At 42.4% G+C, this 72,089-nt stretch overlaps 1 protein-coding gene across 2 annotated transcripts; it reads right to left on the bottom strand.

Moving 5' to 3' along the window:
* Positions 1-40,098: 40,098 nt before the first annotated feature.
* On the bottom strand, positions 40,099-61,882 carry DOK5 (docking protein 5). Of its 2 annotated transcripts, none has more exons than XM_029960371.1 (8): positions 61,778-61,882; positions 51,207-51,321; positions 50,987-51,106; positions 50,090-50,279; positions 48,635-48,770; positions 42,792-42,854; positions 42,445-42,565; positions 40,099-40,694 (listed from the first exon to the last, which is right to left on the bottom strand). In XM_029960371.1, exons 2-8 carry the CDS (start codon positions 51,283-51,285, stop codon positions 40,669-40,671), a joined length of 735 nt encoding a protein of 244 aa, XP_029816231.1. In that variant the 5' UTR covers positions 51,286-51,321; positions 61,778-61,882; the 3' UTR covers positions 40,099-40,668. The 2 variants fall into 2 exon arrangements, with proteins under 2 accessions (XP_029816231.1, XP_017929519.1); XM_018074030.2 differs by having other exon boundaries at positions 40,099-40,746; positions 50,090-50,240; positions 61,778-61,874.
* Positions 61,883-72,089: the final 10,207 nt, after the last annotated feature.

Raw genomic sequence — 72,089 nt, 5'->3', positions numbered from 1 at the left:
ATATGGAAGACCGTGGATTCTTTTCCTCAGACAACACGATCTCAAAGATATTGCAGTTGTAGATTCAATGTTAAGAGTAAACAAGACATTTATGTCATAATCTGAAGCTGAAAAAAATGACACCTAAAGTCAGATTTTTCCCAGTCTTCCTAAAGAATTCCCTAGATCCTACTTCTTTTTCTGCTCAAGTCATAAAAGATATACCAGACGTTGTGCAAGACACTCAAAAACTACCTAAAGCTCTTTCATCTTGTGACATAATCTATCCTGAAATGTATAATTTGGAAGAGTTCCCTGATTTTTGAAAAAACAAACAATCTCTTCTGGTGGACACCTAATGCTTACTGAACTAATATCAAGTTTGAGCTGAGAAGTTTTAAAGCAGTTTATTCTTTATTTTCCCTCTAACGATGCCTTTAATTCTGTTGCATAATAAACACCTCCATCACAGTATCCACATTCCATTTGAGCTTTATTGGCCTGATTTTATTTTAAGCTCATAAATGACTAACATGCTATTAAAAGTGACAGACTGACAGCACTATAAATTCTTGCTCATCCAGTTTAAAAAAAAAAAAAAGTCATTTACAAACAAGGGATCTTGTCCACAAAATCCCATCAGTGTGCCTTAATCTCATTCTGAATACTGGCAATAGGAACAAGAATATAATTGAAATTAATCTACTTTTCCATCCTATTGAGATTAAATGTCTTGCATTTGGGAAGATGCTTCTGTAATATTTTCTTTGATTCCCGCCAAACTGGTTCCACTTGCTTTAGTGGCACAGACCAGCTTTGAACATCTGAGCTGGAGGTGAATATCTCACAGTTTCTTACCAGATAAAAAGACTTCCCTCCTGTAAAACCACATCTCCTACTATTTTTTTAAGATGGAAGGTTGGAAATTTCACCTCTACTCACCACTGGGGAAAGATTTTCTGTATTCTAAATGAGAGTGGTGAGGGAAAATGCAAAGGTTTACAACAGTCCCTTTATGAATTAAGATTAAAGATTAGACTTCAGGTAGAAAGGTCACAAGGAGAACTTCAAAATAAAATCCTTGTGATCAAACTAATTTATCCAGCACTAGTTAACAAATCCAGGGAAGCAAGCACAGGAGGCTGATTACAGAAAAAACTACCAATAATTAATATTTAAGTAAAGCTTCCTAGAAAATGCTGACTTTCCTAGTTACTAGGTATATTATAGCAATAATAGAAATGTTTATCTTGAGAGCCAGTCCTCAGTGGGAACAGGATGAAGCCAGAACAGCCAACACCAAGCAGAAAAATGGGATATGACAGCCAGCACATCTGAAATCCCACACTTGTCATTTACAGTCACTCCAAGTTCATTGCATTTTCTTCAGCAGTTCTTTTCCCTGCCACACTCCCATCCCTCTGGCCATCTACTCCTCTCTCCTTTGCAGCATTCCTTACTATTCTCTAACTACTTAAGTGGATGTTTATCTTAGACATTCCCTCCAGCTGTCAGGTACCAGAGGCAGCTTTGGCAGCTGCTTTAGGATCAGTGCATAAGCTCCCCCACTGGGAGAACTGGCACCACTTGGATATTTCCCCTTGCCACTGATACTGCTTTAATAATCTTGATTTAATGGCAGCCCTGTGTGGGGACTTTGAGTCACCTTTTTTTGTCCTGGCACCAACACATCCAGTCCTGAACCACCATAAAGACATTTTTTGGATGGCATTCTTTGATGCAGGATGACAAGGCCTCCTTTGTTACACCTGGACTCGCTGTCCCAAAATCATCCTTAAATACACCCAACTTTTAGCATGAGGTGTCAATATTGTCATAGCTGAAAAGTTACTACTGATTGCCAAGACATGCTGTACTTGCAGTATTCTGCTCCTGGCTCAATCTGCAGTGGGGATCTGTCAAGCACAGCCCAGGGGAAGGTTCTCCCAAATTAATGGTTTATTTGAGAAATCTGTGATAAGCAAACTTAATAAAGCTGCTGGAAAATTACATTATTATCAATAAGGTATGTAACCCTCTCTATGGGCTTTTATGCTGATTCTTCTCAAGAAGGCCACTGGCAGGAACTTCAACAGTGACATGTTCCAGCAGCAAAAACTCATCTACAAGGAAAAATGATTCATGCTCTTATTTAAATTCTTTTTTTTTTTTTTTTTTGCAATATCCAACAAATAGGACTATATCAGATAAATAAGGATGGCCCAGTTCTTACATGGACAAAGATGAGATTCTCTTATGTAACTAAATCTTAAATAACACTAATTAACTAATATTTAAACTATAAACCAGCTGTGATTACAGAGGAAGAAGCAACTGGCCTTGGGACTCAATACCTCAGCAGAAGAAACTTTTCTGTAAGTTCATGAGAAAAGTTTTATAATTCCCAAAAGCGTGCAATAACCTTCACCAAGATACCATATGAATTTAAATAAAATAAAATAAAAATCATGGGAATGTTCAGGTTCATCCTGGCGTGGACGGATGCAGATTAAAAGACCCTCCAGCCCTTAATCCTGGAATTTCACCCTGTGCCTCCTCACTTCAGCACGGGGTGGATTTGCTCTTGCTGTACATCCATGTCCTCCCAAAGGAATGTGACAGCAAGACTCTCTCAGTGCTCATTATTCCCCTTAGAAAAATGAAACTTTTGTGGCTGTGATTGATTGAACAGACACTAACAAAGAATATCTTTTAATGTCACCTAATAAATATTCTATAGACATTCACACCTCTCACTCGTGCATTAAATATTTTATAATCCCTACTGTCTATAAACACAAATTTGAGGGCAGTAAAATGGAAAAAAAAAAAAGAGACCTCTAAATGGTTTATCAACAAGATGAATTTCATATTAGAAAAAGTCATCAGTTTATTTTAACAAAAAGCAGGCAGTTGTAATTAAATCCAGCCATTTGAACTGACAGAGCAATGATTCTTTCAGCATTAAAGGTCTGTTCCATGCCTACTGTTCCCACTTCTAATGCACAACTGCTTCTCTAAACTGGAGAATCCAGGAGGGGTGGGACTATATTCCCTGCTATTTTTTTTGCAGGATTTTTCCAGCAGAAATGAGATGAACAGAAAGACCTTCAATTTAACCGAAATTTAAGAAGAAAATATGAAAGTGAGTAGCAGTAATTGATACTGCTGGTTATGTGTTTTATGGAAGATACATAATAATCTAAAACCATAGCAGAATTCAAGGAAACTAACTCAGCCTGACCCAATTCTACTGTTTAAAACTGGCACAGTTGCTCTGCCATGGTCCAGCAGGTCACTGAAATTATGTTGAACATTCACCTCTGAATTCCAGGCTAAAGATGACAGAAGATAAAACATAAAGGAAAAGGGAGGAACGGGAAAAATTGATATAATTTTTTATATATTTACATTAGTGAATGGAAGTGGTGATTTTGAAGTTGGAAAGTCTTCTCTCTGTGATCTTTAAAAACAGGCACACCAAAGTGCTTCCATTCAGGTGCTCAACACAAATTATAATGCACAATTTACATTTATTTTTAGAAGGCAAGATATGGAGAGAACAGGAACTCTTAAAAAGTTAATGAAACAATCTCCCACATCTCACCTTTTTTTTTTTTTTGGGGTGGGGGTGTGTTTTTTTCCCCAATTTTATGTTTCTAGTAACCCAATTTCCTTCAGAGGAATCAAGGCTACAGTATTGGAAGGGCTCAGGAAGGCTGGACCACAAGGTCTGGCTTGATGTTGTATCTCTCCAGAGCAACAGAAGGTCAACATGAAGGGATCTCAAACCCTTGTTCTTGATTTTGGGGCAGCAGGTCACTGTTCTTACAGCTGTGCTGCAGGTAGGAGGCAATTTGCAGCCAGGACTTGGAATAATTAGGGCAGCACAGTCGGAATCACCACTGCCAACCTCAAAGTGTGGGCAGGTAATTTGGGGGTGGGCAGGGGTCAGCCAAAATACCTTATTCCTGCTGTCCTGGCAGCAATAGCTTCCTTGTTTTTGCTCCCCATAAAGTGAAAACTTCTTACTCCTGGAGTTTATGGCACTGCTCAAATTTATCCTTTGCAAATAAAACCAGTTTTCACTTCCATAAACAGTGACTCAAGCCCATATGTTTGTTTTCAGAGGAATTCAATTTTGCCATAAATAGGTCCCATTCACAAAATCCAGGTAATCCATGATCTGTGCTTCTGGAAGCTTCCAAACCAGCACAAGTATTGCCACAGGTGAGGAGAGCTTCCTCACCTGCACTTCTGCAGGGGATGCAGGAATAAAGAGTTGCACCACTAGCAGATAAATAATCCATGGGTTCAGATTTTGCCTGATATGAAGAAAAACTGTAACTAGCCCTATTTTAAATTATTTATTTCTGCTGCTAACTATTGACACAGCGTTAGGGTTACACAGGTTTGCAAAGTTTTGAAGAGTAAATGACTGTATTGATTATTTAATGCTATTTATTTTTTCCCAGGGCCCGGGGATTGTGGCATTTAGCAATGTCCTCAACTGTGCTTCCAAAAGTTGTAGGCAGAGGCAGCCAAGAGTGGAATTTGCTGCGGGTGATGTGGAACAGAATCATCCCAGAGCTGGGAAGGGCTCAGCCCTTGGATCCACAGGAAAGGGATAATGCAGATCATCAGAGACACCTCAGTGTCTGGGAGATCAAGTTCAACAATTGTTTCACACTGAATCAGGTCCAGACCTCTCAGATGAGGTTGTTTTGTCAGGATAATAGATTTAGCCAATTCTCAGTGTTTAGTAGCACATAAAATCACAGCTATTGGAGCAAGAGACACTTCTAGAACAGTTCAATAAAATACAGGTTAACTCAAAGCCTATTTAGGCCAGTGCTTTTTAAATTTGAAGCCATTTAACCATGGAGTAATGGTTATTTCATGCCATTTAACTAAGTATACACATTTTTAAAGAGATATCTCAAGAGGTTGTGGAAGATTAGCTTTATACACTCACACTGAATTTCTTTCTTTCTCTTGACAGCTTATTTTAAGCCCTCAGTGTCACTCAAATACAGCAATTTCCACTAATAGTTAATAAGTTATTGTAGAAAGCTTGAGAAGAGAAACTGTTTTAAAGTGCAAGAACACACAAGAAGTTATTTTTACATTGTTTGATTTTTCCCTCATTTAATTCATTGCACTACAGCAAAAGCTATCAAGTCTCTGAGTCATCTCTTCTGTTATTTCAGTGTCATAGCAGGCACAAAGCTTTGCAGGGAAGGAGAGAACACAGGTCCCTTTTCCCTGGAACTCTGTAGTCTAAACATAATGCAACCTACCAAGCCAGGACAGTAAATACGTGTGGGTGGGGGGAATGGAAATAAAAAGGTTACCTAAATAAACAGCCACCCTTATTATCTCTGCCATACAAGAGTTTTGTCTAAAAGCAAGTGCTTGCATAAGGGTTGTGGGGGAAAAGCAGTTTATTTCACTTAATTTTGCTACTAGACTGAAGTGCCTTCAAACAACACTGCAAGTTCCAAAGTATTACACTTCTAAAAGACATTTTCTCTCACCCCTGTGCTCCTGATCAGATTAACTTCATCAGCAATGATCCATAAAATACTCCAGTCCACCTTCTTCTATCTCCACAGGCAACATATAGTCCAGACAGTATTCTGCCTATTTTAGCTAACTAAAATAATGTAGGCAGTAAATTCAAGGTCCTGAAGAACCCCACAGAACTTTATGGGAATTTTGATTCTGCCAAAATAACAGAGAAACAAAGTTGAGACCATGACTGCAGGCACTACCCACTGCACCATGGATTGCTGTTCTTATTCTGTTAGATATTATTTACACAATATTAATAATATTTCTTCCCAGTATCGGTGAATTTACCAGACCTCTGATCAAAGCCCTGCACAGACAGGATTATTTTTCCCTATGACTGATTACACATCACCTTTGCCAAGTTGGAAAGCCCTTAGCAAGCAGAAATAAATGTCATGAATTTGCCACAAAATCCACACACTCTGCAGTCCCTTATTGGTAATTTGCCCTAAATAATTCCTGTGCAAATCCTTGAAGAATTCAACTGACTGTCAATGAAAAGCTGGCTGTTTAAGTTTTAATATTTTCACTGTTTCATTAAAACTTGGAGGTTGCAGAACCTGAACATCCTTTCCTTGAAAAGTCTGCTCTGGACTCTTGAAGGAGAAGTGTCACCTGCACCATCAGCTGCCAGCTGCTGCCAGTGACCCACCTGATGTGGCAGAGCAACTTCACCATGCCTTTGGTAGGTGAGACTCTGGTAGATTTGAGCCATTAACTCCAGAGCCAAGAAAAGCTGGTCTTACTGGACAAGAGCAACTGGATTCCTTCATCCCTCGAGTCTCCACATCACCCATCCCTGGTACCAACACAGAGCCCAGCTGTCCCGTGGGTTTAGAACAGAAATCCCCTGTACAAGGCTGTGTGGAGCAGCAGACACAAACCACACGGGCTGTGGTTCAATCCAGCTTTCCTCAGCGATGGGCATTTCATAAGAATTGCACTTCAGGCAAAATTAAACTCAGTTTTCCAACTCGAGGTTAGGACAGGTGTAAATCAGCAGAGCTGTGTGGAGTTTGCTGTCACTCCACCAGTTTCTATCAGATGAGAATATGACCTGTCAAGACTTTATTTAAATCACTACTTCAAAGTGGGTTTATTTAGTGATCAGAGCATATGTTACTTTTGTGTCTTTAACAGTAATAAATCACCAGTGAACTGACATGGAAACAGCAGAAGGGACAGACTACAACATATTAAGTTTTCCATATTCTGTTGATGTTTGATGCAGCTGCTGCACGTGGAAGGGTTGTTTTCTAAGGGAAAATATTTGAAGCTCTGCAAAGATAAATTAAATAATTACCTGCAAATAGTCTGATCAGATCACTTGGGTTACATCATCATCATTTTGACAGCTTTTCATACAGCAGATTAATTAAAAAAAATGAAATGGAGGGGATGAGAATTAACACTGCTTGAAAACAAGGTTGAAGAACTTTGAACCCCTGAGGGATTGCAGACACTGCAAGTCAGGCCAAGTAACACCAATTCAGTCAACAGATAGAGCTACATATCAAAAAGAGGATGTTTACAAATATGAAATATGGATATGTTTTGGGTTTGTTTGGTTTTCCTCCCACAGAAGTCCTTGAAGGTATTTAAAATGTTCACATATTTGCATAATGAAAGCCACAGGAAAACTATTATTTAACTGATTTCTAGGCCTTTAGGGTCTGATTCAATGCTTATTGAAGTCAGTAGGAGTCTTCCTATTTAATTCATGAGTTCAGATCAGACCTTTATCTGCAGCTGTAATGAAAGGGAGATAAAAAGGGTAATTTTGGGGCACATGTTCTCTTCAAGTCAGAATTCCCAGAACCAGTTCCTTCAGGTAATTTGTGCACCCCTACAGGGAGGACAGAAGAAGAGAATTGCATCCACATGATAAGCAGATGAGAATAAAGCCAACCAGTGTTAAACTGTGTATTAGTGACCCAGCCACTGGAACAGCTCAGTGGTTCCTCCCACACAATTGGCTTATTCTCAGATAAATGCAGTGTTTTGTACAGACATGCCTCAGATCTCACCCTGGAACTTCACTGTTTCCAGGCTGGAATACAGCAAATCTGACTTTGCAATTTTAGGCACAAAAATACAAATCTCAAACCATCAACTTGTGTTCGATCACCAGAGCAACCACAGTTTCCATTTGCTTTTTAGAAGTCTGAAAATAACCAAAATCTACTTTCTAAGGCCCACATTTTAAAATGTATCCTGAGTAAATATCTCTTTAATTTGATTATGAAGCATCTTCAGATGCACAGTCCAGCGAAGCATCGAGGGAGAGGCAGCAAAACTAACAAACAACCCAAAATTACTCTTTCAGATCTGACACCTGCTGTCTCTTCAGACAGCGTGGAGCTGAGGAGAATTAATGTAGCAGATGGAGCAAACTAAGTGGTGAGTGCTTGGTTTCTGAATCAAATTGTAAAAGAAATCCTCCAACAGGCTTTCTTTTTTTTTTTTTTGGAGGTTGCTTAGCAGGAAGAAAAATTAGCAGGATTTTCCTGCAGAGCCCCTGGAGGTATAAAGAGGTAAAACTGCACAGAAGTGGACTTTCCATCCTGCTTACACCAGCCTGGATATTTCCATTAATGCTTTAAGGAACAGACAGTTCCCAACAGCTACAACTCCAGTATCCTGGTGAAACACTTCTGTGCTCTAATTCCAAGTCTGCTTTGCCAGAGGATTCTCCTCTCAGTCCAGGGAATCCTGTCCCTGCTACACAGCAGGAGTTTGGCAATTCCACATGGTACCATTTTCTGACCCAGAAACATTTTACTACTGTGATCTTTTCTGTTTTAAGAGGATACAGCATCTCCCTAATGAGTTACCCAACACCAGGAAAACAATTAATTACTCTAAAAAAAAAAAAAAAGAAATCTGTGGAATGTATTCATATTCCATGTTGCAACACAGGAAAGGAATGTATAAAATGAATGTATAAAATGCCAAGAACCATTATGGATGAGAATGTTAGTCCCAATATTTTGGAGAATCTAGAAGAGAAGTTGTAGCATGACTGAAAGAGAACCTGCATTTCAAGCCTGCCCTCCTTAGATTCTTAGTAATTGTCCTCAACACTTCTGCTTTCAGAAATCTGATTTCTAAAACACATGGAAAAGAAGTATATTCCATCAGCAGAGAGCTTTGGATACATCTATGAGTGAAATCAGGCTGTGATCTTCCAAAGCAGGTTTAGTTGGCGGGAGGGGGCTTTAGTTTTTTTCATTACTTTCCTTTCTCTTCCATATTAGACATTGATAACTTGAAGCAAACAGGCATTTTGAGTTAAGCAAGTCATTATTTAACCTTTTGAGTAGAATTCACACTGTAACTCTTCTAGTTCATAACACCCCTATAGCTATGGCACACCAGAGAGGCCATTTGGGTTCCAGAAATATCTTCAATTCCCTGCCTCTGCAGTCCCTCAGCCTCAGCAAGTGAATTCCCTCAGACAAGTCTTGGTCTGTGGATTTCTCATAAGACCTCAGAAGAGCTTAATTGTAAAATATCTAATCATTTGGGTAAGCACAAATGGTGGCATTTGTCACTGTCTTCCCAAAATCCCTGTTACCTTGAGAGCAGCTGCAGATGGAGAGAGTTCACCCTACAAAGGGGGAGCTCCTTTGGGGCCATTTCTTTTTATAAGCAGATCTCATCTCACTTTTACAATATTGAGCTGCTCTTCCATTGCTATGGAATTATCTACAAGTCTATCTGGAGTTGTGGTGATTTATTACCTTCTGGCATGTGTATCTTTGTACCCTGTGTATCTTTAGCTCAGCATCTCTATCTTTACCCAGCTGCCAGAGCCTGCCCATGTCAATATTTGCATTGGTTTTGAACACAATCTGAGGGGTTTCACTGTCTTCCAGCTTGGAAATTCTGCTGCTTCACTGCAGACTCTGTCAGAAATGGTCACCTGCACTTGGAGGATTTGTAAGAGATTAGCAAATCAAGTCACAGAGGGGATGCTCCTGTGTGAAATCCCAGCCTTTGTACAACCTAAACCCATCTGGCAGGCAAAAGTATCTACACAACCCTCTCACAGCAGCTGGAACAAAACCTATTGAAATGCAATTAGGAATTTATCTTTCTCAGACAATTACAAGTGCAGTCTTCAGAGGAGCCACTGTACCCACGTGGATGTGCTTTATCTCAGATTTTCACTTAAACTAATGGCTTCTAAATTACTTGAGTGGAAAATTAAGGATGCAATGCTGCACTTAAGAAAGCATTTGCATTTCAGTGCATATGCTGTTAAATTTCCATTAAACTCCACATTTATATACAGATTTTTAATTCATAAAATATGGTAATAGAAGGAAACTGTGATTGGGCAGATGATGCCTTCTGAAGGCAGCAGATATTTCTGAATATCTATTCAGTATCTATGCAGTGCCTTGTGCCCTTCATTCTGGGAAAACAACCTTAAACAAAGAAGTTATAAGCTATTTGAAAGTTAAACTCTTCAGCTTCTGTTTTTCCCAAATCAGTCCAAAATCCATCCTCCAAGGTCTACAACAAGGATTAAGAATTCCAGGATATTCAACAAACATACTGATGCACTAGTGGGTTGATCCCAAAGCTGTATAACAATGATAAATTGCTTTCAAATGGCAAAATAATCTACTTAAAGAGCAAAGTATTCAACAATCTTCTGTGCAAGAAATAGCAACATGATGGTTAACTGAGGAAATGAACTGCAGATTCCAGTGAGACATTGGGAACTGCCTGGGAAGGTGGTGGACTCATCTTTGCCAAAGTCTTTCAAAAATCACCCTGGGATGCTCCTGCCTTCTGGAGATTTCTTAGTCTGTTTAGCCCTGTTGCAGATAGATCTGTTATTCCACAACAAGCCAAACTCAACCACTGATTAATACTACAGCTGGCAACAATCAATCTCATTAAAGCTCTACCCAGACCTCATTAAGGAAAAGAAGGAGGAAAAAAACCAATCAGCAAGTGCAGAACACCCCCAAATTTCATCTCCAAGTTTCAGTGCAGGTGCATTCGGGATCATTTTCTTCCTACGAGTGTAAGGTCAAACAACAAATTTATATTTTATTAATAATTGACATTTTGATGACACCCTGGCAAATATGCCACCAGATTTAACCATATTCAGCTTTATTCCCAGCTGCTGAACTGACATTTGGAAGACTTTCCCCTCGGGTAGGATTTTCAGAAAAAGAAAGAATTGCCTGGGCCATATTGGTCACTGAGGGCACATAAAGCAGTCAGTCCTTGAAGGGTCAGTGTGGAATCATTGCTGCTGGTGGAGCTGTTCATGGAGGAGCTCAGGGATGGCAATGAGGAGTCAGGCAGCTCAGGGGCTCACATCTGCTCTGTTTTGCATAAGTAATCCACAGTCCATGCACAAATCCACTGGCAGGACCAGAGAAGTGTACAAACACATCTCAACCAGACAGATGGAATGAGAAAGACCACCAGCACCTGAGTTTGCACCCTCTGCAGCACCTAAAATGAGGCTCTGATGTCCCCAGCTTCAAGGCACTGTTTGCTGTAGGAGTTTTTGGTCCTCCATCCTTCTGTTGAGCAAATTTTGAAGTATTTGACCACATTTCATCCTGATCACCATTGTGCCATGTGTGGGACTAACCCAGTGGCACACACTGACTCTCTCTCTGATGGGCTTCAGGAAATTTGTTTCATAAATAACTTTAGAAAATAAGGACATTAAAATCATTGGTGTTTACATGAAAAGTAATTGAATATCAATCAAAACACACTGGCAACCTCTTGACAGCTCCAGTTCTGCTATAATTCATTGGATTAATCAAGTCTTGACACTGTGATATGTTATTGCACAGGCTGAAGGAGGAGCAGGAAATTACAAAGTTAAGAAAAAAAACCCACTATGTTTTTTTTTTGGTTTTTTTTTTACTTCATTATATGTGAAACTTTCTAGTGGCCTGGAAAGATCTGCCATAGCTCACACTCAGCTAATCTGCTGTTTCAGCTGGGAGTGGCCAAAAGCAACTACTAAAATGATGGTGACAGAATTACATCAGGCACATCAACTTAATCAAGGCAGCAGTAACATTATAGCACATCTCATACCTGTGTTACCTTAACTGCTTCTTAGATGTGTCTCTTTTTGAGGAGAAAGACCAAATCAACTATATTACATTAATTTTCCTTTATTTCTGAAAGGAAAAAAAAAAATCAGCAAGGCAGCACAGTGACCCAGTGCATTTTGCTGCAGGTTCTGGCCATCTCCTTCCACTGGCTACCAGGAAAGCTTTGAAAGACACAACCAGGACGATGTTTGCAAAAAATCCTAGGAAATGGCACTCCCTTTTGCTCAGGTTGGGCAGCCACCCTGACCCCTTGGATGCATTTCAGCCACACCTCATCTCCATTTGAAAAAATCCCCTCCAAGGCACGCAATGTGAAAGGTGACCACTGAGTTTCTGCTTTATCCCCAAGCCACTGTGGTACAGAACACAAAGCAAAGGGAAATATTCATCCATGGGCAAGTATTCAGAGGATTTCTTCTGCACAGTAAAGCAAAAATAGATAGAACCTGGGTTTGAATATCACTAAGCTGCCTAACTCCTGTCACTCCTACTCCCCAAGTGATTTCCTGGTGTCATCTGGTGAAGCACTGGTGGAACTGGTACAAGAATTATTACTGCAAACTCCCAGCCTCCTGCTCCAGCCTCTAGATCATGTGCTCATGAATAACTGCAGCCACAAACAGGCATTTGGAGGCACAATAACACATTCAATCATGCAAATGTGTGTTTAGTGCTCACTAGAACCTGTCCTTAAAATGAATGGGCAGCTTAGGAGTGCAAATAGGAACCGGTATAAGCAAAATTATATTCATTCCACTCTTCCAGCAGTTTACAGACACACAGCAAACACCACAGATGATGGTTTCCCAAGCTGTTCATGCTCAGAAAGTGCTGAGAAAAAGATCTGCTGAAGTGAACATTTGCAAAAAACCACAGGTACCTCACTGGGTATTCTGCCCCCACCTCATCTCCCCTTGGCTTTTGGAACATTAGCCAAGGCAGATAAACACACAACCATATGCTAAAGTGTGCCAAGAGCTCCTAAAGCAGGAGGGGAATTCTGCCATGGGATCTTTCTTCTCTAAATGACCTTCCTGAGAAATGCTGCATAGGAGGAATGAAATGCTTACACTCCCCAGCAGCCCCAGCCTGGTGCTATCCTTGCTGTTTTCTGACACTTTGCATCGAGACAAGGGGAAAAAAAAAGCCAAGTAGGTTTCAATTTCTCCAGAAAGGAGAAGATTTTAAGACCATTTCAGCAGGCAAAGTGCTTTAGTTGCTCAGGAAAAGAAGAAAGCAGGATATTTTAAACCTCACACTTATATCCCCCTGCTACAGCAAGGAATATAAATATCTTCTTCTCAAAGGTTTTGGCAGAAGGTATTATTTTACTCCACTTAAATTTGTTTTTAAAAAACGAGCTCGATGTAAAGATGTTGAGTTTACCCTGGTGGAAAATGAAGTCTGCTTTTTATCCACATAACAAGTCCAGCCACTCTGAAATAAGAGCTGACAAATCTCCCTTCGAGTCCTGTGCTCTGCTGTTCACTGCCTTTTGCTGCACCCACCATTACTATCCAAACTGGATTTTTTCCATTCCTCCCATTTTCTCAGCCAGGTGCCTGATTTTTTAAAATATGCTTATTCCCCTCCTGTTATAAAAAGCAAATTTTATACTTGAAAGAAAAATGAAAACCTGCAGAAGGCCTTCAACTGTGTAGAAATAATTTATTCTGCAATCCTGAACTGGTTTCCTGAGAAAAAGCAGTCTGCTTTTACCTTATGGAATATCCTAAATTAAAATCCATATTAGCAAATCTTCCCATCACTGGAGGATAAAATGGTCCCAAGCCTGGCTGTGGCTCCTCCACTACACTGTGGTTGAACTCAGGCTCCTCACTCCTGGGAGTTCAACTTCGTACAGGACACGTGGCAAATCATATTTGAAATTGTTAATGGGGTTTTATGTTTGAGTTAAAAACTTAGAGCTTCTCCATCCATAAATCATTTAGAAAGCTTTCCTGCATCAACTACAAAACAAACAGCAGCAGAGAATGGCTGAGGTGCAACAGGAGTTGGGGAAAACCTTTAAATGGTAAAAGGCAGAGAAGAGGGCATGGAAGGCATTTTCTGGAGCAAGTTCTCATCTCCAGCTCACACACAAGCACAGACAGGGCAATGGTATTTAATACCATGGCTCAGACCTCAGTAATATGTCCAACAGCAATTCCTAAAAGAAGAAATGGCTTTTTTTGCATCAACAATAAAGCCAGCTCTCCTGGGCAATGGGAAATCAAATGTTTTCGTTTGTCCTAAATATGAGCTGTGAAAATAAACAGCAGTGCTACATAGAAAATGTCATTCCAATAAAAACCTGCACTTTCCTTCTGATGGGATATTAAACATAGCACTATCACTGTCTGATATCCCTTTCCTGCTCACATCACCCTACAGACACCACTTAGTTATATATATTTTGTTCTATTATTCCTCACATGCAATATTAATCCATTCTTGGCTAGTAATTAATTACTGTTACATATTTCCACTGCTCCACAGTCTCCTCAGGGGAAAGACTCTACTATATATTTAAGGAGCAGATTAATGTGTACTTATGTAGATGGACCCTCTGGAATAATTTATACTTTGTGAGGATAATTTCTCAGTCAAACACATCTGAGTGGCTTTTTTTTTCAGTGCAAAAATAACAATGTACACAGAGTTGGACATACTGATACTGAGAAATAAAACAGAAAAACCGTGGTATCTTTTGGGAGCTCCAGGAACAATCCTGCCTTCAGTAATGAAGGTATTCAGTAATAAAATAGAGATGAATAAGATCCATTATTTTAATCTACTTTCCAAAAGGTAGAGCAGCTTGTTTGCCTGCTTTAAGTAATGTCATTCCCAAGTGTTTTCAGAGAGCTTGGAGATAAGGGACCTTCCTTTGCTCTTTCATTGCTGTAATCCTGAAGATATAATTACTTCAGACTTCTGGCCTGATTCAAAGCACTCTGAAATTAGTGCAAGCCTTTCCTCTGGCTTCAGATTAGGCTGCAAAAACAGCCTGAACCTCTGCAGTGTCTGCCTGAGGAGTGGAACTAATACAGTTTAAGGGTGCATAATTCCTATTCATGTCAGAAAGTAGAGAATTTCTATGAAGATCAACATCTCCTGATTGTCTGGCTAATCATTCCCACTTCAGAGGAAAGCAAAATAAATATTAATTTTTTTTCTAGGAATGAATAAATTCGAATGTGACAGTTGAAGTGATAGAAGTTAATGGAGAAAGCAGCATTTCAGCTGTGAGGAATGATAAATAACCACTGAGGTCACACAGAGGCAGCAGGAGAAGCAGACAGAGCTGCTATGCAGTATATTCAACCTCTAGGGAAGCCAGCTGAGTATTCCTCCTTTGCCTTAATTCCACAGCCTGGTTATTAATGTGCCATGTTGATTCTACTGATAGTTTCTCTTCAAACACTGAACCCAGAAAGGCACAGCACCCATTTCATTTTCCTTTTAATAGTTACCAAATCTTTGGCACTCCAAGAACTAGATAGTTTACCAAATATTTAGAATTAGCAAGTGCTTGCCCATAAAATCACCATCATTAAAAGGACAAGAGCATCTTTAATGTATATGATGGACACCAAAGAGAACAAATTGATCTTTCCACTCCTGTAAGTGCCAGGTTTACACAAAATTTTAAACACCTTGCATAATCATTGGAATCAAATGCATTAATAGGTCCTGATGAGCAGATGAAGCTTTGGAATTTGCCAAAGCATTGATTTTATGTTCTGTTCTCTAACTCTCAAAGTATTAATGCAGGATAAACCCATTTGAAAACACCTTCACATCGAGTGGCACCAGCAGTGTCACTTTGTTCCTAAGGCTTCTTGAATTGGGATCCAAAGGTTAAGCCACAGGTTTTCTTCCATATATTAATTACCATTTGAAAAACACCCTGCTCAAGTTCTGACCCCTATTTCCCAAGATAACGTTGGTCATAGTTTTCATAAGAATCACCCTTCATTTATTCCTAATAAAAAAATACTTTTTTGCCATCTTCACAGATTAAAGAACATAAAACCCCAAGTCCTTTGGAGGATTGGTTGGTTTGGAGCTTTAATTTTTGCCTTCCTTATTTAAAAGCTGAAACATTAACTAGTTGCTCAGTGAAACAAAAGGGGTTTTGTTTTCTTTCAAACATTTCACAAATAATATTTTTCTGAAGACAACAGTTATTACTCTGTATTCACACAGGGAGGCAGTTTGCTGAAAAAGCTACTTCCATTTTCACCTATACATTTGATGATTTAAAAAAATCATTTACAGGCTAAACTCATGAGCCATTTATAGCTATTTATTCTCATAATCACCTTTAGTGCAAACAGCTCTTCTTCTTTCACTGTTTTAACCATCTCCTGTATATTTAGAAAGCAGTTATGCCCTTCTCAACCCTCCTTTTGCCAAGGACATCTAACACCTGGTAACTCCAGAATTCCACCCCCATTTTCCTAGAAATTTTGGGAAAATATTGCAACCCCTTTCTGCTTTTAGAATAAAAATACAAATCATTGCAGACTGGATAAAATATTTCAATATAACTTTGGTTGTGCAATCCAGAGTAGAACCTCACCTCAAAGAATTAGAAAATAGAGATGAGTGGAAACTGTATCCGAGATAAATCAGCCATGCTATTCAATAAAGCACTTATTCACTTCACCAGTTATGTCAGGAAAGTTCAAATCTCCTTACCAGGAAAGGGGGGAATATTCTGGACAAATCATCCAACAACCAGAAATATCAGCCAGAAGTTTGAGGAATGAGTCAGGCTTTCCTAAAAGCCACTGGGATATACAGTCATCTCAGACCTCTCCCAGGTAAGATTTGCATCTCATCCACACTTTAAGGTCATCCTGCTGCTGGATGGCTCAGGCTTAATATGATCCACAAGCCAGGAACATCACTCTTGGCCCTAAAGCCATAAATTCTGCATTATAGAGGAGAAATTTGGTGCTGCTCATCTGTTCTTCTAGGAGTTGTCATTGTCTGTCAGCTACTCTCCTCCATACCATAAAATAAGTTAACTAGGATCTCCAGCAATCCTGAAAGAATAGTTTTTCTGTAGCTTTTCCAAAGGGAATTATGTATTTTGCTCAGCAATACCCCAGTTCTGGAACCTGGACTGCTAGGACAGATTAACTCTCCATATTTAGTGAATAAAAGTTTCAAAAAGCAAGTCTCTGCCTTCACTTCTTATATTGTGAAATATTCCAGCTCCAACATTGCCTTTCATTAAAGCACTTCTATCCACTTTTAATATTTATTTCTAAGGCATGTACAAAGATACATTATTTTCATTCTGCCTATTAAGGACTTTAAACATGATTGAAATAAAGCCACTGCACTTTGAAGATTTAAGGCTCCTAGAACCAAGTGTTTTGAAGTCTGTTCAGCTCTTCTATTCAGGCTCTTAAATAGAATATAGAGAAAAAGGTCTCTATAGAAACAGGCAGCTCCCTTGAACTTATTGCTGGTCACTTTGCTTCACCCTTGACCTTTGAGAGGAAAATATGTATGAAAAGTTATTTCTTCATTAGTTTTGCATCTCCCAGCCATGTATTAGTAAAAATATAGGAGAGGCAGGTTTTCTTTTTACCCTCACATTGTTAAATGGAAGTCAGTCAGTAATTCAAAATAGGGCAGGTTGTCTGTGCCCTTAACCCACTGCTGTGTCTGTAGGAGCAAGGCATGGTGGCACCCAGCAACACAGGGGGCCAATCTAAATGTTAACAAGTCCCCATTAAAGAATGATGATCATTTTCAAAGTACAAACCATCCCTGACATGCTACCAGACATGACAGGAGATACTTTATTCATTTCAGGGCTTTATTATCAATCCCTCTTCAAAGCAGCCAGAACTTGTGGAGCTCTCAGAACAACTGACTGGTGTGGGAATTAACTCAGCAAGTCAAAACTGGAGGTGTGCACAGCACATAAAACAACATGTATGTGCTTCTGATGGTTAAACATGAGGAAAATTCTGTGTTCGGAAAGCCATTATACTGGAGTTCACTCTGTTTTGCAGCTGCCAACCTCATACTCATAAGGCTGAAGTGATTAAAAGGAAAGATGACATTTGCATATCGAACCCAGCACAATTGGACACCTCATTAAGCAACTTCCAGCCTTGGAGTGGCCAGGAAAGCCACAGGTGTGGGAAGTACAAGACTTGAGCTTCATTAGGAGAGCAGCTTCTGGTAAAGGAACATTTTGGCCACCTCTGCAACATTAACATCTTCTTGATAAATTCTAAATCAAGAGTTACTCTGATGCACATTTGCAGACACTCAAGATTTCCTGGTTGTTGTTCAGCCTCCTCCTTCTTCATGCCAAAAGAGGAGCTTCCATTTTTCTCATGTCACTATAAAGAGCCTACACCTTTTTTTTTTTTACCCCAGCTGTCCTTTATAGGAGTACTGTAAACAAAATCTTTTATCTGGAATCAATCCTAACCTTCACAAACAATATTAGGAAAATTGTTCCGTAAGTGTTGAAAGAGTCATGAACTTTTGAAGTAAAAAAAGGAAGAAAACAGCTATACTTTTGGTCCACTGCTTCAAATGTATTAATAACCCCACTGCTCTAAACTTATCTGGTGATTTGGGGTCAAATCCCTGCTGAGCTGCCCACATATGATTTGATTTCTAGTAAAGAAGCTGCTATGGAGGGAAAAAGGATGCTATACTTTTGTGAGTAGTTGCACAAGTTATAGGGCTTTTCTCCTTTTAAAGACCAGATTTGTTAACCAGCTATTAATATGCTCCTTAATAACACAGAGACACTTCAAAGAAAACTGGGAAGGCAGGAGCAATGAATATGACAATTCCCTAAAGGCAAACACCAGTTTCCTCAGAAACTGAAAGCTGCAGGAGATGGACCTAAACTGCAGCAGGAAAATAAATGACAGGAGCCATCCCCTGAATATTCCCAGGAGGCCATTTGGTCAGATGAATGGTTGCTACAGCACCAACTTCCCTGGTATGAGTTCACTCCCAAAGACCCAAAATAGCTTCTTTTCTAAGTTAAAAAAATACAGGCAGATAAATTTTATAGCAGCAGCACCACTGGAGACAGACCATTTCCAATCACACAATTGCCACCAATCTCTCTGTGAGAACTTTGCTTTTCAGTAGGAACTGACCCCAGCAGCAGGTTCTGGCTCACCTCCCAAAAATCACTGCTGGCTTATTCTTTAACTACAATGGTTAAAAACTTCTGATCCCTCCGAAGGGATTCCCTGCTGTGGTACTGGTGTGGTTAAAGCTGTCAATGCAATTGCAGCAAGAAACAGGGTAAGTTCAACAAAGGGATGATGAAGGGACTGGAGGATTCCACATGTGAGGAAAGGCTGATGGAGCTGGGACTGCTTAACCTAGAGAAGAGAAGGCTCAGGGGGATCCTATTAACAGGCAGAAATACCTGAAGGGAAGGTGCAAAGAGGAGAAACAGGCTGCTTTCAGTGGTGACCAGGGACAGGACCAGAGGCAATGAACACAAACTCAAGCTGAGGAGGTTCCACTTGAACAAATACCATTTATTGTGAAGGTGTCTGAGCACTGGGATAGGGGGCCCAGGATCTCCTTCCTTAGAAATAGTCAAAAACCACTGGGACACCATCCTGGGACACTGGAATTAGGTGGCTCTGCTTGAACAGAGGTTGGGACAAGATGACTGAGCTCCAGAGGTGCCTTCCAACCTGAGCCATTTTGCGAGCAGACACCATTTGAAACAAAGCTCTACCAGTCAAAACTGAACTCTACCAGTAGCCTGAGCTCCCCTGGGACAACTGCTCCCTTCTAGATTGCATCTGTAAGGAGCAATCATACTACAGAGTCATTAAGGTTGGAGAAGACTCATGTTCTCAGGGACAGGAAATTACCAGTCAGCAAGAAGTGGAGTGTGAGAGAACATCTACAGACCTTCAGATTCAAGCTGGTTGAAATGGAGACAAAAAGTTACACATGGATTAAAAGCCAGTAACATCCCTGTACTTCAAACTCATGTCTTGGGCTAAGTCTCCTGTGGAATACTGACATCTCCACTTGCCTTTGCTCCAAAGCCTCCTTCCTTTCCTAGGATAAACAACTCCTTATCAGGATAGGAAAACAGTGATGGGGTATTGGGCTGGTAAACTGAATTTTGATAGTCTGAGGATGACAAAAATGGCTTTGACTAAGGTATTCCAGGCAGTGCAAAACCAGCCCTGGTGCAGTGCTAAATTGTGTCTTCCTGGCTATTTTCCAGGGCTGGCAGAAGATAAGATACAGGGCTCCTTCTCTGATCAGGTGTCTCATGTATGAGGAATTACCTCGCTATATTAACATTTAATTACATTAAAACCCAAAAACTGAATGAAATGACTACATCTCATCACTATCTTTACAGAGCTAATTGAATCACAAAGTGAGTCAATTTCTCTTGGTTGCAGCAAGAAAGTTTAATAAAAAAGGGCAAACATTTTCAGCTTTGTGGTGAAACATTGTAATGACCTGCCCTTTCCATGGTGCACATTTAGAGGAGAGCAGAAGTTGCACTGAAGTGGCAGCAATGGCTTCACTGTGGAACTGGTTAAGAAGGACCAGATTACCCCAGGTTTAACAACTCAGGTACACAGCTGTCCAAAACCGCTTTAACTGTGATATTTTTGAAATTATGGAATTATTCACAGTGGGCTGGTTCACACAACATTTTGTCCAGTTGAGTAGAGGGATAATATCAGAAATTACTGTAACTTGAATGGGTTCAAGTGTCTCTGTGTACTGAACACCTTCTGTCACCTCAAAAAAACAGATTAAGTCCATCAGAATCCATCAACACTTTGTCTTAATAATGTCCCAATAAACATCTGGAACATCCCCCTCAGCCTGCACTTGTCACTGCCTCCATGGAGCCCTGAATCAATACCTGTCACAGGAACCTTAACTGATGCCCATTCCTGCACCTTGTGTAGCACTTAGAGAGCAGATGTGATCAAAGGAAACTATTAGAGCAGCCACCTCTATTACATGGTAGGTATTACAGCTCACACATTGCTTCAGTTTAACATTTTTGTGGCAAAGACATCAATAAATGAAATTAAACCCTTTAATTTCTATCACTGCCTTTCACGCCCATTCCTGACCACATTTTCCTAGTGTCACATCCTGCCATCTTTAGCAGCTTTGGCTCTCTCTCTGCTCATTTCCACAGCTTAAGCCTGACATTCAGTTCATTTTCTTAATTTAGCCAAATTAAAATCCAACAGGACCGTGCTGTCCCCTTCCAGCCATGTTGAACGTGACCAGACATCAGGTCCTGGCACTATCCTGTTTGTTAATGGGTTCTTTAGGAGGCCTGAAATCAAATGGAATACCCCAAGGAACATTTAGGAAATTCTACCAAGCAGCCTGAGGATCACATTCTCCTTCTCTTTCAAATTTCTGGGGAGGATCAGACAAATCAGAAACACCTCACACAGGTAGCTTTGCTTGTGCACCCAAAACAGTTCTGTCAAACACCAGCAGGTGGGATTTGTATTTATGGCAACAAAACTCAGTTGTGGAAAAATCAACACACAGATCTGCACGTGCCACCTGTCTGTTGTGCAGACCATAACCAACCTGGGCTACATTCTCACTTATGCATGGTCAGGTCAAGCTGGTGCCACCCTGCTGAGTGAGAACACAGCTTGGGCTGTGCTCATTAGTCTCACTTTCATAAGTGTCAGAGTCAAATTGGCTTTACTTAAACGAGAAACGTGTGTCCACTCCACAGGCTCCATTTCTGCTTCAAAGAACTCTTCATGAGTGAGGCAGTGCCTTCATTTTTATCCACATACACTCCTTTTCCAGGGAACTGCTGGGGTTATCAAACTTGCCAGCCAGACTGCATCATGGAGTTGTCATGGTAAATATTTTGCCTTTTAATAAACACTCAGCTAAATTCTCTCTAATGCCTCAAAGCACACAGGCAATGTGAAAGTGTGATTTTCCAGTCTCTTGCCAAATTTCATGCTAAGATTCCCAAGAACTAATTTTTTAAGCAGGGCTAACCCATTATACCTCCCATAACAAACTGACTGCACTAATAAATAACATGCAGGTTGAGTAAGAAATGTGTTGGGTTTGCTATACAAACATTTTCACAAACTTGAAGACAGCTTTGCCAGAGTAACTTCTTTATGCACAGACACTTTTGCCCATGTAATGTCATTTACCATCAAAATCCAAATGTATATATGACAAATGGAGTGTGTTTGTCCCCTCAGTGGATGGGGGCCCAATCAATCACTCAGACTTCACTGCAGGTGAATTTTCCCTCCTATAACACAAGTTTCTTCAAACTCTGAGGGGGTTTATTTCCCCATACAATCGCCACATATATGATCTAAAATTCATAGCTTCTCCTTTTTACTTGGTTTTGACAATGATTTTCTTTAGTGCTACCAACCACCCTAAACAAGAAGAATTTAAGAGAGTTCTGAACACCTCTGTGTTCTGCTGCTGTCCCTAAAATAAGTCACTGCCAGGATGTGTGGGGATGCTCTGTGCTTTCCTCACGTTAATAGTAACACTGGGAGTACTCATAAAAATCTATTGTGCTTCCTCTTTGGTGGTTGATTTTTTAAACTTTTTTGCTATTTCTAATGCCTCTTTGCTGTTATGTAGCCACAAAGGACTTTTGAAACAGAGCAGTACACATTTTGCTCAGGGTTCATCAGCCCTCCATCTCAGCTTAACTTAGATACATCCATCTCCCAGCATCTGCCTCCATAAAATTTGCCTGAAAAGCCTTAAAGTGCTATTTTTCTCACACTATTGTCCCACTGATGGGGACCTTGAAGCATAGAAAGAGCTGAAAATTAGAAAAAAGAGTCTTCACACACTTAAGAAATAAAAACCTCTCAGGTTTACTTCATTTGAAGGCTGCAGGGTGGTTCTTTTTGTATTTCAGGCAACATACACTATGAGGGGATTCAAGTTAAGTTACTCTGGATTATTCAATTTATAACAATGAAGCATTTCAAGTACTCTAAGATTATTCTGTTACTGGGTGTATTTATACAGGCTGAGTTAACAGAAATTTCTGAGAGATGGGCAGAACTCAGAGGAGAGACTCGAATTTGTTGGACATTCTCTTCTAATGAAAAGCAAGGAGGAGGAGCAATGTTTACTAAAAGCCTTCCTGAGCCACCAAAGGGAGTAGAGAGCACATATAAGCTTTTTAAACTGCAATGCACACACCTGAAGTTGGTACATCCCTGTAATGAACACTGAGAATCCAGTGCTGGGAAGACCCTTATTTCCAAGGAACTGTTCAAAATAACCCTCCCCAGCTCTTTTGAAGGCACCATCTTTCACATCACCATTTAGTCACTACCAAAAGGCATTTCTATCAGCAATATCCCCTGGAAGAGTAAAACACCAAGGACATTTCAGGCTGTCAGTGCCCTTGATCTGGGGAAGCATTGCCCTCCCTGAGATTTTGGTCTGTTTGACTCACCTAAAGTGGTTCAAATTGCACCCAAGTGATTTCCTGGAGAGCAGCACATATTTGGCAATTAGGAAACTCAGGTGCAGTGCAGGAAAGTGTCACAGTGAGAGTGGTCTGGGACCAAAAATTTACTCTCTTCTGCACTGGTGAGGGAAGAGCTACTTATTTGAAGTTAGTATTTCTCATTTAAAACTAACTGGCACCAGGACTAGAAGAATTGGATGTGAACTGGATCCAAATGAGGAGCAACAAATTCACAGTTTGCCTCTTGCTTTTCTCCTTCCTCAGGGAAGCCACAGGAAACTTGCACCTCTTTACTCAAACCACTGGGACTGACACAGTGGTTTTCCTTTCCCTGCCACCACAGCAGTTCACAGCCCCAGGTGAGCCTCCCCCAGCTGTGGTTTCTCCCCGTCTCCTGCTCATCCCAGCTCCACAGGACATGCCCAGCAGCTCCCTGAGGCCACACAAGGCTGCTCAGGATCTCTCCAAGCTCCTCAAACCCTTCCCATCGTGGTGTGCCCAGGCCACTCTGCACAGAGCCTGTGTTTGGTCCTAACTCAGTGCCAGGGCAGAGCCTGCCCAGCTGTGCTGGTGACCAGGTTGCCATCCCAAATCTCTGCACAGTAAGACTGCTCTGCATCCCCAGTGCAAAGGAGAAGGACTATAATTTACACCTCCATAAACCAGCCCTGGGTTCCAGGCTTGCCCATAAACCCAGGTAGTGATGGTAGGTAAGTTTTTGGGCAAAATGGAGGGAAGAAATGATATAAAAACCTACAGCAAAGATAAATCCTAATGCCTGATAGCTACAGGATGTGTGCCCAACCACTATTTCTATCTGTCAGCTGCAAATAAGTCCTTTCCTATTATTCAATATTCAGGAGCAGACCAAGATGGCTTTTGTAAAGCCATAATAATTTTTACCTGTCGAGATATTTGTTTATGCTTGGAGTTTGGTCAGTTTGTTTTTGGGTTATTTAGGGTTGGAGAGGAGCTGAAGGAAGGTGAAAGCTAGGAAAGGTGATCTGCCTCTGGGAAAACACAATTTCAGTTTTTAGGGGAAACTATTGAAAAGGAAGTACAGAAGATTCCTTTGAACTGCAGCAGACAGCAATGAAATCAAAACCTCAGAACAAGCAAATTAATAAATAAGTCAGATTGCAGAATCCTGCACAGCCACAACAAACTGCAGTTTATTGTTTTGCTTCCAGACCAAGGTCTACAGGAAATAAGTATATGGGGCCCTGGGCATTTACAGATAATGAACATCCAGGCTGAGGAAGGTACCCCCAGGTGTTTTGGGAATCATCTCACTGACAGAACAGAAATAAGATATAAAAAAGCAAGGAAGAAATATGATCTGTGGAGACACAGATCAAGACTCAAACCAACTCTAAGTGATGGCATCTTCCCACCCAGAGCACAAATAAAAACATTTTGAGTTTACTGAGGAACAGATTTCAGCTGATTTAGCCCTGACTTGGCTCTGAAGTTTTGTTCACAGAGAGCAACTGGTGAACTCACAATCTTGCAGACCTGCCTGCCTATAAAAGTGGCCCTGGTTCCTCCATCACAGGCCAGGCACCTGCCTTTCCATGTGCAACGAAACATCCTGATCCCTCAACCAGCTATTTGATCCTCCCAGGCACAGTTATTGGGTTCATAGAAAAGATTTCTTACTCTTCTGCAAATGACATTTTCTTTACTGCAGAGAACCCATCTCTGCTGCCTAAAGGCAGTTCCCAGGGGCAGGAATGAGCCCCGGTCCCTGAGAGCAGCAGTGTCCCTGCCACAAACCCCACATCCCTCTGGTGGTGTTATGTCTCAGTGCAACTCATATCGCTGAGTCTAATACCCAGTCACAAAAGCAAAACTGAAAGAAAAGCTTTGCCTTACCCCAACAAAATATCTTCCCATGATACATAATTATTCTTTCTTCGTTTTGGCACTGAGCATCCCATTAATTTTGAATTGAGCAAGAGAAAAAAAATATACCCTATATGTTTGTAATATCCATCTTCCAAGGAATAGAAAATGTACCACGATTCACCACAAACCACCCCAACCAATCCCTAATAAAGAGAACTGTGCTTTAACATTATCTGTATTAAATCCAAGAATGAAAAGCAACATCTTCAATTGCAATGAGCTTAAAGTCATTTCCCAAGAACAAACACCTGGTTCTTCATTATGAATTATTTTTCAGTCCTTTGTATAGCACTCCCAAGCTGATTATAGCACTGCATCACATATGTTGCCTTTGCATTGGAACAGAAGTTTTAGGTCCTCAAGTTCAGTAAATTGAGATCTCTGTTGACTCCAGCACACGGAGTCTTTTTGCTGAATCTTTACACTGCATCAATCTTGGGTGTTTTGATACAAACCTCAGCTCCTCTTTATCAACTTACAATTACTTAATCAAGAAATGTTCTTGAAATGTATTATCACACTCGGAAAAATAATACCAAGGTTTAAAGCGAGCGGAAAAGCAACAGATGGGTAACAGTTCCAGCAGGACAATTAAATTTCCGAACAACGAGCCATCACAAGCACATCAGACTCCCCGCAGGTTTCTTTTTAAGTTTAGCAATGATGTGTTAAGCGTGCCTCCAATTTGTGAGGAATTCCACAGCGAACACGACGCAGTGAGCCCTCGGTCACTGCAGCAAAGCTCAGGAAGAGGAACGGCCCTGCTGTGCCAGAGATGCCCACGGATGCTCTGGGGGTGCAGGGACCTTCCTCCCCCCAGGGATTTTTTGGGTGAGCAGCACCCAAACAGCACGACTGTATCTCTATGTCAGAGGCACCAGCCTGTACAAATGGAACAGAGGGGAGAGGAGACTGGTTTCCTGTGCTGAACTATCACAGCCCATTGGAATTGTCAAGGGATAATCCCTTTTTTTGGGCTACAATTTCTCCATTCATCTTTGGGGCAGGATACCGCCCTCCCTTTGATTGTATCATCTCTCTGTATTGTAATCCAGCTGAAAAATAGTTAAGAAAGATCTGAACAACCAATACAACCTATTCATTTTTCATTTTTGTCCCCCTTCAGGATATGTTTGTGGAACTCTTGAATTCTGCCTATGCATGAAGCAGAGTATTCCCAGGATTTAATGTGCTGGCATGAAATACAGCATATCTGCTGCTCCAGGTTTATTTTCCCCTTAAATACCTCACAGCCTCCTTTCTCCTCACGGACTCAGACACCTGGTATCAACCAGCACCACTGTTCCTGCCCTCCCAAACCGTGAGGGGCTTCAAACCCACCTGCAGATCCCCCCACACGCCTGAGTGCTGGCCCCGGGTTCTCTGTAGGAGCTGGGAACACCCTGGGGCTGGAAATGGAGCTGGTTTTCTTTCCTAGGACTGTTCTCACATCCCATACAACTCTTTCTGTGTGTGTGTGTCTACATAAGTGATTTCTAGAAGGGAAATGTAACAAGAAGCAAACCCAGCAGAAAACAACTTGAGCTTTACATCGGAGCCAAACCATCAAATCTGAGCTGTAGCCAAGTTGTTGGGGGAACCTTTTTTAATAAACAGCAATATTGGAATGTTTAATTCATTATTGTTTCTATTAAATTTGCCATATTATTCATTATTAGCACACTACATTCCTTGAACTAATGGGTTTTAATTCTTACTGTGTCCTGGGAGTCTGCTTAGTCTCAAGCTCAAACAGAAGACTGGTAAGCCCGTGGTTTGACACAGAGAAATAGAGAATTTGTCCTTAAATATCATCTCCTTAAGGCAAGGTGCAGCATGCAGCACCGTTAACAGCTGTTGAAGATTCTCTGTCCCCTTTCCCCACAAATTTCCATCTTTTCTATGCTAACAATCTTTTTCTAGTGGCTCAGAGGATAAATGAATTTAGCATGGCAGCACCTTCCTCTTCCTGGTGCACCTGATAATCTCCAGGATCTTTTACAGGGCAAAGCACAGCAATGAGCTCAGAATGAAAAGTCTTCTGTTCAAACCTTGGCCTTCCTGCAGACTTCTGGTGCAAAGTCAGATAAATTCAGATGACATTGAGGTACCCAGCTCCTGCTGGATTCAGGAGGAAATATTTCCCTATCTGAGCTAAAGTTTAATTAATTCAACTCTATGTTTTTTTAAAAAAATAGAGTTTAAAAAATAGAGTTTAAAAAATAGAGTTTAAAAAATAGAGTTTAAAAAATAGAGTTTAAAAAATAGAGTTTAAAAAATAGAGTTTAAAAAATAGAGTTTACCTCCATCCAGGAGCAGCACAAGTGGAACAGCTCTGCAGAGGATGATGGGGTGGGAGCCCAAAGGGACAACACGGGAGCATCTTCACCAGCACAGTGGGACCCAAAGGTCCAGCAGAGACACAAAGTGAGGAGCAGATCCAGGAGCAACCTGGAAGGGCTTCAGCAAACAGGATCCAAGGCAGACAAGGCTGACCAAAGAGCTGCCCACAACAGGCAAAACAACCTTATGAACAGACCAGGGTGTGCCCTAAATATGGCTCTGGGGCCAGTGTGGGGGGTGTGGGTGGGGAACCTGGTGATCCTGGTCAGGGCAATAAAGGCTTCAGGTGCAGAGGATTAGTGTTGGGCTGTCTGTGGAAGTTTTGACCTTTAATTTGAGAAAAAAAAAATTTGAAAGAAAGCTCTTTTTTTTTTTTTTGATGATGAAGTGGAACATTTCAATATCCTCAAATATTTACTCCCTTTATTGCCTTTCAAATAATTTCTTTTTCATATTGGATAGTTCTCTTAAAAATATATCCATTTCCACAAAATATCCTGACAACACTCATTTCACAAGGCTGTAGAACACTTTCCTTTTAGAAAAAGAAAACAGCCACTCCATTAATCCAAATAACTCATATCTTAGTCCCATCTGTCTGCCACTGCTAAGAGATGCCATAAATACCCAGCACATTTCTTAGGACAGCCAGGACAGTTTTGTTACCTGGCAAGTCTCCAGAAGTCATCCTCCCCAACCCACCTCACTAAGGCCACCAGGTTTTTTTCATGAGGGTTGAACAGGAGCAGGAGGTACTTCCTGGGAGCAACAGTTTCAAAATGTCATGGGAAAACTTAGGCTGGACTTGTTAGAAACAAATCACGAGTTCTCAAGAACTTCACCAAACCAGGTGTGTACCAGGAGGACAAGTGACCATCCTCACCAGACCTTTCCCACACAGAAAGGAGCAGGATACCCTGAAACCAAGGCTGCAAATTCAGAGGAAGAAAGGGCAAAATCCTCCTCGTGGGAATGACAAAGATCCCTGTAATGAATGGGCTCTGCCTGGGCTCCATCCCTGCCACAGCCCTCGGGGTCACACGTGGTTCTCCTGCAAGGATGGAAGAGTCAGCACCTTCTCTGAGATGATACAGTAAATTTAACCATCTGCTACCTTTTGTAGCAAGGCCAAGGTTTCACTCAAAGTTCTCCAGGTGCCAGGAAGGAGGGAAGCAGGATGTTGCTGCCTGAGCATGGCACCTGCACCATAACGGGGATTTAAATTTGGAAGGACTCGTTCTGCAACCAATATACATCAATACTGGGGGAAACATCATTTGAGAAGTGTTGGTATCACATCCTGACTTATTGTATCATTTACTCCCTGTGGAAAGGCTTCTACTGACGTATATAATGCATATGTACAACACACATCTGTATTTGTTGTGCTCCAGCCATTTACCTGTGATCAGACTCCAGCCCCAGCACTGCCACCAGCAAGGCCAGTTCTTTGCATCATCCTTCCCTTTTACATTTAAACCCTCAGCTTAAATGTTGTCTCACATTAGTTACAAATCATCTGCTTTTATTTTCCTGTTCCAGCATGTTGGGGATTTTTAATTTTCATTTCCCGTTTACAGTCAAAACCTTAACATCGATTTTAAACACAGCTCCATCCTGCTACCAGGAATAATTGAAGTAGCTGATGATTTCAGGTACTCAGCAATTTACTGACTCGAGAGCACAGTATCTCAGCACACCTTCTGCTTGGATCTCGTGGTTTCACTGCAGAGCACAGAGAGTTGGGAGTGTTTGATCCAGCCAGTATATGTGTTATTAAATTATTGGCATTCTGCAGATTTCCATGGGGTAGCCATTGCTTACATTGCTTATCATTCCTTTGGTTAAATTGCTTCATTCCATGTTTGCCCATGTACAAAAACAAAGTGCATCCTGTGTTTGCAGCAGAGCCCAGTGGCATTTAATTCAAATACATTACATTTCCTGTGTGGTATTTACAAACTCTTATTCCATTTCTTTTCTCTGAGTCCCCCTCAGCTCCCTCAGTCACTCCCCCTAGGACTCACAAATCTCTTTATTCAAAATAATGAACAAAAATGCAAACCCCAGATAACTGCAGAGTTCATTTGGTAAAGAAAATACAGTGAATTTCTATCTGCCCTGAATCAGGTGGGGATGATGGGGACTCTCATCAGGAATGGCACAAATACTTATAGAGCCAGAGCTGGTTTATATGGTTTATATACAGCCCTGCCTGGGCTGACAGCTCAGAATTTCCTTAGGGTGCCTCCCTGATGGAATGAATCCTATCTGCAATCTATATTGTGAGGGGAGGAAATGGATATTTAAATTATCAGTGTTTTGCTGTGGACTTTTACACTTCCTACCAGTAAAATAATAGAAGGAGCTCGATGTTCTTGTTTCAGCAGCTTTCAGTGCCTGTGCCAGGGCAATAAAGCCAATTCTCTCTAATTTAGACCCTGCCACCACCCACCTGCATTACAGTGTTGGTCTGTCTGTGGAAGTTTTGATCTTTGAGACAAAAATAAATTTAAAAAAAATGGAAAAAAGCCCCTTTTTATGATGAAGTGGAGTATTTCAATATCACCAAACATTCAATGTCTTTATAATCTTTAAAATAATTTGGGTTTTTTTCTATACATTTTCACACTTGATAGTTCCAGAGTTCTCACAGGACCAGGGAACTGGGAGGGGCCTGGGTAAGTCTGGGTGTTTATCTGTGACAGACTTGTACAAGGTCACCACTGAGCAGGAAGCCTCTGGCAGAAAATCCCATCACCAGGAGGCTGCACTGAGTTTTTAAATGATTAATCTCTGCAAAATGTAGGAGTGCTGGGGAAGGGGGATAAAATACACCCATTAAATCGCAGCCTTTCAAAATATGATGTCACAAGAAGTCACATCCTATTACAGGAATCGGAAGATAAATGATTGCTGTGGGCTGCTGGAAGAAGCCAGGACGATATAAAGCTTTCCACCCTGGGTGTAAATTTTAAAAGATGACTTCTTGTGTTGCCTTGCTTCTGCCAGAGAAAAAAAATTCTTTGCTAACAAGGAGAAATAACAAGCAGAAGACAAATATCACAAAGATAGAGATAGCAACTAAGGCTTTCCACCAGAGAACATCAGTAATTTCCAAAAGCAAGAGTGTTTGGAGTTGGTTCCGTGCCACACAGTCTGTGGGGCTTTGCTTTAATCCAAGTGAATCATCCAGAGCTGGGGTAAAAGGTTTATATCTCAGGCTCTGGTTTCAAACACAACAGAGATAAGAAACTGTTGTTTAAGAAAGGGAGAATTTGGGCTCTGAGATAAAATTAATGGAGGCTCCTGTTCACAGTGTTATGTGTTGCTCGAGTGGTACCAGGAAGGGGAGGACAAGGCCAAGGTTTCACTCAAAGTTCTCCAGGTGCCAGGAAGGAGGGAAGCAGGATATTGCTGCCTGAACATGGCACCTGCACCAGCAGCTTGGGAAATGGATGTTTTTTGACCTTGTGAACTTCTGCACACCTCAGTATAAAAGATGTGTCGGGTAGAACCGATGTACTGTGACAGAGCTCTTTTCCTTCTTCCACATTCCACTAAAAGATGCACTTCAGAAATTACACATTTCTGTCATGTCTGTGCTGCTCCTGCTTTCCATGATTTATCCTGCTCAGAGAAGAGTGGCAGCTGTAATTCTGCCCTCCTGGCAGCCACTGACAAGGACAATGGAAGCACTCTGGGCTCTAAAGAAAATGGTTATTTAATTAAGGCAACAGAAAAACATCCTTACTTGCAGCAGCCAGATGGGTTCCAGCATCGTATTTCTCTTCATTCCTTAAATCATCTTCTGGAGAGGTTGTGAGGAAGGTTGAACACAGTTTTATACACCACATAAATAGCAGGGAGCAGCTTCCCAGGGGTCTGTGTCCTGCAGGTGAATTATTGACGGGAGCTTCCCAGAACCTACCTTTGCCTACACGGGTCTCTTGGGTGTCCAGCAAAATGTAATTCATGTCTCAGTCCTTCCCTCTGCAGAAAACCTCTGCTCCTCTTCCAAGTTTGTGGAAGCTGATCTCTGAATCCATGGCCACTGTGTGAACTCAAGTGCAGATCACAGTCAGTGTGTTTGAACAGAGCTGTCCTGGAAAATCTTTTATTTTGACATAAAAAGAGTGCTGAGATCTGTTTAAACTCTGTCTTCCAAGCTGGGAGTCAATCACGTGAGTCCTTAGAAGCTGGTTCCCAGAGCCTTTGCTGCATAATCCAATGGGAGGCTTTGCTGGAGGCGTTTATTAATGGCTTTCAAATGAACTTTCAGCAAACAGCACCTTGGGAGCACCCCTTTAGCCTGGACTTCAGAAACATTTTGAAATTAAATATAAGGAAACAGACAGCTAGAAAAATAGACCATATTAATACTAATAAAATGCCTAATAGACAACAGACTGCAAGGCCATTAAAATTCCAGTCACGGCTGGGAGAGTAGAATGCAAACTTTGAAGACAACAAGGGAGAAAAAGCAACTAAAAGCAATTTTGAAGAGAATCTGATGTGATTGTAGGAGCATCAGTTGGTTCTGCCTTGGTTGTTTTTAACTCTACTCTGTTGTGACCCCCTGAACAGCAGAAATAGAATATCATGAAAGGCAAGGCATATAAATCAGCAATCAACTCTGCTTTCTTCATCACTACCAGCCGAATGAAATTAAGATCTGGGGTGCTCCCCTGAGCTACTTCTACATCACTTAAACTGCACTTTAGTCTGCTGTATTTATAATGTAAGAACTTCAATAGGTTCTTGGAAATTCAGCGTAATTTGTAAAACAAAGTCATTATGAAAAGAGCTCTCTCCAAAGGGTTAAGGTCCCAGCTTACTACAGTGACAAGAGTGTCTGATTCCATGGAATTTTGAATCCCTGAGTCAGTACCAACACATCAAATACTCTTTGCTTCACTCGGTGGGCACCAACACATTGCTTTGTGCTCTAAAATTTCTTTTAATACATGCATCTATCACTTTGTTCTGTAGAAAATATACAGAAAAACTGGAAAGACTGATGAAAATTATGGTATTCCAGGTGGGAATACCCATCCTGATGCCTTTGTGTATTGTTTATCTCATTATTCACTTCAGATGCCTCCGTGGCTGTTCATTACTGATTGATCACCAACAGACAGCTAAAAAGAGCATTTCAGCAGGACCCTGCCAGGTACCAATAAGACCCAGTTCAGTTGGTGCCAGTAGACCAGGTGGTGGGGAAGTGGTGGATTTCAGTGTCAAAAATCATAATTCTTTAGTAAACCCAATTTCAACCCTTGAAAACATCAACTGAATTAGGACATAACACCTGGATCTACGTAAACTAATTTTTTAGGTGCCAGTTCTAAGGAACAGGTCCATGTTGACAGGTGTATTGTACTTGCTAACAGGTCAGTGGGATAGATAAACATGAGACTGAAGAGAAAATCTGTTCTCACAGGCTGGTTCAACCTGTGCACCTGGTTCTGCTGCAAATGAGGACACACTTCAAAAGAGACCACTGAGCAAGCAAAGAAATAAAACAAAAGCAATCAGAGTGTATCAAACCTCCCCAGATAATTAAACTCTAATTAAGCATTCTGTTCTCACTTTGAACCACAGATCACACAATTGAAGCAATTTTCCTGCAGGATTTGACAGTCATATGTGGCAAAGAAAAAGCAACTTCTAATTGATTTTGTTTCACTCTGTAAGTACGTAAATTGAATAATACATGTGATAAACAAATGCTAGAAATAACAGATCCTTCCCAAACAAAGCTAAATGGAATTCTTATTTTATATGTGCTGCTCCAGGTGGACCCTGGCCTTGGACTGATCCTTTCTGGCTCACTGCAAAAGGTCAGCAAAGGTCTGCCACACATTTTTCTTGCAAATATTTGCTACCTTTCTGGAGGAGAGAAAAGGATAGACTGTGCTAGAGACCCACCACAGATTCCAGGAGGGAAAATTACTCAAGGCCTCTCAAGGTTTGGTTTGATACTGGAAATGCCTTTGGTAAAACTCCAAATGCCTCAAGAAGAAAAGGAAGAAAACAGTAAGAATGTGCAGTTAGCCTGGGTCGAGACAGGTCACCTCATCTATTTCTCATAGAGCATCTGTGCCTAGGTCCTGCACCAAACCAGCCTTCCTTCCCAAACCCAGGAATGTCTTGGAGGGACCACCCGTGAGTGTGAACCACCCTCTGATGGGTGACTTTGGATAAAACAGAGGTTTTGTCTCGGGAATTTCCACGGGCAGCCTGTATCCAAAGAGGAATCAGGTACCCCAGTGGCTTTCCAACCCCACATGAGTGACCTGGTTCTCTCTTGGGAAGGATCAGGCTCTGCTGGGATCCCTTCCACTGGTGGTGGGAGCTGCAGGGTCTGGACAGGAGAGCGGACAAGTGGGGGCTGTGAGCAGTGATGGGGGAGCCTGGACAGCCACTGCAGCTCCTCTCACAGGGCAGGGCTGGGTCACATCCTCCTTTTTGGGGGCTGCCACGGCTCCAAGGTGTGATGGCACCTGGAGAGACCACAGATTTGTTTTTTCAATCCATTTCTTCATTTGGCTTAAGGAAGGACATCATTTTTCCGGGGCTTTCCATGGACATCCCTCCATCAGAGCCACTCTTGCTCCTCCTTGCTGCCTGTATCCAGGGGCATTCCAGGGTCCCAATACATGGAGTTACTCTAAGTCTACACCCACTACAATTAAAAGGCCCATGAAAGTCTGGCCTGGTCTTCATTTTGAGACAAATACATGAAGAAAAGGGCAGGTTACTCATGAGTAACCCTGGGGACTTCAGAGCAGAGCTCCTGAACAGCTTCAGCTGAGACAGGTCCCTCCAACACCTTATCTTTCACAGCTGGCAGAGGAGCTATAAATCTAATTTTGCCACCTTTTTCCTTCCTACACTGCAGAACAGCATTTTTGTGTTTCATTTATGAATGTAGGTACACTTTCATTTTACTGGATGTGCCAAAAACAGAGATCACACCTCATTAATGCTGTCTGGCTTTCAGCTGAGTCATTCCACCTTATGGAGAAATAAGTATTTATGCAACTATTTACTTCAGTTTTATGGACAATATATTCCAAAAGGGTGTACTGCCTTCAGCACTACAGGTTTTCTATATAATTTGTCCTCTCATTATGTAAAATAATCTTGATTCAGTCAAAAAGATACAATAAATTATATTAGCAAGTGAATTTCTCTTAGTCATTTTTTAACAGCTTTTACCCAGTGGTCTCGAAGTACAGACAATATCTGATTAGAAGCTATAATTTGATAAAGGCATGATTTCATATACTACACAAAGAGTGTGTCCACCTCTGTGGTGGAGATGCCACACTTGGGAAGTTCACAGCAGAACAGAAAAGTATAGGACAGAAGGTTAGGAAAAGTCAGCCTGGAAATCTGAGAGACAAAATTCAGGAGTTGCCAGGGTTTAACTGTGGCTGGGGTGCAATTCCACACCCAAAAAAAAAGCAAACCAAGAGTATCTTAACGAGCATAGGTAATTAGAGTCTTGTTTTTATGTGTCCTTTAAAAGATAATTTGTCCAGTAGGACCAGAGGTCTTCTCCACACTGTTTTATGTGGTCTTTATCCCATTGTTTCTGAAAATGGCAGCATTGTTACTACACAATTATCCTGGGAACTCCTGGCTGCAGATGTACCATTCTCATTGTTAGGATGCAGAAAATCAAGTGTCACAGGATCCCAGAACGGTTTGGGTTGGAAAGGACCTTAAAGATCATCTTATTCCAACCTCTGCCATGGGCAGGGACACCTTCCACTATCCCAGGCTGCCCCCCCCAACCTGGCCCTGGACACTTGCAGGGATGGGGCAGCCACAGCTTCTCTGTGAAACAGCTGTAGGAAACCCAGCTTGGACTGGAAATAGAGCCTGGGCCAAACAATGGGCTCATGTAGACATTGCCAGTTCCCTCACCTGAGCATATAAACCCCTTCTTTTTGCCAGAGATCCCTTTTGGAATAACCCACACGTTTTCCTTGTTCCCAGTGATACAAAAGCGAGGGAAGGCACCACAACGCAGATAAAAACCAGTGTGAGCTATTTTGAGGTTATCAGGTCTAACCCCAGTTTCAGAGGGTCGGGAGCACCGAGCAGATACAGGTAAAGGAGCAGCTGCTGTTCCCATCCCCAGGCCAAGGCTGGCATTCCCATCCCCAGGCCAAGGCTGGCATCCCGTGGCAGGGACCGGCATCGCGCCGCTCCCGCGGCTCCGGGAGCCAAACACAGTCCCAGCTACTTGTGTTAATCCTTTCTATATTTTCCCACCTTCTGTGGCTCGAAAGCCAGGAATTCATTTCATCATAGAGACTGTAACTTTTTTTTTTTTTTTTGGATGGCTGGGAGCAAATCAACACCTCGCTGCTTTTATCTCTCAGAGTGTTTAAAAAAGGGATGGCTGGGAAAACACTCCTAAACAAATGCAACCAGGCTGATCGTCTCAGCACCTAATTCCGTGGGTTTGGCTTGTCAGGAGGTAGAACAATCCACAGGCTAAATACTACAGAGAAAAGCCCCTAAATAAACTTTTTCCTGGCAAGTTTATTTGCTGGTATTTGTAAATCCACAGAGGAAGTGCCGAGCAATGAATAGAGCCTGGGTTCTAATTAGAGCCTTCTGTTTGAAAACAGCCTTTCTTTAAACACTACGGGACCACTGGTAGTGATGGAATATTCCCTAAAAATAAGAAAATGGTTCATTAGCCTTCATGGAAAGAGAAGATCAATCTGCCCTTGTGAAAGTTAATGAATACACAGAAATATCACATCCTGACCCCTGATCCCGATGCCTGAGGCAGCAGGATTATTATGCACTCACTGGAATTGCTCAGCAACAGGACTCAGATACAACTCTGATTGATTTAATTCTATCTGTGTGATTACTTAAATTAATGGCATTCTGGCTGCAAGTCACAAACTTCAAGAGATGTTCATCTGCTTAAATATTAATGATGCTTTTCTGCTGTAAGGTGTGAGAAGGGAAAGGAAAACTAAACACTAACAATTTTAGGAATAAGCATGAACAGCACTACAAGCATGAAAAATAAAAACTGTTTCACTCAGACAAATGCTGAAACAACCCACCTAAATCACTGCCTTCCCTCAAAGAGGCAAAAAACTGTGTTGTTAGATCTTGGTCCAGTGAAAAATGGAAGATCTCCTTTATTAAAGAGAAAAAGATTAAAAAAGTTTTGAACTGTGATGAAAATACCTTGAGGTCTTGAGTGACTTTTGGCAAGTCCTTGCACGATTCCATGGGAATATAAAATGGAAACAGAGAGGACGTGCCCCGTGCTATTCCTCGCAGCAGCACCATAATTTACAGCAGTTCCATTCCCCTCAGTGCTATTTCAGATAACGACATTTACATTCTGTTACCTGTAATAAAAACAACTACAAAAAAGAAACGTAATTTGAAGTCTTAATATTAGATTATTTTTTTTTCCCATAAAGCACTTGATTGCAAGATTATCCTTTAAGGATTGTTATCCAGAGTTGTGCTGGACCCTCTCCCCACTGTGCTGTTACCAGTTTGCTGGTTCATTCCTGCTCAAAAGACGGAATAACTTTTCTTAGCCTGGATTTGAAAGCGGGGTAAGCAGCTCCACGCTTTCTATCTGATCCTTTCTTCTCTTTAACCCTAAAACATATCCTTCCATCTCCACTATTATGAGCTGCAGGTTGGCCAGTGGTCTTTTGTGGGATGAAAGGGAGCAGGGGTCTGGCTTTTCTGTTGGATCTTGTGCCTGAGGAACAGCACAGTGCTACCAAGAGCTGTGTGAATGGGAGAGGTTACCCAGAGCCAAGGGCCCGCTCGCTGGGATGACTCTGCACAAGACTTCTGTGCCTTTGAAGAAGTTATCTGGGAAGCTCTGTGGATGTTCAAGGAAGAACAAGGTTGAAGGATACAAAAGGCTGTGCTGGAATTACGTGGAGCAAATGAAACCAGGCTGCAAAACTGTTATTGTCCTTTTCACACACAGCACAAGCTCAAAAAACCCTTTGTGAAGGTCTGTAAACGTGGAGGGGCTGCCTGCAGGGCAGACACCGAGGAAAATTAGCTCTCAAGGATTTGTCACACACTGATCCTTGAATCCCTGGTAACCCTGAACCCCCCAGCCCTACAAATGGGTTTGCAGTACACTTTCTGAAGTGCATCTCTTCAGACAGAGCACAGCTCAGGTACCTGAGGGATTTCCACTCAGTCCAGCATCTCTCTTCACCAGTGTATCAGGTACCACAGTAAATCAACTGGCACAAACAGCATCATCATCACTTATCCACAGTCTGCTTTGCAGTCTGAACACTCTGGCTCCAAACTGGGGAAGCCCTTTCCTTTGCCCTAAATCTATTAACTACAGGAGTAGCAAACTCTCCAAACTCTCTCACTTCCTTCAGCCAGTGACCTTGCTAACTGAGCCAGCAGTGATGCAAAGAGAAATTAAATCTATTAGTATCAAAAATTAAAACAAAGCAGCTTCTTGATATCGTGTCATACACACAGTAATTCAAAGCAAAGTTACTTTTAGGCCGTTTTTCCATCTTTCACTGACAGTTTCACTAGAAAAAATAATATCAGAGCTAGTTGATTTAATGACCCTTCATTTAAAGGACAAGGTTGGGGTGGCTTTTTTTGTCCTCTTTGTAATTGAACTGTTCAAGCACAGATAGTCCTGCTATATCAATCACTGCATGAGTGAAAGGTGAATAAAAGCATTTACTGAACTGTCATATCCATGATAAAACAGCAGATGCTGCCAGCTCCAAAGGGAACACACTAGCAGAAGTGAGCCTGAAAGATAAAGGCCTGTTAGTCATAACATGTCTTTCAATCACTTATTTATGTTAGCAGTTCAGCTTGGAAATAAAGTGAACATAGTGCTTACTTACAATAAATTAAGTTTAACTTTGCACTATAGTGTTCCTTAAACAATAATGGCACACTGATTTTTTTCCTTCAGAAACACATTTACCTTCACCACACTCAGGGTTTGCTTTCCTGAGAGCCTCCCTCACCTCTAGTTTTGTTACTACAACCTTCTTGGATGTAGAAACCCAACATCTTACCTTTTTTCCAGTGTTTTACTCCAAAATTGATAATATGTTTATTAAACTGGTAGATCCTAAGCCTAAAACCAGATCTTGCTGGAGTGACTGGTTACTTCAGGATGCTGTAACAAACAGAAAGGCTGGATTGGCTTGGAAACATCTGCTTCTTCCCTGTTCCTGAAGAGGAATTCTGTTTAGTAGAGGAAGGTAAAGACATGAGAGAGTACACAGGGCACTTCAGGAGCTGGAGTATCCCACTGTGTCAGCTGTGACCAGGCACAGCTCCAAGCACATCCTGACTCCAGCCAAGACCTTGCCAGCCTAAAGCAGAGCAGAATTGTATCAGCTGCCTTGAAAGCCAAACCCTTTTACCTTCCCTTATGACACTTAGTTGTTTAGCAGCAACACAGCCTTGTTGCCTCATGTTCCACTTGCAAACTGCTACAGCCCCTACATCCCCTCCAAAGAGCTGCTCTCTTGTTCCCCTTCCCATCAGGTATTTGGGTAGTCAGTTAAGCCTTGCTTAAAACCACTTGTCCCTATTGAATTTCTTTGAATTTACCCAGTTAATTTGGTATTCTAATCTTGTGGTCCCATGTCTTTCCTTCCCATGTTATAGATCTGCAATTTTAATAAGCACACTGCCCACTGCTCCCTCCCACAGTAACCACAGCTGGGAGCAGACACTGGTTACCCTAATCCAGCAGGAACACTGACATCACCTCTGAACACAGCCCACTGTGGAAGCAGAGTTTGGAAATCTACTTTTAGTCATCATGTGGGTCACGATCAACACCACATCCTCCCAGTCTGCTCTAAAACTTCATATTCCTATTAAAAGCCAAGATATTTGTTATTTTCACTCCAAGACCATTACCTCTGTCCTCTGAGAAAATTAGCCTGTGCCAACTCATTCTCCATAAACGTGAACAAATGAGGCTCATTCTCTACAAACCTACTCTGGCCACTGCGTTCTTTTACTTCTCTTCTGGGATATCTGCTGAAAAATGAGCTGCTGACATTATACATGCCTGGATAAATGCAATTACCATTAGGTTTTTTGGTATCCAATATTTTAACAATTAAAAATATGCAGAGCCCATACTCCCCCTTAGTCCTTAAGCTTGTTAGGTGAGCAGGAATGAGGGGGTTAGAGATGATCAGTCTGATCTAACCTGATCAGGCCTTCTTACCCAGAGCTTGTTAACGAGTTGATTTACCTACACCTCACTCATTCGCTAGCATTTAAGATAATCACAATTTTCTGTCCACAGCTGTTCTCCAATTCTGACCAATTGGCACAGCAACAGCAATCAAATGTGCTATTTCTGAAAGTCTGTTTGCTGTTAAACTGAGATGAAACTATGAAAGCAGTGCCTAACATGGATGCTATCACAAAACAGAAAAAATCATCTTTCTGCCACAAAACGTTTGTGGCATTGTGAGATTCCTGTTGAATCTCCTACTCTGCTTCCCAAGAAATCCCAACAAGTGGTTGTGTGGCTTTGGATGTCAAGGAAACCACTGTCCTTCCCTTCTAGTGCTCTAATGCCTCCACAAGAGCTGTTTGTGATACTGCCAGCAATGACAAAAAGCACTGCACCACAAATTCAGTGGGACTTTTTTATTTTAAACGTTTACAGAGATGGAAATAAATACAGGAAAGAGAAGATAGAGAGGGTGCTTTTAAAAGAAATCAATCAAGTCTTCATCAGGCTTCAAACAGGAAAAATTGTATCCGAGAGCTGCTTAAAACTGGCCACCATTCCAAAGGGCAAGGATTAGGTTAACAATAATGTAAATAACTAAAGATAAGCATTGCCACAAACAAGGGTGACACAGCAGTGAACACACAGCTGTAAGAGACAAAAATGGGACCACACTACCACAGGAGAGTCTCATTTATTTACAACATACCTATCATACAAAATCATTTGGAAGTATTTAGGGAGTGGTTTCTTCTCTGTCCAACTGTAAGATATAAAAGATACACCAGAGGGTTTGTTGGGTTTGTTCCTCTCCCCAGTAATAGTTTCCGCTTTTGTCAAAGTTTAGAAAATCCTTGGTATTGCAAGAATCTCTCATCCAGCCTGGACTTCTCCACATTTCCATCCTTATCATCATCATCACTGTCATCCACTGGGGCAGCTGGTCAGGAAACAAGAGTTTGTGAAGTTCTTTACAGTCTTTTATCGATGGTCTGACCTGTAGGTTGGAAAAGTGTCCGTGCGATGAAGCTTCACTGGGCTGGAAACATCTTCGCCAAGTCAGATGTGAAAAAACAGAAGAACCCTCAGTAAGACACAGGCACCTCAGTCAGTGTTTTACACAGGACTGTGTGAACTTCACAGAATTTTAATTAAACCTATCCCTGCTTCATCTGCTGCTCCACCTCAGAAACATCTGCACTCAGGTTTTCTTTACCATTTCCTTCAGAACAGAAATTTGTACAAAGCAAATTAAGTTTTTTAAAGCTCTGAATTTGCATTTTAAATGAAAAATGCACTTTAGCTCCCAATATGAGCAGCAGATTAGAAAAGAGGACAAGAACCAATTCAGAAATCACTAGCCCAGGTTGTTCAGAGCCCCATCCAACCTGGCCTTGGACACTTCCAGGGATGGGGCAGCCACAGCTTCTCTGGGCAACCTGTGCCAGGGCCTCTCCATCCTCACAGGGAAGAATTGCTTCCCAATATCCCATCTAACCCTACCCTCTGTCAGTGTGAAGCCATTCCCCCTTGTCCTGTCAGTCCAGGTCTCCATCTTTCTTGTAGCTCCTTCAGGCACTGGAAGGCCACAATCAGGTCACCCCAGAGCCTTCTCTTCTGTAGGCTGAACAATCCCAATTCCCTCAGCCTTTCCCCATAGCAGAGGTGCTCCATCCCTCTGATCACCTTGGTGGTCCAGAATCTGGGAACCTGATCTAATTAGACACCACTGAAGAAGGAGCCCTGACTACTGAGTAACATGAGTGTCTTTCTTAATTCCAACATTAGCTGCCTGACTGACTTATTCCACAAAGACTTTGACCCCCTTCTCATGATCCTTTTCTCCCAGTTTAGCAAGCAAGCTATTTTTCTAAATATAAACCAAGTAGTTTGTGCCCATACAGTCTATTTGTCTTGTGTCAACTCTGAATTACTGTTTTAATAAAGGTCTCCACAGTAAGGTACGGCAAGCCCAGTGCACTGCCTGTGTGCCACATGCTGCCACCAGCAGCTCATCTTCCCATGCCCTGATTTATTGAACAAATCTGAACAGCCACATTAAATGCTGCTTTTTATTCATCCCTCCTCTGGTTAACTGAGGCTTTCCACGTGCTGCCTGCCCCCTCTAGTGTTGGAAAAAAGGAACAAGGAAAAATATCGCCTTTCAGGGTTTTTTTGTTTGTTTGTTGTTTTGGGTTTTTGGGGGTTTTTTAGGGTTTTTTCCTGAAAGCCAGAGGACCAGACTAGAATATGGTTACATGTGTCAGGGTAGTAATTTTTAATCACATATGGTGACATTCCATGTCGTGGAGGTGTTAAACTCCACAGGATTTATTTAAAAAAATAAAATAAGTATTTATCACCCATTATTCCTTGAGAAATTCCTGGAATATGAGAGAAGGGGGAAAAAGAAACGGAAAAAAGGACATGACTCTAAATGTTTTCCAAACCAGGAGGTTCAAAACTGTGATTTCTGAATGCTTGATGCTGGTAAATGTTGTGTCCATGTTAGTGCCAGAAAGCCCTGCCAGCTCCTGAGGTTTTCTGCTAAAAAACACACCCCCTGTCTGCCCTGTCCTGTCCTGCCCAGGTTTCAGCAGAGCCTTCCTGACCTCGAGCTGAGGGAACGTGCCTCCTCTCCCTCAGCCAGACGGCAGCGGCTCAGCCTGGACATCACCCTGCAGTGGGATGGACAGACAGGGCAGTGCCCCAGCAGTGCCAGGAGCTGTGCCCCGAGCCCCCCTTACCTTGCAGGCCGTAGAGCTGCCCCGTGCTGTGCTGCCGGGTGATGTGGTGCCAGTAGGCGCTGCGGGGCAGGGGCACCATGGCACTGAGGGACACGGCGCGCTCGCTCAGCTTCAGCTGCAGCTGCAAAGGGACACGAAGGACACGGTCTGAAACAGCACCACCTCTGCCTGCAAGAAGTTCTAACAAAACAACCAGCACAGCCTCTCACTCACTCCCTCCCTCCCTCTGCCCCCTGCACAGTAGCAATGACTAACTGGTTAGTCTCCACGGCAGCAAGGACTAACTGGTTAGTCTCTAACACACCATGGGTTAGGAGGCCACGCTGCTGTTTCACACCACAGCTCACCTTGGTGCTCCCCTGGTCCTGGGCAAGCCCTGCTTCCCCCGAGGGGAGTCCTAACCCAAGCAGCTGAAAGAGAAACTGGGGATCAGCAGAAGGCAGGGCAGGGCTGGTGTGTTCCCCCTTTGGCAGCACAGCCAGCAGAGGGTCTTCCCAGCTACACAAGCAACTTCCCAAAGCTAAATACAGCCCCGGCACACTGAGAACCTGACTGGATATGTCCCATGTGTGAGGACAAGTTGTTCTCGTTTGTTTTGAGGCATTTTCTGTTCATCTCCCCTCTCCTACAGCTGAGGACCTTGCACAGGAGTCCAACAGGAGATGGATAACTGCATCCTTCACCAAGATTCCTCAAATGAATAGCACATCCAAGTGTGCTCAGGAGGGCACGTGGGCTGCAGTGCACTGCTGGGAGCCCCATCCCACACTTCCCCCTGCATACAGGGCCTTCAGCTACATTTTCTTACATAATCACAGCCCCCTGTTATTTATACTGGATTTAACACAAAAATACATGAGAACTGACTACTTCAAGGCATTCTTACATGAATTCAATAAGATATATGTGAAAGCTGATAAAAACATTTGGATTTTATCATAAGCTTCAGAATAACCCTGAGATAAGCTCAGTTAAAGCCTGGTGCAAATAAAGCCAAGGCTGTGGGTTCGATCCCTGTGTGAGCCATTCACTTAAGAGCTGGACTTGATGATCCTTGTGGGCCCCTTCCAACTCAGAAAATATGTGAACTCTCTGAAAATACAGGTAAAATTCTCCTCCCAAAGCTCAGGGAAACACCATTCAAACATACCAAGGTTCAACTAGACTTTTCTAATTTATGAAGACAGTTTTTTACAAAAGAGTAAGTTTTACATTTTAGTTTCACAAAACCAGAGGTGACAGCACTTTTTACAAGAAAATTAGTATATTTTGGAGCAAAAGCAAACAGGCAAAGCAAGCACGGAAAAGGGGTGAGGGTTGAGTGTATCCAAAGAGACCAATTTCCAAGTTATTCTGAAGTGCTTTCTACCTTCAACCTCCTCTCTGTGCAGTGGACACCTGTGATGTGAAGGTAAAACTAAACCAAATCAAGCCCAGCTCAAGTCCTGCTCTGAAAACACCCACCTCCACATCAGCTGGATGTGAGTCACTGCACCAGGACCCACCTACACCATGTTCATCACAGTTCCTCTGCAGTGTCACCACACACACACCTTGGCACCATGGAAACAACCAACCAGGGATCTTGTACAGGGAATACCAATCAGGGATGATGGCATTTCTCAGCTGTAGGTATCTCTTGTGGAGGTTTCATTTACTGGTGAGTTGGACAGCGAGCTAAGGCAGTTCAAGCAATAGTTCAGCTGTCAGCAGGAGTACAAAAATCAACAGGCTGGCTTGGGAGACAAAAAACCAGAGACACAGCCAGAGAAAGACTAAATAATGACACAGAAAAGGGCCTGAACTCAATCAGCAGGGGAAGAAGTTAAAAAGTCCAGAGTTGAAGATAAGAATTACTGTGTTCTGTGCTGAATACACAGTGTCTCATCAAACCACCTCGGCCTGCGAGCACCGGCGGCTCTAATGGTGATGGATTCCATTCCCACAATTAACCTACTGCATCTCTGTGGCAACACAACGAGGAGGGATAAGTTGCTAATGCCCTGGCTCTGTGCCACAGGAGCACCCAGAGCTGGGAGCAGGTCCCACAGCCAGCATTGACATGCTGGAGCACGTCTGGGCACAGGCTGGAGCCAGGTGGGACGTGCGGTTCCACACATCATTAACACAGTTAATAAACTGATAACCAGAGGGCACCAAACCTCCACTCTCACCCATTTCTGCTCAGAGGAGGAGGAGAACAAAGCTGAGCAGGGATCAGGATCCCCAGAGAGACTCAAACACAGCACCCTGCACATAAAGCAGGGCAGCAAGTGATGCTCGGTCACGCTTAAACCCACACGGCAAAGATGGGAGGAGCTGCAAGGGACAACCAAAAGCCACCCCACAGCTCTGGATGCTGCTAGAGACCCATGGAGGAAGGGGATGGAGCAGCTCCCAGTCACTGTCAGGAGCAGCTGGGGAGCTGCTGCCCCACCTCTTGGCTTCTTGTCACCTGGATGGTGACACCAGCTCTGGGCCAAACACAGGGTGCTGGGTCTCAGAAGTCCTGGGGCTCGCAGAGGAAAGATTAAGTATTTTCTTTCTTGGATCCCACCTTAACAAATCAGCAAAATTGCATTAAAAATTACAAAAATTTAGAAAAAGTACTAAAAAAAAAAAACCCACACAAAATCAGAAAAATCCCCCAAACAAACAAAAAACCCCAAAAGCAAACAAAGAAAAAAAATAATAAAAAGCCCCTGCACACCAGTGTTCTCTCAGGTTAGCCGTAAACATGGTTCCAAAGGGAAAGAAAATAAAAATGATTTAAAGTTTGTTAGGTTTGGTCGGTTTCCTCAGGCTGGACAACCTAATTTTCAAAGGTTTTGCAGGACAACTAGCACTTGAGGCAAACCTTCCTCTTGAAACCTCCCCCTGGAGATTGCACTTGCTGTGGTTTTGGGGGGGATTTTCTTCCCAGCAAATCGATCAAAATCAATTTGAACAATAGTTGTTTAAGAAACATTTGCAACTTCATTATAGGAAAACTACAGACTGGTCAAGTAACAGAAACAACTTCAGGCATTAAGGGGCATCAACATATTGCTGCTGTTTTGGCTACTCTCTGTCTTGCACTAATGGTAAATATTCTAGAAGTTAACTCTGAGTTAATTCTGAGTTAATTCTGAATTTCTGTGGAAGTGGCCAGAGCTAACAGAAGCTCCAGCCTGGACAGGGACACATCAGATGGAAGAAGTGCAAAGTGCCCACTTCAAGAGGGAAGAAGAGTCAGGGAAGGCTGCAGGAAACTGGCTGATGATCTGTTTCCATGAAGCACTGAGCTTTAGCTGCCAAGACTGGGAGCTTCACAGTTATTATTTCTTAGTGAGGTGTCAGGTTCTAATGTCTTTTTTAAAGCAACTTGAAGAGAGAGCAGTGAAGTCACAGTACTTGCTCCCATCAGTTTTCATGGCAACCAAATCCTCACGAAAATATAACCTGAAGAGGTATTTTCTTTCCATTGCCTGGCAAGGCCAAAGTGAAAGGAAAGAAACATTTGGATGGGATGGGTTACCAAATGACCAGAATGGTTTCATGCATCACTAAGCAAAGCCAGCTCATTCTTGCCTTTAAAAGAGAAAAGGGAGAGAGCTGTGGATACACCCAGAAGGAAAACAAGCGACCTCCAGTTGTGGAAGTGTCCCAGGCTGGTGAGCGTGTGCTCAGACCCGGGCATGAAGCAGCAGCAGCAGCACATGTGAGGGTGAGGTTCTATCCCAGGAACTGCTTTGCACCCACTTCCCATCTCAGGAGCCAGAGCCAGCTCCAGTCACGCTCTGAACCACGTACTGGGTGTGCAGGAGTGACTGCCAGGGAGGTGACAGACACATCAGAGCCCACGTTCTCAGCAGAACTTGGCAGCTTTATTTCACTCTGTCAGCATGGGATATTCAACTCTCTTTTTTCCTTTTTCTTGCACAGGCTGCAGGAACACTCAGGTAGATTAATAAAGCCTTCCCCTCAGCCTTGGATAATCACTCCAGTGATATGGCAGTGGTCAGGATTCCAGGAGCAAACAGAACACACTCAGTATAGACTTCATTTCTCACCACCACATCTCCTACTTTCTTCTTTTACTTACCCTTTCTGTAAATAACAACTCAAGCTTCACTAATACTAAGAATCCACACAGAGTAAGTAAGTCTTGGAGACAGGAACAATATAGAAAGCTGAGGATGAGGTGCAAGCCCCTGAAATAAACTCCTCGTTGAGGTGTTCAAAAGCAGAAGAAAAATACAGGGGAAATCAATCAATTTGAACAAATAGGTACTTTACAAATATTTTGTAATCAGTAAAATAAGCCATGGAGTTCTACACTGATATAACAGCCCTCTGCCTAAATTTTTAAATCTGAATCCCAGATTTAGAATCTTGAACGCGAGAGAAGCCACTGAGCCTTAGTGAGTATTTTGGAACCAGGCAACATTCCTATGGCAGGCTTGGGAAACTCATATTCAGGGGCACATGGACTCCTCTGAAACAATTGTATCCTGCTACTAAATTACAGGACTTTCAGCTCATCAGGAATATGTTGTTATTCCCTACTTAGGAATCTAGGATCTATAAAATTAGATTTAGGGATTGTGGTCATTCATTGAAAAAGCTTTGAGAGGTTGTGCAGCTGCTGCCTATTGAAATCTACAGCAGCTCTGCATCTGTGCAGTCTGTTGGCATTTGTAAGATGGGAACTTTGCAGTGCAGCATCAGACATCATCTGTTAAAGATGCTATTTCATAAATGCAAAGCCAACAAATATGAAATTGCCTTTAAAACTATTCACTGTTGCTTCAGAACTGATCCCTGCTGCTTGAAAATGAAGTTGTGCTCTCAACAGGTTACTTGATCACTTCTGATCCTGGTGGATACAAATGTTAGTTAGTTATGCTGACCTAGCCTAGGTTAATTTTAATCTGCTTAATTTAGTCACTGTTGAGCACTTATATCATCTAACAATCTGTCTCAGTTTTGGATATTTTTGAACTCGAACTCCTTTTGTTAATTAGAACTAAAAGGTTCTTGGTTTCAAACAAAAGCCAAACCCAGCAAAGATTGTGGAAGAACAAAAGGACACCAAGTACTTAAGACAGTTTGTTCCCTTCTCCATCCCCTCAACATCCACTCTCATCTTTACTAAAATTTTCACAGTAATAATGGCATTTTCTGTTTCATCCCAGCTGGTTCATCCAGTTAATACTGGGATAATTCATTACTACAACTTATCTCTGAAACTAAGACAGTAGAATTACTGAAAGGATTAGACATGGATAACAGCAGTGCTTATGTTTACAGCAAAGGAAAGAAGAAAGACTTGTTGCAGATTACTACTGCTTGGAATAGAGATGTTGTTTATAGCCAAGCTCTTCCACAGTTGTCCTTTCTGCGCATTCTATATATTCCAGAAAACCTCTTATCTTCAGGATACTAATTTTACTGCCAGAGTCACCCTGTGAGTCCTGGAGTGCAGAGACCAATTGAGAAATGAGATAAACAAAACACTCCTTCTCACTCTACAGGCTTCATAAGCAAACAAAAAATTAAATTAGAAGTTAATAAGACCCTGAAACACATTAGGTGCAAGTGCCACAAAACTGCCTTCCTTAGACATAAAGCTTTTGGAGATCCCTCACTATCATTTTTGTTGGTTTTGCATCTTCCACTTCTATATTTCCTACCAGCCATGTGTGTCATAAACCAAATTTTAGACACAAAAAGCACTCGTGGAAAACAGATATTCACTGAGAGATCAGGCAAACACCTAGTCCTCTCCATGGTTTAATATGAACCATATGACTCTTCCCAAATCTTCAGTATAGACACCCATTAGCAAACAGAAAACTGAGCACGAGCCACAACATTTTGCAAATAGACTGATGAGAAATGCTTCCAACTAAACTCATGATGCTGATTCATCAAAGGAAACTAATGAGAATGTGCTTTTATCTCTGTATCAATTCACACTTATTGACAGCTTTGCAAACACGAAGATCGAGGACTGAAAGTTTCCCTCTTGTTTTGATTCTTGAAAAGGAATTGCAGTTATACATATTACCCTACAGTTTATAATCAAGCAGAATTTAATAAGAGCAATAATCAGAATCCTTAAATCAAAACTTAAAATTCCACCAAAGACACATCTTGGTGGTTGGATATTCCAGCCTGGAATACCAGGCCCAACAAGCAGCCGTACCATGGAATTTTTCACACTCTGCAGCAAACGCTCGTGTTGTTCTGCTATGGCCAAAGCAGCTGAGTGAACCTTCTGATAGATTGCTTCCCCATCCCTGGTCTGAAAGATGAACAGTCCTTCTCCTGTGTCACACATCCTGCCAAAGCAAGAGCAGAAGGGATCCAGGTGTGAGATGGAAGTTTACAGGTCGCCACGAACAAGCAAAACTTTCCTGTGCTGCTCTAGAAGTGTCACTGCACAGGCAGTGAGAAACAACGGGGGCTGAAATAGGGAACAAAGTTATTTGAAAGTCTTTGCCCCTGGTTCTTAGCAGCCCTGGTCCAATCTCACTGTTTCAGGCCATATTTGTGTTGTCCCAGCCAGGGACTCAGCTCAGCACTGCTGATCTATCACAAGCTCTGGAGAGTTCACACACCAGACCCAGATTTTTTATATTTAGACTCCATCTAGAATCTGTGCCAGGTAAGATTAATTTGTCTTTCCCCTTCAGACTTTTAACACTGCCAGTAATGAGTTTTGCACAGCTTTATCTTCCACTTGAAACAATAAATACAAATCCTCTGCGTCCCAATTGCATTGTCCTGATGCATTATCAGCTAAATGAAAATGTATTCCTTCCCCTGCCCAAGAGGGCTAAATCCTGCATAATATGGAGGATGGAAATCCAAATGCCTTTTCCCTGCCCAGATAAGTTAATTGTATGATCCATTTCTCTTTTACTATTGTAATTCTTTAATGTGCTGATCTAAAATAAAGCATCCATATCCCCTGAGAATTATTTGATAGTTGAGTTCAACAACCTCAGTGCTCCAGCTCCAGCCAAAGTCTTCAGCTCATTACAACAGAGCTGCAGGAGCAATACAGAACATCTCTAAACCAAGGAATTGCATTTCACATTTCTTATAAATCCATTTGTTCAAAAACAAACAAACAAACAAAAAAATCAGTGGAAAACAGGAGTTCCTTCTCCTTTAGTTTGCTTTTGGGAAACAACTTGGCACTCACTGCCCTCAAGACCAAACTCCACTTCTCCTGGTACAGACCCCATAACTCTCTGCCCAAAGGCCCACATTGTACAAATTCTGGAATGATGTTCACCTCTTCTTCCCAGATCTGTCCCTTCAGTTCTCTGGCTCATATACTGCTTTATTTAAGTATAACTCTATACAGTAACATCCAACACTGTCCCCCTCCACCCTGCCATCCCCTGGGATACCTCAGCTCTCCCACACCCACCCTCAGGCACATTTATTTGGCAGTTGCTTCCATCCAACCGGGATCAAGATGGTTTTTGTTTGGTTTTATATTTGTTTCAATATTTTTTTGTTTTTTTAGGAGTGGGTCCAGACTGGCCTCTGGCTGAAGGTCAACACCTTTCAGAAGTGGTCCAGAGCACCACCCAGCAGCACCAGGAAATAAAAGCAATATATAACAATAAAATAAACCCAGACCTACCTCCCTGCTTCAAAGGTGAACCACGAGGGGTCCCGCCCGTAGCGTCGGAGGGCACTTAATGGCCAAGAGACGAGTTTAACTCTGGGATTCTGGATGTCCCAAAGACAGATATTCTCAAATGTTATCTGCAAGGTACATTCCCCATGCACATCTAAATTAGGGGATGGCATCAAATACACATTGAATCTCTCTGGGAGAAAAACAAAAGGTTAGTCTAAAATCCCTGCCCGTTACATGTGCAAGTCATTCAAGGAATTTCCTATTTTCCAGCTCTAATACATGATCTTATTTCCACTTAGAACAACTAATTCAGAAACAAAGACTCAGTTCCTTCCAGTACTCAATGAACTCCAGGCTTGGGGCAGTCAGAATGCTGCACTCAAACATTTGTGCTTTCAGAGCCTGAAGAGATCTGCACCAGCACAATCCTAACATTTGCAAACAACTAAAATTGTGTGCAATAATAAATACATTGCTTGTGCAGGTAATTAGTTAATTTGCATAGGAAAGTGAAGTAGCCATGGGCTCAAGTTTTACATGCAATTACTATTATTTATTATTTTCTTTACAATGCTGCCAAAGTGCCTCCGTCACTGACATCATACAAGAAAACACACAACAAAAGACAGTTCCCATCTCCAAGAGCAACTAACTTGTCTGAGAAAGAAAAGTGCTGCTCCAAAATAATTCTAGTTACCTTACTTATTATCTCTGGCAGCAATTAAAAACAGTAGTCAAAAAATAACCCCTCAAACAAACAAAACCAACCCCCACAAAACCAGAAGGAAGGCTTGAAAAAGCAATTTGTTCCTATTTATTTCTAATATCCATAGGTACAGTTCAAAACTTTAAAATAATGCCATTAAAAGGTGAAAAGGTCAACATTTATGTACCTACCACTCTGCTCCCTCTCTACTCCAGATGCCAACAAGTCAGGCTCTCCAAGGCTAATGTCATTAATCCGTGTTCCAAGACACTCCATCTGCAGCACCTTGCACCACTCATCTGCCTCAAGTTCTGTATAAATGCCCAAAAATCTGCGTGTAGGTATATAATAATTTATAATTCCACGATTAATGCTCTTATGTTTTCTAATGTGTGTTACCATTTCACCCACCTGACTCACAAGCAAAGGTTTTGGAGGTGTCATCACTGAAATAAATCCCCACAGCGTGTTTCTTTGTGCTTTTTGGCATCCTTAATATATTCTTCACATTGTTGAGCTCCGTGACCTGAAAAAGCACAATTTGGAATTTTAATTAGGAGCTTGAAAAGAGATATATCCATTATTGACTGGGCAAGGAGAGGAGAGAATTATATCATGATGGAAAGGAGAGAGAAAAGGTGAGACAGCACGAAGAGGCCTGTGATTGCTCTTAAAGAAAGGCAGCCTTGGCAGGAATCACCTCAGACATTCCCCCTGAAGACCCTGGAATATGAAGCAGCCACGTCCTGCAGCCTCTCCTGTCTGCACATGAGCTTCAGTGTGACACCATCCCAGCAGAATTTTAGCCAAAAGGTGGAATCAAAGCTCCCTCCAGTCTGAGAAATATTGACATGAAGGGCATGAGAAAGACCAGCCTGATGCAGCAGAAGCAAAGAGAGGTGAAGATGAAAGTCTAAAGGATTCACCCATTTGGAGCAGCAAGTTCTAGTACAGCTTTCATCGTGGAGGACAAAGCTGTAAGATGGTGAAAGCTGCTCTCTAAATTATTGTTTGACGGAAAGTTGAGGATTTGTTAGAATGGTCCATTTAAAACAAAAAAAAAAATCAGTTTTAGTTATTAGAAAGCGGTTCAGATTTAAAGATTCGGACTTGTAAACAAAGATTTCTGTTGCCAAATACTGTTTGGAAAAACAGCTTTCATACCTTAAATAAATAAACATGGATCTGTTACCTTGTATACAGCTTTGGTAAATACACACCAGGTGCCTTTATATTTGTAACATGCACTTTTCACCCTCCCAACCCACAAACAGTGCTCTTAAATTTGACTGAGGAGGAATTCCTCATTATTTAAAATAATTTTAATGTAAAAGCTAACACTCCACAAGGGAATCAGGAAGTTTCATTTAAATAGTCATTATCAGAAAATATTTCACTGATTCTTTTACACAGTAAGGGTTGGGGGGAGAGAGAGAAAGGGGGATAATTTAGCAGAGCTGTCAAACCCAACAACTTCACTCCTTTGGTTTGTTGGTTCTGTGGACTAGTTTCATATCCAGCTGTAACTCTAAACAAAGAAACCACAGCAATTGTCTCATAAATAAGACACAGGAATTATAAAGAGTTATCAGTGCTGAAGTTTTCGGCAACAAAAAACCCTCCTCTAGAGCATCCTGGGGTCAACCAGCATTTCATCCTAAGGCACTTTCTTCCTGGAGTCAATTTATATGCCCAGCCCCTCCGAGTAGCAGAGAACTGACAGCCAAAAATCACACTTCCAAGCAAGACCTCTGAAAAAGGGGTTCTTACTGGGAATGGAAGGAACAAAGAGCAGCTCATGGGCAACATTTCTCCAAAATAAAAATAAATGACAGATCCAATGGCAGGAAACTCATTTTATGGGCAGAAGCAGAAGGACATAATGGAAGGAACAGCCCACCAAACCTTCTGCAGAGCTGCCAAATTTAGAACTCAGGTTTTTATAGCCTCCAGGTTGAAGATTTTGAGAAGTGTCAAAACGGAGGCTTCCTAATTGTGCTTAATTTTGCAAGAGGATTTTTTGCTCTTCCAGAAAATCCTGTGATGGGAGCACATCCCCCAGTGCTAACCAGACACCAGCAAACTCCTTGCTAAATATGATAAATCTGTCATAACCTATTCCCACCGTGCTCAGTACATGACAGGTCAAGCACAAATTGCCAGCTGCCAAGCTCCAATATATTTTTCTCAGATGCCAAGAAAGGATTCAAATGCAAGAGGAAATAAAGAACCAGACTTTTTCATTCAGGACAGCAACTACCTTGACATTTAGACTGAGCACATTTACATTTCCTGCAAGGGAATGTGCTAATGAAGCTTTGTACCTTCGACTATCAAAGTCAGCAGAATGTAGTCTTACATTTTGGAAATGAATCATTTACCTACCTTGGATTTTAGCTAATGGAAAGCTCCATTCTGAAAATTAGGCACATCACACTCCTACTGCTGGATATCCCACTGTCTCCAGCACGATGAATCCTGAGGATGCTGACAGGGCTCAGTGTGATCAGGAAAGGTTTGCACTGGTCAGAAAACAGGGAATTGCCTCTCTGTGCTGGCTCAGGAGCCAAAAGCACTTTCAGCAGTGTCAGAGGCACCAAGTGAACCCCATCAGCCCTGGGCTGGGAGATATCCCACATCCCCAGTGAGGGAGGTGGGATAATGAAGGGACTTAAGACAGAGCTTTAAAAATACATTAAATAAAATAATTCACAAAGAGGCTCCTGCACAGGGGTGGGAAAGGAAAATAACCCACCCAAACAGAATCACTGCTGCCCCTGTGTGCAGCCTGAGTCAGGCACCTCCAGCCCACATGGGAGCACATTCATCCCACTGGGAGCGAGAGAAGGACAAGATTAAAGCATTTGCTTTGTCTGCCCTGCACTACAGACACTCCTGGTCACTGTTTCTCTTACTGTGACTCCAGCCTCATACCTTTTCCCTTCACCACTCCCAGCATCCCTAAGATCACAACCCCCAGGTTGACGTGTTTTATTCTCCCTAGGGCTGTGAGCTGCAATCCCTGCCCTATCTCCTTACATGAGCCCTGGCACAGAGCATCCACCACCCATTTTCTCTCATTTCTGTACCACTGGAGACATTCTGGACTTTCCAGTCTCTGCACTCCAACCTCCAGCTCACCCCTGCCCACCCAGAGGCTCCCAGCCTTGCACACTGCACGTGTCACATCCACCTTGCAGCTCTCCCAGGACTGTGTCAGCTCTGAATCCAGCCATGGGGAATGAGATTTGCTCTTGCCATACCTCAGATACCAGGATCTCCCTCCAGGAGAGCAAAAGCCCTGGCTTACAGCCTGGTCAAAGGAAAGGGCACATGATTTCACCCCCTGGGTGACGTCTGGAATCAACAGTATTATGTCATTAATGTCACTGATCATCAAATCCTTTGCAATTCACGTTTTAGCTGTGAACTGGGGGAGAAAAAGAAAGGGTATTTATATTTGGAGAAATCTAGCTACACCATTTGGCAGCTCCTGAGTTATTTTGTGCTGCACTGACTGCCTGAGAGCTCTTGTATAATGGCATTTCACAGGGCACAGCCTCAAAGCCTTCACATGCATCTCAAGGCTTCCTGGTGGTTTCTGCTGAGCTGCACAAGATGCCACCAAAGCATCTCCCTTTGGAGGGTGACAGCCAGGCAGCCCCTGTTCTGACCCCTGACCCAGGTCCAAATGTCTGCAGCAAAATGCACATGCTCTGGGTTCCTCCCAGAGAGTTCCAGACTAAGGCTTCCTTCAGCAACAGGCACAGATGGACAAAACCTGGCACTCTGGGGCTCTCTCTGAGGACAGTGGCACAAGTGGTACCCTGCACAAGGCTCCACATCACACCTGCACCCCTGAGGGAGATGTCACCTAAAGATCACAATATTTGACCTGCTGTGTCACCCACAAGGGGCTCCAAAACACCCTTGTTATCCCAGATGACTAAACAGCCTCCCTGTTGCTCACCCTCGAGCAACAGATGGTTCCAATTGTCTGGCACATTCGCACCCAATTCACACCGAGGAAGTGACAGGCTGCAAACACCCCCTCACCAGCTCTTGGAAAGGAGTCAGGAGCAGGCATCAAACACCTGCAAATATCTCAGGCTCAAGTTTTCTTCTTTCTTTTTTTTTTTTTGCATTTTTAAATAACTCTCCTCCTGTCAGGCTCTTGCAAAAGAAGTGTTTTCATGATTAGTTCAATTCATGTAGGTTTTATTTATAAGAGATTAGCAAATAATGTGTATTTATCAACATAATTCTAAAATTCTAAACCACAAATATCAGATCTAAGACAGTGTAAACAGAGAAATCACAAGAAGAAGGTTTTGTAAGGGGTTAAAGACCCCCCTTTGCATACTTGCCCCCTCCTCTTTACTCTCAAGCCTCCTTTACATTAGGATGACAATCCATATAATTGAAATACATTTCATTAGATTAAAAACTAAAATGCTTGCAGAGATGTGTGGTAAGAGAGTTCTGAACCAGGAACAGGGATTCATCATTCTCTTCCCAGCTGACAGAACAAGCAGACAGAGCTTCACCCTGACAGATGCACTCAGACAAAATTCTTCCATCTCTCCCATTCCCTTCAAAAACATGCCAAACACACAGTTTACTAAAAACGATCTTTAGCATTCAAGCTATTGTTTGAATCAGTGCATAATTCTCAAATATGGGGAGCCTTTCAGAACACAACACAAGGGAGTATATTTATTGCCTACACAGCTGTCATACTACTGGTTCTCATGTACCCTGGGTTTTAATCTTAATTAAGGACTCTGGTTCTGTCTTGGCTTACTGAAAATTGCCCCCATGATGAGTATACATCTAACATTTCCCAGGACACCCCAGGGGAACATTTAATGCAAAATGCTACTGCTCAGTTCTGCTTATAAGATTTGCCTGCACATATCTAACTTACTAATATAAATACCATGTTAAAATTTTATATTGAATCACAGAATGGTTTGTGGAAGTGATCTTAAAGATCATCTCATTCCAATCCTCTGCCATGGGCAGAAACACCTTCCACTAGCCCAGGTTGCTCCAAGCTCGGTCCAACCTGGCCTTGGACACTTCCAGGGATTGGGCAGCCACAGCTTCTCTGGGCAACCTGTGCCAGGGCCTCACCACCCTCACAGCCAAGAATTCCTTCCCAATATCCCATCTAACCCTACTCTCTGGCAGTGTGAAGCCATTCCCCCTTGTCCTGTCACTCCAGGCCCTTGGAAATAGTCTCTCCATCTTTCCTGGAGCTCCCTCAGGCACTGGAAGGTCACCATTAGGTCACCCCAGAGACTTCTCCTCTCCAGGCTGAACAATCCCAATTCTCTCAGCCTTCCCTCTCAGCAGAGCTGCTCCATCCCTCTGATCATCTTGGTGCCTCCTCTGCACTCGCTCCAACAGCTCCACATCCTTTCCCAGAGCTGGAGGCAGCTCTGCAGGAGGGATCTCACCTGAGCGAGGCAGAGGGGCTCAAACACCTCCCTTGACCTGTTGGCTTTAATATATTTATTAAAACATATATATGTGTGTGTATTTGTATATATATATATATATACATTAATAAAATGTACAGCCATACCTATATCTCCATTTCTTCAGTGGGAAAAACCATCAGCTGTGAGTTCTCTCTTGCTCACACACAGAACTGCACACACTGCCCAGAACCCCAACACTGGCTTGGAAATGAAAGAAAACTCCAAGAAATCAATGCCAGGAACAACCACCAGATTTAGAGATTCAGTTTTTCCACCACCCTCAGAGGCTGCTCCTTCCCTCACAGGCACAAGGTTTGTACTTCCATATGCAAGGACATGAACCTGCCCCACAGCCTCGCCATGAACCTCATGGCATTAGAGTGAAGACACCAAAATATCCTGACAAGTTACTTTAATTCTTTTAAAGCCTTGAACTTGACACTTCATTCATAGCTAAGCTGTGGTATTCATTAAAAGAAATGTTTAACAGCCAGTTATTAGCAGAGTGGTCATACTTTAAACACTTCATTTGCTACTGATACAGTTTTGCCTGGAAAACAGTTACAAATTACAGAATTCAATTTTCCAAATGGATTATTCCATAACTAGACAGAAAGACTGGTTAAATTACTTTTGCTGTTTCAAGGTAAGATTAATACAATCGGATTAAAAGTTAGATCCCCTCAAGGAACTGGTGTGTTCCTGTCAGCACTAAGCAATTAGTTGGGTTTGTATTGGAATATTAAGGATTCTTCTGGTACATTGCAAAGTCAAAAAAGTAACCTGGAGACATTAGAATTTCTTCCTTTCTCCAGTATTGTTAAAGCATGTAGCAATTTGTGGTTGCTTATTTACATTTAACAAGTGAAAACTAGAGAGTTACCTGAAAGGCAACTCTCTGCATAGATTTTGTAGCCTGGGTTCTAATTATGTTCTCTCCCTTGTGGGACCCAATGAATTAAGTGGGCAATTTGCTTTGTGTATGCAAATTCCCAGTTCTCCTCATAAGCTACAGATGACTGTTCTCAGACAACCTGTATTTTAGGACACGGCAATCTTTCCACTTTTAAAAAAAAACAGAACAAAATTAGAAAGTATTTAAAGGTCAATATTACACCAAAAAAAAAAAATAGGTACTTTTTTTTCTGTTTCTGTTTTAACTCTTCTGGTGGTGAGGATGTCCAAGTTCAGGCCCTGGTGCAGGGCTGCAGACAAGGATACATCCATCAAATGCAAACCAACTGGACTCTCCAAAATACCACTGAGACGCCTCAGAAACACTTCTGGGGATCCAGAATTCAGATGGATAAAGACAAGATCTTGATGGATCGAGGTGCCAAGGAGTTGCTGGATAACCTTAGCCCAGTGACTGGTACCACCACGGTGCCACCAGCCCCAGTGCTCCAGTCAGCCTCTTTCCACTGATAAATCAAAGGAACATTTGCACTTTAATCCATCATAAGAAAAAAAAAAACAGTAACAGAATGAAACATTTCAGTGAAAGAGGCAGGTGCTACTGAAAAATTAGCTCCATTCATCATTTTCCTTTTTCTACCCTTTACAGTTTTATGATGGATTAAACCTCTCCCGAGATCGATGGGGTGAGCAGGGGCTCCTCAGTTTTCCAGATTTGATGCTGCTTTCAACAGCATTTGAGAATCACTTCAGAACCCAGGTAGGAAGTTAATGACCATTATTTCTGAAACACTGCTAATCTGTAGGTGAGGTTTTCCTCCTACAGCATCATCTTTCAGAACTGAACCACATTCGCCCTCAGTTTCATTAGCACAGGTTTATGGCACAGTGACACTTGACACGTTAACAGGACTGGCTGGGCTTCTCATTTGCAGGATTAACTTCATTGTCACAGACAGTGACAGCAGTCTCTTTCCAGGAGTGACAGAATGAGAGTTGTCACAGCAAAGCCTCTCCACACCATGGAGCTGTTATCACAACAGCTGCTCTTGCTGACAAAACATGTATCAAAAGAGCAGTGACTATCCCAGACCTGTGGATGATGCCTTGATACCATCAAAAGCAGGTGACAAGTAGTGATAGTTGAAGGCTCTGCCATATTCAGTTATTTGTTGGAGGTTTTATTAATAATTAACTATGGTTTTTATCAGGATCAGTTCATCCACAGAGGGGTACAGAGCAGCACTGACATGTTCTCTTTTTTCAGCAGCTCATATTTAACACTGTTAGAAGCTGTATCATTCACCACCTTAGAATTTCACACGTTTACAAGGTTTATTTAAAAAAGAAACTCATTTTTATCCACCTGTGCTCTTTGTAAGTGAACACATTTTGCCCAGAAAATGCTGTTTAATATTCATTAGCTCCCTTTCAGCAAGGTTTGTTAAAAATAAACGGGGACCTGTCTGCTTGGAGAGCTGATGATTTTCCAACCAGAAAGCAGCCCTTCCATCACAGAAAACAAATGGGGACACTGCAGAGCCCCAGAGTCACTGCAGAAGGGACACCCCACTGCCCCAGGCAACCTCATCTCAACCTCCCCACAGCACTGAGGCATCATTCCAGTGTGGCCAAGAGGGGCAATAAACATGGAGAACAAATGCCAGTGGCAACATTCCCAGGGCAGAGATCGCTGTCCAGCCTCTCAGCAAGCACATCCACAGCATCCAGGCCACCTGGATGCCGGGAAGAGAGATCCCTCTGGATTATACAGAAGAATTACAGGTTCCTGTGGCAGAAACCTCAGCAATTACCCTGTAATTTGGGTCTATGTACCTGGGCCCTGAAGCAGAGAGAGGTTCAGGGGAAGGGGTGATTGGAGTTGGCAGCTCAGCCAGACACCAAAAAAACATCAAAGTTCAGACTGATCATCTGGAGTATATCCAGCTTTAGACTCAGACCCCAGCTGCCTCACATGAGCCCCCAAAGGAGATTTAGGATATAATCTACCAGTTCCCCCTGCTGGAACCAGTGCTGTCAGGAACACTCACTCCAAAAGGTAAACCTTTCTCTGCCCACTTCCCCTCGAGACATTTGGGTTCAGATCTTCTTCCTGCCTGAAATAACCCCCAGATTTTGGTGAGTCACTGCCACAGGTTTGCCCAGAGAAGCTGTGGCTGCCCCATCCCTGGAAGTGTCCAAGGTCAGGTTGGATGGGGCTTGGAGCAACCTGGGATAGTGGAAGGTGTCCCTGCCCATGGCAGGGGGTGGAACTGCATGATCTGTGTATTTGGGCTTAATTACAGGCTGCTATTTTTTGGTCTGTGTTCGGCACAGCCACTTGTGAGAATCTGTTCTTTTCCTGCCAAGTTATAAGGAAACAAGCACTGATAAACGAGAACTTAGTCCTTGAAGGAAGCATTTTGTATGAACTATAATTAATTAGTACCTCACTATTGGCTGATGGCCCTTCCAGGGCATTTGAAGGAGAAAGTGAAGAGGAGGAGGATGAAGTAAGCCCCCATACTCATTCAGGAAAGACCCCCTGAGGTGCAGCATGTGGGCACAGGGACATTCCAGGGTACCCACCCGTGTGCAGAAGAGATGCCACCTGCAGAACAGGGGGAGGGACCAAAGGCCTCTGGCTGGGCAGTGCTGGTCACACCTGCCCAGGCAGACATCACCAATTAATTGTATAAAAAGCAGATGGTTGATGCTGGGAGTGGGACTCAAGCATCACAGGAAGGACAACGTTGCCCTTCACAGGGACGGTCGCTATCGTGTGAGCCTGCTGACACCCCGAGGGGAATTCCAGGCACTGGGAGCTGGTAAGACAACCTCATAAGTACAGCACCTGAGTGACTGGGGTGTTGTATTTAGGGTTTATTTCCCTCCTTTTCTCTCTCTCTCTCTCGGGTTCCTGTTTACTTGGCCACTTCTTTGTAATAAATATTGTTTGTGTTAAGCTTTCATCAGTGCACTGGTTCTTCAGTTTCGCCATCCTTCCCTGCTACAATCTGCAAAGTCCCTTCCAACCCAAACCATTCTATGATTCTATGACTGACACAATTCCTACAAAAACCAGACACAATATGTGCATAAGATGTCTTACTGCTCTGACAGTGTTTCTTAAGACTTCAGCCAAGACTAGGGTCCGCTTTAATGTCTATAACTATTAATATCCCAGCTGTGATTACACACTGTTACAGCTTTCAGAGGAAGAAACCATGATCTGTGCAGCCACTAAGGCAAAGAGTCGATTCCCAGTGACTGACTGTGGAGTTTGACCATCGTTTACTCCTGTCAAATAAGCTACTTGAGAAACCCAGAAACTAAATTCATAGAAGAAGCAATAGTCTCAAATTAAATAACTGTTAAATATAGACTAAGCTTGACTTATAACTGAAAATCCCTCTAAGCCAATGAGACTTTCCATGGTGCTTTAGTCTGCAGGTCCAGGCTGCTGATGGGTTATATACATGCAAATACGTGTTAACCTATAGAATTCTTTGAAAGAAGAGAAGAAAGTTCAGCCTCTTTTAGATTCCTCTTGGATTTTATATCCATTACCCAGTGTGAACTCCAAGACAGCGTGTGCTGCTAAAATATTGCATTAATACAATGGAAGAAACAGAGATTTGCAGCAATAATTGACAGAGTCAATGCTGGAAATTCTCTCACACACTGTGCAGCCCTCACACACATCAAGTGGAAAATCATCACTCATTACTTCTGCAAGTTGCTTAATGTAAAAGTGAATGAACTATTTCTGGGCCTGACTTATTAGAAATAGCCACAGGTTTTATGACCAATCAATTACACATTCCATGTAGACAGACAAGTCTGAATTCAGATTCACTATTCCCTCAAGATTTCCTCTTAAATGTATGTCAAAGTGAAGCACAGATCACCCTCAAGCTGAGTTTGCACATAATTCCTAATCTTCCAATATATTAAACTTTTGCCAGCAATGATTATAAATTAAAGGCTTTCTTATTTTCATCTCCATGCCCAGGAGAGTTACACATGTAAATTCTCAGGTGAATATGAAATATGAAAGGTGCACAAAATTCTAGAGAAGTGACTGGAGGGAAAAACTTCATTCTTTTAACACCAATTAATTTAAGAAAGGCTTTCACACCATTATTACAAGAAAAATGTGCACGTTGTCTTTCATGTCTGTAGCTGGTACTGTCTTCCAACAGATGCAAAATCCTAGTAAAATGGGAACCTTAAAGTGCCCAGCTTTTTGAATTCACATGTTCCTTTGGATGATTGTTACTGTAAATATGAAGAGCAGCAGCCATTGCAAAATATTTCAGATCTGGGTTTAAAGGCCTGAGGAAAGGACAGCTGCTTTCAAAATACAGGTATTTTCCACTCAGCAAGATGTTTGTACAAAGCAGAAAATAGAATACTTACTCTGCCTCTGGTTCACTGAGTGAAGGAACATACAAATGGGTTTAGGACCTCGAGAGTAAAAACAGTTCCAATTTTCAGCCCAATTAATGCACGTAAACTTGAGGTTTTATTCTTGATATTACATCAAATAACAAACTGAGAAACAACCTCGTGTCTTACCTTGTGGTAGCATCTGAAGTAAGCAGCTCGTTCATCTGAGAACTTCTCCAGCCTCTTTGGCCCTTTGCTTGAAGCTTTTTTGAATACTAACCAGCATCTCTGGTAAATCTGGAAACACAAGAGAGTACACTTGGCATCTGCAATGGCTTGAATATCACCAGTATTCATACAGGAGTTAAACTCATAAATCTGCTGTAGCTCTGGAGCTACAATTAATAACTCAGTAGCTTAGAGCAAACATAAAACTAAGCTAATGGGGAGTTACATCCTATTTCTTTGGAATTATAACACAACCAGAAATTCTTAGGAAGGTGCTTGGAAGGAAGAGCTGTAATTGTGCTTGCAAATGAATGCAGGGCTTTCTAGGAAACAGTGGCACACTTTTCCATGTGGATTTGCTCCTGCTTCCTGTCTTGCATGCCTAAGGGAGATGTGAGGAAAGCTTGAGCAGACAGGTAGGAATGGACCTTCCATCACACAGGCATGAGAGGTGACACTGTAAGAGTGTCATCTGTGTCTAAGGGAAACTGAGGATACAAAAGGGAGAAGGAACTGAATTACTGGTAATGAAGAAGCAGATCATTTATCTGCAGAACCAAGGACCATTCTGACACCTGGAATTTTGCTTCCAGGGTCTGGCTGAATTTATATTCAAGTCATTTGGGGCAGACTCCGTGCAGAGTGGTTGAAAAAAACACCTTTCCATCTACAGCATTAAGTCACTTCATCTCTCCAACTTCTGTCACCATTTCTTGCAATCTTCCCACCCATTCTTTAACTGTGGTGCACTTTCTACCATCCTCTTACATTCAAACCATGGCTCTCAGCTCTGCTAACATGCTGCCTGTATAGAAGGAAAGAATTATAAGCCTTGCCAACTGTTCACAGCCCACACTTAATCAGTAATTCCAAAGTAACACCTGGTAAGTTAGAAATAAATCAAAACTGCCACCAAAAATCAGTGTGATTTCAAAGAAAAAATCAGACCAGCCATTATCAAGTAGTTCACAGCACAAATCCACTGCAGTGATAAGTGATGAAGACCCATCAACACATCTCATTGCCCCAGCTAAGCCAGCACCTGACAGGTAACTCACAGACAAGGCAGCTCATCCTCTGAACCCCTGATGGGTTCTAATCAACGTATTCAGCACAATTATGTTCATAAAAAGTAGCTATAATTTCATTTCTGCACCCAAAAAGCTGGCTAGCTGTGCTTCTCTCACCAGTTTTTAGCTGTTTTTCCCAGCTGTATCATTCTCCCCCAGCTTTTCCATCCTGCCTCACACGTGGGCACTCACACTCCTGGCCCACTTGGCTGCACCAACATTTAACATATGGACAGGCTGCTCCCATGCCAGGCACCAGCTGAACCTATCAAGCTTTTCTTCCAGTTTTCCAGCTTATTGGCCACTCAACCTGTTATTTTTCATGCAAGGGTCTGAATTTAATTGTTCAAAAATGACTAGACACTGATCACAATGACAGCTTACACCAAAAGCACAATTTAGAAATGCACCTACTTTTCCTGAAAGAGTCTTTCTGCAATTGCCTTCAGAGGATTTTGTTCCCCACAGTTGAGGAAAAAAAAAAAGCAAAACAAAGCACCCCCCCCAAAAAAAAACCTGGCACATGTAAGTACTTCCAAGGATGCAAAAGTCAAATCAGTCCACAACAGAAACAGCAGTCTTTTGAGTTTTGGTTCCAATCCCACACTGCAACAATTCTCTAAGAGTCCCAGGGTTGAAATATTATGTCAGAGCCTGAGGAAAACATCATCACAACCCAAGTAACTAAACCTATAAAGGACAAATGGCATTTGTGATGCCAATGAGCAAACTGGAGGAAAGGCAGGTCAGGGAGGTCCCTCCCCTGAGCTTCCTCCTCCCTCTGTAGGAGCTGGTCAGCTCTCTCCCCTTAGGGAATCTCTGGGCAGAGAGATCCTACCACAACAGCAGTTTAAAGTAGAACAACATGTTTTGATTTGAGATAATTAACGATTTTTTGTCTGAACACACAGTTAGGAATCCCATTAATGTTTGTGAGGTGATGTTAACTCCTCTCTGCTGAGCTTCTATAAACAAACTTAAAAGAATATAAACGCCCTCACTGGAAACCCACTTAGAACCCTCAAAAATGAAGCAGTGGAGCCCTCAAGAATGGGTGCTATTAGCACAGTCCCATTTCTGTGCTCCCACAGGTGAACAGCCAGCACCATCTCAACAGAGCAGAAACTACATGATGCTTTAAACCTCCAGAAATAAAGGGGATTGGACTGAGTGACCTTTAATGGTCCCTTCCAATCCAAACCAATCCATGATTCTGTGAATAACCAATCTGGCAGCATCTGCCCAGAAGCCCTGAAAGCCCTCCAGTCAATGCACAGGAGAGATGATGCTGTGCCCAAGACAGGGAGCTCCTCATGACCCTGTTATGAGCTACAAAACAGAGCCAATAATTAGGTCCTTGATGCCACCACGGTCTAGCACGTGCCTGAGACTTGTCAGTGTTTCCTCAAGTTGAAGACAGCACATGAACTGTTTATGTTGCTAATGCTGTTTTGACAGCAGCAACAAGAACCAGCCCCAAATGCTCTTAGGTGCCTTTTCCATCATGAATAGGGAGCTCACTTATCCCTCAAATCAACACTTTACTACTCCATGAATAGGAATTACTTGAAAGTACTGCTGCAATTGCCTCCACTGCAACCACTCGGGCTGACAGTGATTAGATAATTCAAACAGCAACTCAGGATCTGATGTGCTGAGAGAGAACAGTAATAGCTGTCATTTACATAACACCTAAAACTTACCAAGTTTTCCCCTTGAGATCTTCTGAAAAAGTCTAACTTGGGATTTGGGTATCAAAAATTAGCATCTACTCCCTGTGGTCTCTCCTGAAAATTCCAGATTCTTACAGAGCAGGTGACAAAGCAAAACTTGAGGGAAATAATGTGACTGTTTATGAAGTGCAATACCCCAAATCCAGGGAGGTGATCCAATATCCATGTCCGAGGTCAGGCCAAGACAGCTCTATTTTTGGCTCTAAAGATCATCTGCTATAAATCATTACCACAACTGAAGTCAAAGGAGTGACTTCGAAGGAATGATGCAACCTGAGTATCTGGATTCCTGCCCCTCATTCCCAGGTTCCTTCTGGTGCTGGAAAGACACCATGCAGGAAAGGAGCTACTGACCTCAGCTGGAACTGGTCAGCATGGAATCATGGAATGGTTTGGTTGGAAAGGGCCTTAAAGACCATCCAGTTCCACCCCCACCATGGGCAGGGACACCTTCCACTAGACCAGGTTGATCAGAGCTCTGTCCAGCCTGGCCTTGGACACTTCCAGGGGTGGCATCTGGCTGAGTAAAGTGGAAAAATTCTTCTGGCTTTCTGGGCTTCATGGTTCAGTTGGGGTTTGAGAATATTCTCATGCAAAGAGGGAAACTGAAACCAGAGTCTTGCTGTCCTACGTGATGACCCAAACCCTGGAGTGTCCTGGAAACTGGGGTGGGGACGGAGACCTGTCAGTCCTCACCACCTCCCATCTGAGCAAGATCACCAGGAGCTGGATTTCTGAATGCCTAAAATGTCCTTCTTTTTACATGAAGCACAAATTATTCTGGCCAAGAAACAAAACATTTGAATTTAGATACTAAAATCTGCATTTCAGCCCAAAGCAAGTTTACCTCATCCCTCAGTAGTTTTGTTCAGGAACCAATCTAAAAAAGTATCTGGAAATAGCCAAATATTTAGAAATTGGATGGGGGGAGGCTACTTTTCAGATTTTGAGGCAGGGGGTTTAAAACTGTCTGTTTTTAAAAACTAAGATATGTGGCTTCCACCACATTAGGGCAAAGCAAACCTATTTTACTTCAGAACCAAACAATCCCTTTTATTTGTTTTTTAAGAGGGATCTAGAGGTCAGAAACAGCAGCACAAAGTCTCATCTGGCAAATTTCTCCTCTGTGAACAAGTGAACCTTCAGGGAAAGCTGCCCTGCTTTATTCCTGTGTTGTGTTTTTCTGCACTTTGCCCTAAAACAAAGAATTCCAATGAGCTGCATTTACAGGGACACTGAACTTGCTGTCAAATAAAAAACAACTTTGCTTTTTTAAAAGCAGTCGCTGCAAGTTCTCTCATGCAGCTTGGGATGCCTTCCAGAAACACTGGGTTATTGCCAGGAACTTTTTTGTGACTCTGATGAGTTCTAGAAACAGATAATCCAGTAAAGGCACAGTACAACAGTTTAAGAAATTTTTCAGTCTCTTCTGAACTTGTGGGTTTTTTGTAGTAAAAGAATACTGCACTTTACCCAAGGCTGGTAGGAAGCTCATGCACTGAAGGACCTCAGTTGCACATGCAAAATTATTTGAGTGTTTTGTTGGACTTTCAGGGAGTCTCCAGTGGGCTGGAGCTCCAGGTACAAGGTCCTTCCAACAGGGAGTTGCTCACACAGGCAACCAGCCAACATATGCCAAAGGTTTGGGTCTTAATTCTTCTATTTTAAAAATGCCTTAATATCTCACTTCTGAGTCAAAAGTTAAAAGAGCCCTGAAATAGAACTTTCAATTGAAAGGAAATCTGTGAGGAGACTGGATCTGGAATTTTGCTTTGCTTCTAGAAAAATGAAAGAGTGCCAACAAAGGCAGATTGCAGCTCATATATTTAATTATATTCCCCCCTCAGACACATTTGAAGCAGCAGATCTCCATCAGGGAGCTGTTTCCTCACAAAAACCTGGAGTACTGCTTTCTAGTAAAGAGGTCTAGGAATCAACAGGTATGATGCTGAATGGGACTGTGCAGTCCTAGGGAAGACCCCACAATCTTTCCACGAGTTCACAAACTAGAGCTACTTAATCTGAATCTATTTCTTCCATAAGACTATGACTTTTCTCTGTTTTTCCAGCCCAGTTTTGCTCCATACCCACTTCATCCCCATATTGACAGCAGAGTTCAGCTGTATTTCATTCTGACAAAAACACAATGTAAGTCTAAAACTGAAACTATTAGAAGTAGACAGATCACTAGAAAGAATCACATGCCTACCTTGTACTGAGTTGTGTTCAGCAGGACTTACACAATGCATGTAGACTGGATCACTGGCTTTGTAAAATCAGCAGCAAAATTGTCCAAGTGTTGTCTGTAAAGATATCTCTGCACTTGGCAACAAGACAATTTCCCTTTCCCTGAATACCCATTTAATGTGTGTTATGAGTAAGCAATATTGCATTATTCATTGTGATCAGCTTATAATGGCTACATAAATCAAGGTTGGTCTACATCAAGCTGTTCTCTTCTCCAGGGCACTAAAGAAAATCATCTAGATTTCTCCTTCCCCCAAGAAACACATTTGTGGAGAGATAAAGCTCACTCCTTCCCCTCATTCAGTCTTCACAAACAATATTTTCCACTAGGAAGTCATCCACAGCTGCTAATAGGGAATGAGGCTGTAATCTTGTCTCTCTGATAACATTCAGAATGTTCACAATGCACAATATTGCTTAGTATTGCAAAGTTTTCTCACCAAGTTATAAAATCCAGCTTTGGGACTGGCCAGAACTTGCTATAAGCCCAGAGCACAAAAAAAAAAAAATGCCTGGCAGATCTTTATGAATCTATACACCTTTCACTCTTGTTAATGCAGGTCAAAACAGATGCCTGCTGCTCTCAAATATGAGGCATTTTAATCAGCCTTTCTTCTTCAAAAACTCTTCCCTCCCACCTGGAATTGCATCAACCAGAAGTGGGATTTTTGTTAGAAGCCTAAGGCTTAGAACTCAAAGCCATTCCACCAACCTTGGTTTAAAACACCAAACAGCTGGATGGGAGCCTACAGATGCATTCCCACTTGGCACACTGCTTAGAAGGCAACTTTGTTCTAAATCTTCACTTATTTATTTTTTTTTTTTTTTTAGTCCTTCATGATTACATGAGATTCACTCCACAGACAAGATTTACTGCCAAAATATCCTCAAGAGAGGGAAGTCTGTGTGCTGTGATCTGAGGCACATTGTCCAAGCCACGCAGGGTGCTGAGGAGCAGCATCTCAGCACAGCGAGCAGAACAGCTCACCCAGGATTATCTGACAGCTCAGTAATGGAGCCTGGGCTTTATTTCGTGTCCATGCTGTGCCCTCTGACAAGGGACAGTGACAGGGAAACACAAGCAGCATTGTACAGGTTTTGCTTGTAACTGGTACACATTAGTCACTGGTTCAGACAAAAGGGGGAAAAACGCTCAGCAAAACTGCTGCTGGCATCTTGGGCAGATCTGAGAATGGAAAAGAAAGACAAGAAGGAATTTGCTGATATATTCCAGCCTGCTGGAGGATTATTCACTATAAAAAATAATTTTAAAGGGAGCTTATGAGAACCCTTTAGAGTGAATCAGTGCAACTGTCAATACTGCAGTTTAGAAGCAATGCACCCCTTCAAATTGCTGATGCACTCAGCAGCTGGAGGGCTGGAGTTCAGAGACATCTTAATTACAGATCCTGGCCAGGTGATGAATCACTTTACCAGTGAAATCTCTCTGATACACAATCTTTTTTCGAGTGCTTTGGAAGGACTCTATGGTTCAGTCCAGGCAGGGCAGGGGAGACAACTGCAAACAGCCCTGTGGACTTCCAGGGGCAGGGAACGGGCTCCAGGAACACGGGACACCTGGGAGGTTGGTACCTGGAACTGGGCACTGAGAGCTGCTGAAGAAACATGTCTTTAGGACAACAGGGCTTGGATTTAGACCTGGCTTATCCCCCAAGTATCATGAGTGTTCTGCACAGGAGTATTTCTTTCCCTTCTCTGCTCAGTGCCTTGAATCTGCACCAGCAGGTGCTCCTCACATGCAACTCACTTGTTGATAAACTAATGTGTAAATAAATGACACTGTGTAATAAACTAGACAGAAGATGAAAAGGATAAGCAGTTGTGCTGTTTGATGTGGGCAATACAGAACCTGACTCCATTTCTCAGTTTCTGACTGTCTAGAATTTCAGGACCTAAAAGACATTAAAAGTGAGACTTCAACCTCCATCTGCTCTCCCTGCAGAAATGATGAGTTGGATGCAGTATCATTAGAGAAAGCACTAGCTGAAGTATTCTTCCACTTCCAGGACCTCTTTTATGGACCTATAGCCTTTAAAGTATAGGACTGCCAGTTTGCTGGGTTTTTTTTAAATCATACACAGAAAAGGTTATAATTCTGAGCTCTGTAAGGCCATTAGAGAAAAGCCATTCCAAAAGAAGAGCCAAGAAGAATTTACAGCAGAAACCTTCTCTTGCCAGTGACAGCTTAAAAAAAAGCCAGGCTGGAGCTAAGTATCCGATTTGGTTCCTTGAACATTTGCTAAGCTTTATATGGGCACAGTTAATTCTAGGCATGAAACTGGATAGGAGAAAATCAGCCTAGGACTGTAACTAGGAAGAAAAAAATAGTAAAGGCTCCACTGCAGGCTAAAGGCTGACTCTGTGCAGCCAGCTCATGCTGGCAGCAGCTGGATGTGCAGCTGGATGTGTCCTGCTGGGTCAGGCCATCAGCAGAAATCCGGGGAATTAACACCATTAATATCCTGTCCGAATTAGGGAACTGCAGAATAACTTACAATGACCACGATGAATTATGGTTTGGGATTCTTCTTTTTTTTGTCACTAACATCTGACTTGGTTACTCTAATTACACGGGCTATAGGGGGAAAATGGCATTGATGCAGCTCATTAACACTTCCAGAGCTCACTAATTAGCTCATCAGATGGAAGAGGCTGCGGAGCACACACGGTAACCCTGGGTAACAGCAGCTCACAGCCCTGACAAGGACACAGCTCACCTGCTAAAGCCATGGCAGTGGGATGTCTCCTCAGAAGGCACAGATGGGATTTGGAGACGAACTGTACTTGCTCACAAACTCCCAGCAACAGGCTTTCACTGCACTCCAGAACACACACTCATTTGTGGGAGCTGTATTCCAGACTTGGACTTGTATTTCAGAGTGGGACTTGGAACTTTACACATAAGCAGACCAAAAAAAGGCAGAAAATGCACATGAATTAAGCCTTTATCTTGGCAGAGTAATTCCTTCAGCAGTAAGCTGCCAACATCCAAAGCTAGACATGGGAAAAGGGCTTTAGTTTCTCCATCCTTGAACAGTTCAGCTGTACCTGTTGCCATTTGCCCACCTGCAAAATTGGGTTAATGATGCCTGTTATGTGCTGCTTGGAGGGCCAAGGGTGACAAATGCCCTGCAAGCCCGACCGACCGACAGATGGGGAGAACTGCCCAGTTCTGGCCTGCTGTCATTCTTTGCTCACCAATTAATTCACCTGCAAGCTTCAGAAAGCAGCACAGGTTTTTCTGTAACAAACAGAGTATCTGCAATCCCTACAGACACCTCAAGTCTCGAGGTATTGTCTCAGCACAAGGTAAACTTATCTCATTCCTTCCACACTTTGCTTTCAACCCTGACATCAAAGCCATGCAGTCACAGGTCATTCCCCCAGCTGCTCGGGAGCTTGGATCAGCTTTAAAATCAAAGTGAATCTGCATGAAAGAGCAAATAATGCTCCCGTGTGAGTCACTTCGAGCTGGACTTGACCAAAACACAGCGCTTTGTTAAGAGTGACAGATTTACAGCCCATTAAATCATGGTAACAAGCACTTCAGCGCTGTCTTACAGGATTGCAGCGAATGATTGAAGTCATTTGCCTAAACTGCTCACCGGGCTGATCCTGCGGCCAAAGCTGCTCCGGGGACAAGTTCCCGGCAGTCAAAATGTATTTCCTTTTAGAAGCACTTCAGTGGTCCAGCTGCCAGCAGATCAGGGAGGGCATCCTGACCCTCTGCTCAGCCCTGTGAGCCACATCTGGAGTGCTGTGTCCAGCCCTGAGCTCCTCAGGGTGAGAGACGTGGAGCTCCTGGATTCCTCACCGAAGATGATGAAGGGACTGGAGCATCTCTGTGACAAGGGAAGGCTGAGGAGCTGGGGCTGTTCAGCCTCCAGAGGAGACACTGAGAGGGGACCCCATCCCTGTGTGTCAGGGCCTGCAGGGAGGGGGCAGAGCATGAACCAGGCTCTGCTCGGGGGGCCCAGCAATGGGACACAAGGGATGGGCAGGAACTGATGCCCAGGAAGTTCCACCTGGACATGAGGAAGAATTTCTTCCCTGTGCAGTGACCGAGCACTGAGAAGAAACCAGAGAGGGTGTGGAGTCTCCTCACTGGGGATGTTCCTGAACCATCTGGACACAGTCCTGTGCCACGTGCTCTGGGATGGCCCTGCTGGAGCAGGAGGTGGGACCAGGTGACCCCTGTGGGCCCTTCCAGCCTGACCCATCCTGGGATTCTGTATCCTGAATTCCTGCTGGCAGGTGCACAGAGGGATCTAAGAGCAGATCCCACAGGGCCTGGCATCAGCAGCTGGAGTCCATCCTGGGCATGAACTGACGATCCTGCAGGATCTGCCACAAGTTTTAGAGCTACCAACCAGATGAAACGTCACCAGTTTGCCCAATATTTTAAAACCAAAATTCAGTCAATTCTCTAGGAAAGGTGCAGTTGAGGCTGGGAGGAGGGGGTTGGTTGTTTATTGTTGGGTTTTTTTCATTTTGTTTTGAGTCTGGGAGGGACAGAATAATATTGACTTTAAAAACCCACAGATTAAAACGAGGATTCCAGAGCCAATATTTCCCTGTAAAGTTCAGCTTTCCACCAGCTCTTGCAGTCCTCTTGCATTTGCTCAGGCCAATCCCCACATTAGTTCAAACGGACAAACCCAACTTGAATTAATTTCTCATGTCCCAGCTGTGCAACACGAATTAAAGAAAGAGTTCAAGAGTTCACTCACATTTAGGCAGACACCATCCTCAAGAAAGCTACATTAAAAGTGCCTATAAAAGCACTGCCTTAATTTGCACTACTTCATTTAACAGAGAATAGCCACTTATATTTGACCATAAGAACTGTGCCAAGAGTCTGCCACTCAATGGGATGCATTAATTCAGAACAATCAGTTAACATCCATCCTCACGGTGTGGAGACATTAGTGAGAGCATTAAGAGGACATTTTCCTTTGCCAACCACAGGGCATTGATAGTTCCCCAGACAAACATTACTTGGCAAGAAAAGGGTCAATTTAACCTCCTACATTATCTTTACTGGGGAAAAATACCACTGATTTTGCCCTATTGATCCTCTGAATTGAAACAAGTTACATTACTTTCAGTAAAGGAAAGAAAAGCACTACTCATTCCAATAGCTTGAACTTCCACTGGTATTTCTGACAGCACTTGATGAAGTCAGACAAAAAGATAATAGAA

Source organism: Manacus vitellinus, unplaced genomic scaffold (assembly GCF_001715985.3).
Source record: "Manacus vitellinus isolate BGI_N305 unplaced genomic scaffold, ASM171598v3 scaffold_26_pilon, whole genome shotgun sequence".
Classification (NCBI taxonomy): domain Eukaryota; kingdom Metazoa; phylum Chordata; class Aves; order Passeriformes; family Pipridae; genus Manacus; species Manacus vitellinus.
The sequence above is the reverse complement of the archived record's forward strand: the minus strand, read 5'-3'. Positions and strand labels throughout refer to the sequence as shown.

Excerpts from the sequence above, each read along its gene's own strand:
- DOK5 (XM_018074030.2), bottom strand. The coding sequence starts at position 51,285 with ATGCCAAAAAGCACAAAGAAACACGCTGTGGGGATTTATTTCAGTGAT. Across the intron at positions 42,855-48,634 it reads AGAGTGTGAAAAATTCCATG|CTGCTTGGGTTAGGACTCCC; the intron begins GTACGGCTGCTT and ends TTTCTCTTTCAG. Across the intron at positions 42,566-42,791 it reads AGGACCAGGGGAGCACCAAG|CTGCAGCTGAAGCTGAGCGA; the intron begins GTGAGCTGTGGT and ends GTCCCTTTGCAG.